The sequence below is a fragment of the Zootoca vivipara genome, chromosome 16 (assembly GCF_965207765.1).
Source record: "Zootoca vivipara chromosome 16, rZooViv2.hap1.1, whole genome shotgun sequence".
Lineage (NCBI taxonomy): Eukaryota > Metazoa > Chordata > Lepidosauria > Squamata > Lacertidae > Zootoca > Zootoca vivipara.
The window spans coordinates 14436726-14508814 of NC_142599.1; the positions used below are offsets into that span (position 1 = coordinate 14436726).

At 45.3% G+C, this 72089-nt stretch overlaps 1 protein-coding gene across 1 annotated transcript; it reads left to right on the forward strand.

Annotated features, from left to right (window-relative positions):
• The first annotated feature begins 15645 nt into the window (after positions 1-15645).
• On the forward strand, positions 15646-50830 carry LOC118076171 (carbonic anhydrase 15-like). The gene is made up of 9 exons (XM_088659689.1): positions 15646-15715; positions 32833-32853; positions 34141-34176; positions 37709-37879; positions 39881-40041; positions 45806-45898; positions 46602-46668; positions 48255-48421; positions 50108-50830. Exons 1-9 carry the CDS (start codon positions 15646-15648, stop codon positions 50318-50320), a joined length of 999 nt encoding a protein of 332 aa, XP_088515815.1. The 3' UTR covers positions 50321-50830.
• The last annotated feature ends 21259 nt before the right edge of the window (positions 50831-72089 follow it).

Sequence of the window (72089 nt, forward strand, 5' to 3'; positions counted from 1 at the left end):
GTGCATTTCAAAAACCGGCTCCATTTGGGTTTGTGTGTTGCTTTTGAAATTGCAAAGTGGGGGTAGAAAAGAGTTCACTCCCCCCCCCCAATTGCAGCGTTTAGTTCTGAGTGCCATTCTCTTTTGGTTACGCAAGTCACCCACACAGATAGGTAAGAGGGAAATGTCCGCAGACTCGGGGATACCCTGAGATTTGCAGAAGCCCCAGAAGTCTCCAGGAGATTAAAAAAAATCTCACTAATGGGGAAGTAAACCTGACCCCAGCCCACCCAATGTGTGCCGCAGAATGCTATTATTTTTATTTATTCGATTTATATACTGCCCTTCATCGCAAAATCTTGGGACAGTTCAGAGGATGAAAATACCAGGGGAAAACACAAAGAAAACGGGTAGGCAACCTAAGGCCTGTGGGCCGGATGCGGCCAAATCGCCTTCTCAATCCGGCCCGCGGATGGTCCGGGAATCAGTGTGTTTTTACATGAGTAGAATGTGTGCTTTTATTTAAAATGCATCTCTGGGTTATTTGCGGGGCCTGCCTGGTGTTTTTACATGAGCAGAATGTGTCCTTTTATTTAAAATGCACCTCTGGGTTATTTGCGGGGCCTGCCTGGTGTTTTTACATGAGCAGAATGTGTCCTTTTATTTAAAATGCATCTCTGGGTTATTTGCGGGGCCTGCCTGGTGTTTTTACATGAGCAGAATGTGTCCTTTTATTTAAAATGCATCTCTGGGTTATTTGCGGGGCCTGTCTGGTGTTTTTACATGAGCAGAATGTGTGCTTTTATTTAGAATGCATCTCTGGGTTATTTGCGGGGCCTGCCTGGTGTTTTTACATGAGCAGAATGTGTGCTTTTATTTAAAATTTTATTTAAAATGCATCTTATTTGTGGGGCATAGGAACTTGTTCATCCCCCCCCCCCAAAAGATAGTCCGGCCCACCACATGGTCTGAGGGATGGTGGACTGGCCCACGGCTGAAAATGGTTGCTGACCCCTGAGTTAAAAGAACAACCCCCTTCCCACAAAGGCATTTAGAAGGCTGTAGAATGACGCTCTGGAAAAGGTGAGTGTAAAGGCAGATCTAGGGGAGTGTGACCGGTTTGGTCGTGCCAGGCATGGAGCTGGCAGTAGCTTAGCATTTGGGGGTGGTGGTGGTGCAGGGGCAGTTGCCCCAGGTGCAAAATTGTTTGGAGGCATGAAATTATAATACCCAGTGCTACCGTGATAAAGCTGCGTGCTTCCGTTGCTGGGCTCTGTTGAAAATGGCTTCTCCATGCAAACCAGGAAGTGACCTCTCCAGACAATGGAACGGCTCTTCTTTTCTCATCTCTGTGGACGTCATGAGGCGGTTGACTGCGCATGCGTACTCCGTCCGTTTCCCTCGCTCCCACCCTCCCCACCACGTGGCCCCGGGCACTGGCAACCCACGCTATGCCACTGGGTGCTATAGCAGGCGCCGCAACTATGCCGTACAATGGAAGACGAGATGCAGGCGTGAGGGGGCACCATATTTTGGCTTTGTGCAGGGCGCCTCTGAGATTTGAGACGCCAAGGTCTGCCACAGGTGGGTTTTGAGGACATGGGAAGTGGCCTTGCACTGAGTCAGACCATTGGTTCATATAGCGTAGTATTGTCTCCACTGAAGAGCAGCAACTCCCAGGAATTCATAGAATCATAGAATTGTAGAGTTGGAAGAGACCACAAGGGCCATCCAGTCCAACCCCCTGCCGAGCAGGAAACACCATCAAAGCATTCTTGACATATGCCTGTCAAGCCTCTGCTTAAAGACCTCCAAAGAAGGAGACTCCACCACACTCCTTGGTAGCAAATTCCACTGCCGAACAGCTCTTACTGTCAGGAAGTTCTTTCTAATGTTTAGGTGGAATCTTCTTTCTTGTAGTTTGAATCCATTGCTCCGTGTCTGCTTCTCTGGAGCAGCAGAAAACAACCTTTCTCCCTCCTCTATATGTCATCCTTTTATATATTTGAACATGGCTATCGTATCACCCCTTAACCTTCTCTTCTCCAGGCTAAACATACCCAGCTCCCTAAGCCGTTCCTCATAAGGCACCGTTTCCAGGCCTTTGACCATTTTGGTTGCCCTCTTCTGGACACGTTCCAGCTTGTCAGTATCCTTCTTGGACTGTGGTGCCCAGAACTGGACATTTCATACAATTTCATATAGGGAACATTTCCCAGCCTTGCTTGGAGGTCAAACCTGGGATGTTCTGCATGCTAAACAACTGATCTACCACTGAGGTACAGACACATATAAGCAAGAGCAAAAAGGAGAGTTGAGATCATGTTGGTGAATCTATTTTTTATTGTAGGCAGGGTTGTGCTCCAGGCATAAGAGGGCAGGAAGGTGAAACACATAAATTCTGGGCACGATTATTGTGTCCTCCGGGCCAGACGTTTCCCCCTGTCTTCTGCCCGAGTCACTCTTCAAGGAGCTGCACAAACCTCGCTGCCAACATTGCATTTAATATCAGCTCAGGCTGCATCAGCCAGGAGCCTCTTTCAAGGCAATCACATTAGGGATGGGAAACTTTGTGCCAAACCAGCGAATGTCCTCATTTGCAAAGATCCGGCCCTGCAGAGTCCAGGCAGGCCCCCCGAATTTCTGTAATGCACAAGGGAGCTAGAGGCCGCCTGTCTTGACTTGCCAAGTTGCCAGAATATTCTCTCTCTGCCCACCCGCCCACCCCACCCCCTTTTCAGGATTGTATTAAAAAGGAGAAATGCTCAGATTTCCCAGCCAGTTTAACTGTGAGTAGGGAAGGAGATGTCAGTGTGGACCCCTTGGCTAGAGAATTTGGCGTGGGTCTGGAGCCTGCTACAACTTCAAGTCTCATTTTGACCAGTGCAGATTTTGAAGGGTAGGAGCGTCACTGCCTTGGTGTAGCCAAGGTGGGGGGCAGGAGGGGGCAGCTGCCTCCCCCCCCCCGATCAAGTAAAACAATAGAAATAGAACAATAGAACCAACTGATCAATCATGTTGGTTCTGGCCCCACCCCAAACAAAGCCCTTCCTCCCCTGAGAAATATCCTGGCTACACCCATGATGATGATGATGATGATGATGATGATGATAATAATAATAATAATAATAATAATAATAATAATGGGTAAAGGGGACCCCTGACCATTAGGTCCAGTCGTGACTGACTCTGGGGTTGCGCGCTCATCTCGCATTATTGGCCAAGGGAGGCGGTGTATAGCTTCCTGGTCATGTGGCCAGCATGACAAAGCTGCTTCTGGCAAACCAGAGCAGCACATGGAAACGCCATAGCGGTACCTATTTATCTACTTGCACTTTGACGTGCTTTCAAACTGCTAGGTTGGCAGGAGCTGGGACCGAGCAACGGGAGCTCACCCCGTCACAGGGATTCGAACCACCGACCTTCTGATCAGCAAGCCCTAGGCTCGATGGTTTAACCACAGCGCCACCTGGGTCCCATAATAATAATAATACTAATACTACTACTAATAATATATTTATACCTCGCCCTCCCTGGCCAAGACCGGGCTCAGGGCGGCTAACACTACATATAAATACAGTAAAAACATTAAAAACAAAACAAAATAAAACAAACAAAAAACAGTTGACAATCTAAGTTAGAATACGGTTTAAAATGCAGCTTAAAATGCAGCTTAAAATAAAAGATGTTTAGATATACCTTCCCAAAAAAACCAGAAGCATTTTTGTTAGGAATAATAGGAGGAGAGATTAGAAAAGAAGATCAAACACTGTTTATGTATGCAACAACCGCGGCTAGGACTTTGTTAGCCCAAAAATGGAAATTACAGGAATTACCTACAATTGTGGAGTGGCAGATAAAAATGATGGACTATGCTGAACTTGCTAGATTGACATGCAAGATTCGTGACCAGGGGGAGACAAGGTTTCAAAAGGACTGGAGTAAATATGTGGACTATATGGAGAAAAACTGTAGATCATTAAAAACTCTCACAGGATTAAAATAAACCTTACGAATTGACCAATATGTTAAAAAAGGAACTGCAAAAAAGGGAATTAACAAGAAACCCGCATGAAGGGAGGGGGGGAAGTCATAGCTCGGCGGAGCAAGGTAAAAGATGTGAATATAAGATTTTGTATAAAAGATTGGTTTTGTTAATTTGTTGAATTTGGAAAATTGGAATAAAATGTATTTAAAAATAAAAAATAAAATGCAGCTTAAAATGCAGCTATTCGTCCGTCTCCAAAGGTGCAATCCACATCCTATGAATGACAAACCTCTCATTGATTTTCTCTTAGAAAAACAAAACAAGAAAATGCTACATGAAGCCAAGAATAACAGGGGGGGGGGGAGAGAGAAAGCCCTTAACCAACAGACATAAAATTCACATCTTGGATTGATCACTCAGTTATATTCCTGGCTGTCAGAATGCGTGTGCCTAATGTGTGTGTGACTAAACCGAAAATTGGATTTATCTAAGTTGTGATTCAAAATTTGGGCCACCAGAAGCAAAAAGAGAAGGTGGAAAACCAATGGTCAATTTCAGGGGAGCAAACTTTCTTTTGTAGGTGGGGGATATCTTATAACCATCGGTCTTGTTTTGATATCTGTTGGGAAAGATGTATGAAGATGTATGTTTGAATCAGGATTGATATATTCTTTTTGTTAATCTGAGCTGAAACTTTTTTTGGTTATATTTGCATATAGATGTTTGTGTGTTTATGTCAGGCATAGGCAACCTTGGCTCTCCAGTTGTTTTGGAACTACAGCTCCCATGATCCCTAGCTAACAAGGCCAGTGGTCAGGGATCATGGGAGTTGTAGTTCCAAAACATCTGGAGAGCCAAGTTTGCCTATGCCTGGTATATGTGCATATTTGTGTGTGTGTGTGTGTGTGTGTGTGTGTGTGTGTGTGTGTAAAATGGGGAATAATGGCAATTCTTTCTCGATTCTGTCCAACCCCGAGTGTGGTATCCTGGAAGCAACGTTGCTTCCAAAGGTTAAAGAAGGGGGAAATGTATTTCTCAGTTTAAAAAGAATTTTGAAACTGAAGGGCAAGCCCCGAAAGGAAATTTCAGGGCCCTCCTAAGTAGAAAACTTGAGAACATCCCACTTAAAAGGAAGTTGTTTTATGCCGAGTCAGACCTTTGATCCATTCAGCTCAGCAATGTCTCCCCTGATTGGCAACCTCTCTCCAGGGCTTCAGACAGGGAGCCTCTCACAACCCTATCTGGGGATAGAATCATAGAAGTGTAGAGTTGGAAGGGACCCCAAAGGTTCATCTAGTTCAACCCCCTGCAATGCAGGAATCTCAACTAAAGCACCCATGACAGATGGCCCATCCAACCTCTGCTTTAAGAACTCCAAGGAAGGAGAGCCCCTGAGACTGTTCCACTGTCGAACGGCTCTTACTGCCAGATAGTTTTTCCATATGTTTAGTCAGAATCTCCTTTCTTGCAACTTGAAGCCATTGCTTCGAATCCTACCCTCCAGAGCAGGAGAAAACAAGCTTGCTCCCTCCTCCATATAACAGCCCTCAAGATATCGGAAAATCCCAACTATCAGACTTTTAGAAGACATCTGAAGGGAAGTTTTTAAAAGTTTTGACGTTTTATCGTGTTCTGAAGAGTCGGACACGACTAAACGACTAAACAACAACAACAATATTCTGATGGGAGCTGCCCAGAGTGGCTGGGGAGGCCTGGGATATAAGTAATTTATTATTATTATTGTTGTTGTTGTTATCATCATCATCATCATTATTATTGCTATCTCCTTGGTCTCAGTCTTTGGGGATTGAACCTGGGACCTTCTCCATGTAATAATAATAATTCTACCCTGGCCATTTGACTGCATTTCCCCAGCCACTCTGGATGCTAAAGCAGATGCTGTGCGCCTCAGCTATGGCCCCCGATAAGACGATTGATCCCACCGCAGTGAAACTTCATTGGGACTAAAAGTTTGTGAGGCAAAGCATCAAGCCAAACATTGGGCTAGTTGGCTGTAATTGCGACCATCTGTTCAGCCAGGTAGTTGAGGGTTAATTGCCCTGGAAAGAAGGCTTTTGTCTTACTCTTGGGGCAGCTGCAAAAATCGCCTGCCTCCACGGCTATCCAACACAATCAGCCATTGAGCGCAGAAGAACAGGGAATCCAGAGCAGGGCTATGGAGCTGGGAGGAGTTCTGAGTACTCAAAACTGGGCTGTTCTCTTCCACCTCTGCAATCCTGCCAACTGCCACAAAGATCAGCTATGCTAGCAAATGTCCCCGGTAAGGGAAATTTGGCTGTGTTTGCATTTTCATGTGGTTCCACCTTTAATTTGGCCTTCCTGGAACCAGGACCGTCTTGAGCAGATCGCGCGCCCTGGTGCTGAGGGGCGGAGATCGCTCCGCCGCCCGCCCCACCCTCGCAGGGCGCAATTGGTTTCCACGCGGCTTTGCTGCGCGCCGCCCTCCTTGCCAGGCCGGCGCCCAGCTTACCAGCCCCGTGCCATGGTGCACTGCGCCACCGGGGGTCTACGAAGAGCCGGCCCTGCCTGGAACCAAATGCAAACAAAAGGGGGGAACTATCCTCCTAATTGTGTACGTCTCTGAATTTTGCGATGCGGTTCTGTAACCGAAAGGGGCGCACAAACATATGTACTTTACGGAAAATCGTGAATAAAAATGCGTATGATTTTAGTAAAAGTAGCATTGCATTGCAGATAAGAGCTTGCAAAGGGGTGTCTGTTAGGTGCATGGATGGTGGTGGGGATTTGATCAAGGTCTCATTTGAAGCTGAATCTATAAGATCTGCACTTTCTGAAAAAGAATATGAGAACTGGATCAGAGCTATCCCTTGAAATTTGAAGTCATCGGAATTTAGCTATGGTGTTATCCAACAAAACAGTGTTCACCAAAATGCATATTTTAGGGGAAAGCTTGCCTAAAAATGAATATATTAGTGAAAATAACACAGGCACAAACATATTCTGTTAGGGGAAGTTGCTTTAAAAATGTGTATGGTAGTCAAAACTGCATATGAAAACGTGTGTGCCAGAAGAAATTCACACTAAAATGCCGATGAATTTTCAAGAGGATTTTTTTTTTTTTTAAAAAAAACCCCAATTGCTTCAAAATGGGGAGAACTGAATTTACGACTGGGAAAATGAGAAATGGAAAGAACCAACATTGACAGAGCCCTCCATCGCTAGTGAAAAATGAAGGGTACTGGGAGATGAGGATCTATCCTGCAGAGCTAAAAAGGGTTCCTCACTCATGTCTTAGAATTTGGGCATGTTTATCTGGTAGCTACTATGTTCTCTGCTGTGACTCTTACGGTGGTTATTCAATGCTTAGGCTAAGAATACGCATGCTCAGAAGCACTCTTTCCACAAGTTCTAGATTCAGTCATTTGTGAACCCTATCACAGAGTTTGCCTTGAGCCAACGCTGGACCAAAACCTGCTGGTTTTAAGGCTTGGATGGGCAAAATTCCACGTTTTTTTGAAAATATATAATATGTGTTTTATTGGTTTCGTTTAAAACAAACACAGAGATAACAGTGAACAAGTAACACTTAAAGCCCACTGAGGCAAGGATCGTTGGTCGAGAGTCTTTTGTTTCCAGTATGAGAATATAATTTATATGTCAGATTTGGAAATCCAGGGTGTCTTTTTAAGGGACTGTGCGTAGCAGCTGGTTGGTAATGACATTCCTTCATTGCAGCAAATGTTACAATGCTGATACCAAACCCCATCAAAGCTACCCATTTGATTAGCATTCATATGCGCCTTCCTTCCATCCTGCAGTCAGTCGTGCCATCAGTGCAACAGACCCTAGTTGTTGGCACCAAATTTCAAACATAGAAATGGCACTCACCTGAAGTCACTTCCTACATAGAATCATAGAGTTGGAAGAGGATCATAGAGTTGGAAGAGACCACAAGGGCCATCCAGTCCAACCCCCTGCCAAGCAGGAAACACCATCAAAGCATTCCTGACAGATGGCTGTCAAGCCTCCGCTTAAAGACCTCCAAGGAAGGAGACTCCACCACACTCCTTGGCAGCAAGTTCCACTGTCGAACAGCTCTTACTGTCAGGAAGTTCTTCCTAATGTTTAGGTGGAATCTTCTTTCTTGTAGCTTGAATCCATTGCTCCGTGTCCGCTTCTCTGGAGCAGCAGAAAACAACCTTCCACCCTCTTCTATATGACATCCTTTTATATACAGTGGTGCCTCGACTTACGAATTTAATCCATTCCGAAGGCACCTTCGTAGGTCGAAAAATTCTTGAGTCGAAAAGCACCATTGGAAAGGTGATTTCCCATAGGAATGCATTGGAAACGGAAAAATTCGTAAGTCGAAGCAACCCCATCTAAAAATTTGTAAGTCGAAAAAACCCTATCTAAAACCGCCGCAGCTTCCATTCGGATGTCAAGTAATTCGTAAGCGTGCGGCCATTTGCCCCATTGGTAAGTTGAAAATTTCGGTTGTCGAGTCGATCGTAAGTCGAGGTACCACTGTATTTGAACATGGCTATCATATCACCCCTTAACCTTCTCTTCTCCAGGCTAAACATACCCAGCTCCCGAAGCCGTTCCTCATAAGGCATCGTTTCCAGGCCTTTGACCATTTTGGTTGCCCTCCTCTGGACACGTTCCAGCTTGTCAGTATCCTTCTTGAACTGTGGTGCCCAGAACTGGACACAGTATTCCAGGTGAGGTCTGGAATACCTTCTTTTTCTTTACATTTCCAACATTTGTTATTTGTTCTATACATTTCATCTAGTTTCACTGGTGTTAAATACCATCTGTACATCATTTTCATTACATTTTCTTTAATCGAACTGCACGTGTTAAAATTTATTCTATCTTTCCACAATCTTTCCCAATCTTCTAACTGTATATTATAACCTATATCTTTTGCCCAATGTGTCATTACAAATTTTACTTCTTCGTCTCTTTTGTATGCCATTCCAAAAAGTAACATACATTTTTGACAAAATTTTCACATTATTATCTAATGGCTCCATTTCAAACCTTGATCTTATACATTCAAATCCATTTGTCTTTTTATCTTTTCTAAACACTTCATATACTTGACGATAATGCAACCAATCATTTACTAAACCTTTTATCTCCTCATAAAGCTTCAGTTTCCACCGGTCTTGTAGTAAGCCTAAAGCTTACTAGGAAACGAATTGAAAATCATGTTCAAAACCCCCTATTTACCGTGCTCCGTCCTACTTAACATTGCTTACGGCCGCGTCTCACCGATATGCCTTCATTAAAGCTAGGTTCAATGTTTTTCCAATAAACGTGCTGAGACATAGATTTACTAAGGGCCAAGTCTCTTCAATGTGTGCTTGTGAAATTAAAACATCTGAATCTCTACATCATGTTATGTTTATCTGCCCTATGTACAGTTCGGCTCGTGCTAGTATACTAAATTCCATAATCCAGCCTATGGCTGACAAACCAGTTGACCTACAGCTTGCCTGGGTTCTTCAAGATGTGGATCCTTATATTACTCTCCAGGTTGCTAAATTCTTAACAGCCATCCTCTCGTACAAGAGACAGAATGGAATGTTAGCTGATTATTTATAGTTATAAGAATTTTCTATAATGACATCAGATATTGATTTTAGCGTAGTGCCTAATTTTTTTATCATGATCTTAAACTTTTCTTTTTGAATTGTTAATATTTGTCCTTGTGAGCTGTGAATTGTGTTATATTATTTGTGGCTTGTACGAGTCCACTGTTTTATTTGATTTGTTTTGTTGTGTTGTGTTTTATGATGGGCGTAAAGCCAAATAAACATCTTTGTTGTTGTTGTTGTTGCATGTTCAAAATAACTTTTGTAAAAAACAACAACCCCAGAAGCTTTTTTTTGGGGGGGGGGGAAATGATGGGGACAGAACTACCTAAATTGTATAGAAACTTATTTATGCTACTTGCCCAAAAGTGGAAAGAAGCAGAAGTCCCAATAAAGGAAGAACTGATACAATAAGTGATGTAATATGTAGAAATGGTGAAACTTACTGGAAAAATAAGGAATCAAGATAACAAACTTTTTTTTTTAATAAAAGAATGGAAATGGTTTATTGAATATTTACAGATAAATTGCAAACAGATAAAGACATGAGCAGGATTACTGCAGTTTCATAAGAGAATATATATTTAAAGCAGATAATGAAATTAGCAAATTAAATGAATTTGGATATGCAGAAGATTAAATAAATAAGTAAATTTAAGGAACTGCAGAAAGGGGGGAGGGAAAGGAAGTCAAACTTGATATGTTGAACTGATTGTAAAATGAATGAAATGTATAAAATTGAAAAGTATAAATAAAAATTTAAAAGAAGAGGAAGAAGAAGCGTGGTACTGGTCCCACAAGATAGACTGTGGGACTCTGAGCTCCTGAAAGGTTGTGGTTCGGGTTTCAGCCCTCTGCCATTTATGATCTTAAGCATGGAGCATCGATCTCCTGTCATTTCATGGCTCAATGAATTGAGCCCAAGTGCTGAGCAAGCTAATTTGGTAGGTGGATGCAGAACTCAGCATTTTGAGATTTTCAGTTTCCTTAAAATAGCAATAATTGCAAGCTTTCCGTGCTTCTAGTATGTGGCAAAGTCTCAGAATCCAGAACTGGGACGGATCAGGGTACCAAGGGTTCTTCGTTGCCTCAACCACTTGTTTACTGGCAGAAGGAAAATTAATATTTCACCTGGTATGATTGGTATTAATAATTGTATTATAAATTGGTATTGTCATAATGAGGCTATTATTGGATTGTAATCGAAAACTAATAAAAATCATTATTAATTGTGCAAAATGAGCAGATATTTGCACATTGTCTTTGAGTTTTCAGAGAGAATACTGATGTAGAATCTGATTTTTCTTTGTTTTTTTTTCATTTTGCTTTTAGCTCACATCCCTCCTATTACATTGTAAATCATGTTGCATGTATTGATCAATGACAACAATGGCTGCATGCACCCAATTAATGTTGCTTACCATTTCTCAAAAATGACACTTAGGGCATGTGACTTCTCTTAAAACATAACTATGCAGAGAACGAGCTCTCACCAATATGGTGTTGTTCAACTGTACAGTAGGCTATATATATATTTCACATCCTACAGGTTACAATCATAGCCTGAGAATCTGATTCCACCCCCCGCATCTTTAAAATATGAAGTAGCTAGCCCTCATGGTGGAGGAGAGACCATGTTTAAAATGCCTTCACTATCCTTCCTGATCTGGATTCCCTTCTGCCTCCCCTTCTTTGTCCAAAATCCCAAGTGCTTTGAATTAACGGCTTGTTTTAAAAGCCAGCGCGCTAGGCAGAACAAAGCAATAGTAAATTAGAGCCTCTGTGGTTTATTTAACAAAACGCATATACCACTTGATTGTAGTAAAACCTCCAAGCAGTTTACAAGAAATGCTAAAACCATCAATAAAAACAGTTAACAACAGTTGAAAACGTATAATTAAAATTAACAGTAAAAAAAGAAGAAGATGAAAACACCTCAACATCTACATGTCTGGATAGGGTTGCCGAAACATAAAAGTTTTAAGCAGGTGCTCGCAAGAGTGCAGCCAAGTCCTGGGTTCGAATCTCCCCAATGCCATGTTTTCACATCTTGCCTCTGCCAGGCCTGTGTCATCATTCCATCTATTACAGGCATCCCCAAACTGCGGCCCTCCAGATGTTTTGGCCTACAACTCCAATGATCCCTAGCTAAGAGGACCAGTGGTCAGGGATGATGGGAATTGTAGTCCAAAACATCTGGAGGGCCGAAGTTTGGGGATGCCTGATCTATTAACTTTTTTTTTTTGCCATGGGAGGAACGGAATATGCGGGGAAATGGTATAGCTGGCTGGAGCTCCGAACAGGAGCGCTCCATGCCGCAGTATTTTGTTGTAGGACCCATTTGTTGGGATAAGACGACGGTCAGAAAGGGTTCGTTATGCGGGTGGGCAACCTACGTCCTTTGGTTTAATTTCGTGGCACTGGAAAGGGGGCTAGAATGGAGGAAAAGAGGGTGGGATAAAGGGAGAAATTGGGTGCACACACACACACATTTCCCCCTCTAACCTAAGGAGACTATTGTTTTTAAATCAAGCTTTCAAAATAAGGACAGATGAAGAGACCTGTTGGGTCTGGAAAATGGCCCATGTAGTCTACCATCTTGTTATTGCAGCAGCCAGCCAGAGCCTTCAGGAATGGCTCTGATGACTGTTGGGGCACCAAGCTGGGGAAGGCTAATGTACTTTTCCGTCTATAAGATGACCCCATGTATAGGACAACCCTTATTTTTTTGGGGAGATGGCACAGAGTTGTGGAGCTTTTTTTGGCAGAGGATTGCCCAGAGTTTTTTTTGGGGGGGGGGTGGTTGCCGAAAATTGCTCACCCTCACACATCCATAAATCTGCCTCCTGCCTGTCCCATTGCTGGCAGGAGCGGCGAATCGCCCGTCCAACTGCTAGAGCATCACCCAATCAACACCGCCCATTGACACAGCAACCAATAGCATGCACAATAGCCTCTGACAGCCTCGGCAGCAACCAATCAAGCGTCCACCCTATACACTACCCATGTATAAGACAACCCCAACTTTTTAGCATGATTTTTTACAGAAAAAACATAGTCTTATACACGGAAAAGTACAGTAATTTAAGGTATGTTACTGTACTTTTTAAAAAAATGTTGGATATGTGACTGTAAAGTTTTAATCTGAAAAACCACACACACACACACACACACACACACACACACACACACACACACACGGTTTTTCAGATTAAAACTTTACAGTCACATATTCAACATAAAAAAAATATTCCAAGGAATCTCCTGGACTTCCCTCCTCCCCATTGTGGGTCCTATTGTTAATCATTTTATCCTTCATCTTTTATGATAATCCACATCTTTTACCTCTCCATTGTGTCCAAAATTCACCATTAAACTGCAAGCGTTATTCCAATCCTGCTAACGATTTTATTTTTAACTGTTCACAATGGTTTTTAAGGTAAGTTATAAATTTTCCGCATTCCTTATTAAAATTTTGGCGGCAATCTTCAAAATCGCAAAAAAATCGCCGAAAATCCTTTGTGCGCATGCGTATGGGCCTCTCCCGACCCAGAAGAGGTCATTTCCGGTGCACTTCCGGGTCGGGGGAGGCCCATACGCATGCGCACAAGCGATTTTCGGCGATTTTTTTACGACCGCGTGCGTGTGCGCATGCGCACAGGCACGCACTCCCCCACCCTCCGGCCCACTGCGCGCGCACTCCCCTGCCCTCCGGCCCGAAGCCCGGTAAGTCTGGGGACCCCTGCTCTATAGCATAGATGCAAACGGTGTACCTGAAGGAGCTTCTCCACCTCCATCGTTCAACCCGGACACTGAGGTCCAGCTCCGAGGGCCTTTTGGCGGTTCCCTCACTGTGAGAAGTGAAGTTACAGGGGACAAGGCAGAGGGCCTTCTCGGTAGTGGCGCCCACCCTGTGGAACACCCTCCCATCAAATGTCAAGGAAATTAACAACTCTCTGACTTTTAGAAGGCATCTGAAGGCAGCCTTGTTTAGGGAAGCTTTTAATATCTGATGAATTATTGTATTTTAATGTTTTGTTGGAAGCTGCCCAGAGTGGCTGGGGAAACCCAGCCAGATGGGTGGGGTATTATTATTAATAATAATAATAATAATAATAATAATACGGTAATCCTAAGGTCCCCTTCCCCTTGAGATATTCTCCTAATTGTGCACTTATGCTGATTTGAGCTCATGAAGATGTTGGGGCCATTATACATGATTATTGTTGTTGTTTAGTCATTTAGTCGTGTCCGATTCTTCGTGATTGTTTAGTCATTTAGTCGTGTCCGATTCTTCGAGAACACTGTCCAACCATCTTGTCCTCTGTCGTCCCCTTCTCCTAGTGCCCTCCATCTTTCCCAACATCAGGGTCTTTTCCAAGGATTCTTCTCTTCTCATGAGGTGGCCAAAGTATTGGAGCCTCAGCTTCACGATCTGTCCTTCCAGGGAGCACTCAGGGCTGATTTCCTTCAGAATGGATAGGTTTGATCTTCTTGCAGTCCATGGGACTCTCAAGAGTCTCCTCCAGCACCATAATTCAAAAGCATCAATTCTTCGGCGATCAGCCTTCTTTATGGTCCAGCTCTCACTTCCATACATCACTACTGGGAAAACCATAGCTTTAACTATACGGACCTTTGTCGGCAAGGTGATGTCTCTGCTTTTTAAGATGCTGTCTAGGTTTGTCATTGCTTTTCTCCCAAGAAGCAGGCGTCTTTTAATTTCGTGACTGCTGTCACCATCTGCAGTGATCAAGGAGCCCAAGAAAGTAAAATCTCTCACTGATACATGATGATATGGCTTTCATTATTTGTTTCCCAGTGATGTTTTTTTGGGGATGGACACACACTGCTTTGTGTCTAGTGCATACATGTCTTGTAACATTCTGTTGAAATCCTGTAACTTTTAATGCCCCAAATCCGATTTTTTTTTGTCCTGGTTCCCTCCCCACCCTCCTCAAGAGTGCTCATCTAGACTGTAATGACACAGCAACATTGGGGGAGCGTTTTCGAATGAAGAATAAAGCAAAAGTGATTCCTCCGTTGGTAATGCTTGAGCATCAATGAGATATAGCAGAATACACCCCCCCCCCACAAAAAAAAACATCACCACTCCGGACTGGTCACAAGTTTTGCAATCAGTTTGCTTAATGCAACAGAAGTACAGTATAGCTAAGACATCCTCTTTTTTTAAAAGGCACCCAGCAATTTCTTTCTTTCTTTTTCTTTTTAAATTCCCTAAGTCCAAACCAGGGCTGTGATTATACCAGATCCCCGGAACTTAAATAGGGACTGCTTACCAGAAGGCTAAGAAATCAAGATAACAGACTTTTAATATAAAAGAATGGAAATGGTTTACTTAATATTTACAGATAAATTGCAAAGAGATAAGAACATTGGCGGGATTATTGTAACCAACTGCAGTTTTATAAGAGTATATATTTAAGGTAGATAAATAAATGAGCAAATTAACTGAATTTGGATCTGCAGAAGATATTTTAAAAAACAATAATTTAAGGAACCGCAGAAAGAGGGGGGAGGGAGTCAAGTTTTGAAATGTTGGAACGATCGTGAAATTAATGAGACGTATAAGCATGAAAAGCATAAATAAAATAAAAAATAGATAAATAAATAAATGGGGACTGCTGTTGGATATAGCAAGCCTTTCTTGTCCTTAAGATCCTTGTGATCACGTTGGCATTGCTTCCTGCCCAGCACTAATGTCAGATATCAGGGTTGGCAAATATATATTCTTTCCCAAGTTAACAGGCTTGCTTCTTGTCAGGAGACAAAGAGTTAAGCGCTCAGCCTTGGTCTCCTTTGCGATGAATATTTAACAGCAGCCGGTACAGAAGAGGCTGGAGATCTCTTCTTCCCTGGCTTCTCTGGACAGGCAGGGGCTGGTGTAGAAGAAGCCTCCTCCGGTCGGGGGATTGATGCCCGGGGACTTTCCCCACAGCAGCAGGAGGAAGAAGAAGGGCGCAGAAGACAGACCTGAGGACACTGCTTGCTGGATCTTTCCCCCTGCCTGGGGTTTCCAGCGCATCTCATCCGTCGGGGAGTCTCCTGACTGCCAGGACCCGCCTGGCTGCAATGAGGATGCTGCGTCTCCCTGGGATAACTTTTCTCACTTTGCCTTTTGTCATTCAAGCGGGCACAGCAGGTGAGCTGGTCACTGAGGGATGCTACCTTCTCTCTCTCTCCCTCTCCCTCTCCCCAAATGGATGTGGTTAGGGATGGGTGCTTTAGTCAAATTTCAATTTTGGTTTGGTCCAGTCTTCCCTTCCGCTCTCCACCTTTTGCACATCAATTTACATTTTAAAGCAAAACAAAACAAAATTCTCAGTCCTCTTGAGAATTCGCGTTAGTGTCAATATCCTCATTTTTCTTTGTAACCTTACCTAATACAAACATTTTTTTTTGCAAAGCCAGTTCCTCATACACCATGTTTTTTTTAAACCAAAGATATGCATTTTAAGGCACGTTTTGCTCTAGTGTATGTTTTTTTAATTAAAAAAATACATGTTACCTGGCTGGAGAAGTGTGAATTTTGATGAGTGGCTGTGGTTTGGTTCAAATCAGGGTAGAGTTTGTCTTGAGTTCTGAACTGAACTGAATACCACCCCCCCCAAAAAAAACCCCACTAGTTGGAGGGACCCTCTCAAAATGTGGGTGGATTGCTGATCGATAGTGCAGTTTAGACCAGGGTTCAGCAAGCCCTTATCTCCCACCTCGACCTACCTTGCTCTAGACACCTGTTGGTCCTTGGTCCCTCGGTGCTTCTTGATGCTGTTGAACCGAGACAGAGAAACCTCCCTCAAATTGAGGGCTTTCCCCACTCTGCCACACACTTCTCCATTTCACTCGACTTTTCATTTCTCCTTTCAAGACTGGGCTGCCATTGTTCATCCTCGGCTGGGTGTCAATCTCGATTAAGCACCGCGCTTTGTAATTTGCAGATGGGCTAAAAGAGAGGCATCCCTGTGCCAGAACTTTGAAGTCCTCCCCTCCATATTTAACAGGAGTCACTGATGGGTTCTGTTGCTGTGTGAGGGAGATAATAATAATAATAATAATAATAATAATAATAATAATAATAATAATAATAATAATTTATTATTTATACCCCGCCCATCTGGCTGGGTTTCGCCAGCCACTCTGGGCGGCTTCCAACTGAAAAATGAAATAAAAGAATCTATTAAACATTAAAAGCCTCCCTAAACAGGGCTGCCTTCAGATGTCTTCTAAAAATCTGGTAGCTGTTTTTCTCTTTGACATCTGTTGGGAGGGCGTTCCACAGGGTGGGCGCCACCACCGAGAAGGCCCTCTGCCTGGTTCCCTGCAACTTGGCTTCTCGCAACGAGGGAACCGCCAGAAGGCCCTCGGTGCTGGACCTCAGTGTCCGGGCAGAACGATGGGGGTGGAGACGCTTCTACAGGTATACTGGAGCGAGGCCATTTAGGGCTTTAAAGGTAAGCACCAACACTTTGAACTGTGCTCGGAAATGTAATGTACTTTTAAATGAATCATTATCACAGAGGGTTGATTTGTGGCAGGTAGCAGGCACACCTAGCCTTGGCATATTCAGACTGGATCTGTGGCCTCATTGTATTGGCTACATGGCTGCATCTTTCCAGCACGTGCCCATGCTTGTGATCATGCCACCCCCGACCGAATCACTGGCAGGGTGTGTTAATGGAGGTTCTGCAAAAGGCAGGGATGGGTTGGTGCACTGGGATCTGGGCCCATGCTGAAGTCGTTGACAGTGTTGCGCATGTCAGTGTAAAATTTGGCCACGCATCTTGACTCCAGTGGACTTGATTCTCAGGTTTCGTGTAAACCCAGAGTGATGCAACCGCCCCCACAGGGGATCAACCACAAATGCATTTTTCAGGGGGCAGTTGGTGGAAGTCGATTTGGAGTCACTCTGATTTGCTGATGGGAGGTGATTTTTCCGAACCCATTTCTCAGCTAGGGCGAGGGCACTCAAGGATCGTAGTATACAGAAAGCTGGTAATAAAAAACGAAACAAATAGAGAATACTAATAATAAACGTTTGTTATTCTAACAGAAATGACAATGGGTTATATTCCACGTTAGTCCTACTCAGAGTAGATCCATGGAATTTGATGTACATGACTGCTATTATTTATTGCACTTATTAGTCACCTTTTAAAATGACCAGTAAACTTAACGCCACTTACAATATAATGCAAAAGTTTAAACTAATATAAAATTAAAACAAATAAAAGCTAAAAACATGTGTGTACATAAAAGGCAGTCTAACACACCCCACCTGCTCATGAGCGCCACAGCATCTAAAACTTAACAACAACAACAACAACAATGTTTTATTTATACCCCACCCATCTGGCTGGGTTTCCCCAGCCACTCTGGGAAGCTCCCAACAGAATATTAAAAACCTGATAAAACATCAAACATTAAAAACTTCCCTAAACAGGGCTGCCTTCAGATGTCTTATAAAAGTCAGATACTGTACTTCTTTATCTCCTTGACGTTGTGATGGGAGGGCGTTCTACAGGGCAGGTGCCACTACCGAGAATGCCCTCTGCCTGGTTCCCTGTAACCTCACTTCTCGCAGTGAGGGAACCACCAGAAGGCCCTCGGAGCTGAACGATGGGGGTGGAGACGCTCCTTCAGGTATACTTCCAAGCGAAAGACCAAAAGTCTGGCTGAAAAGAAGCGGGAAGCCGTCACTGAAAAGGCCTGTGCTAGTTTTACCACCCTCAGAGGGAGAAGGGCCCCAGAGGATGAACTTAGGTTTACTAATAATCCCAGTGGGAAATTCTACTCTGAGTAGAATTCACGTGACTGCAACCCAATGAAAATAGAAATAAAAAAGTTTGATTTTGGCACACAGACATGTACACGACTGTGCCCTTGCTGACCCCCCTGCCCACCCCTCACATTAACCCCCTAGAGTAGTAGCAGAACCTTGGGGTCCCAAATTTCAGCGGCACCCTGTGCAATGCCAAAATTTAGCACCCTTTCCTTTCATTACATATCATGGTTGTCGTACTCCTGGTGACACACCGAAGGCTTTGTGCCCAGTGCGATCGAAAGGGTCACATTCCCCTCAATCTGCCCCTGCCTAGAGTTTTCCCATCCCATGCTAAGCCCGCTTTTCTTGGTCTCTTGAAATTTCCTCCATGAAAATCCAGGATTGTGATGTGGCACTGGCAATCCTCCAGTGGGAGCTGTGTGACGACGACCTTACCTTTTTATGTATATAGGAAGATACAAGCAAGGATGCAACTAAAAACTACCCATTTTAACTAAAGCATGTGTCTTGCACTAAACAAACTATTGTTATGTTCTTAAGAATGCAGGAGGACTCCACTGAGCCTCATGTCTGTCCCTTTCCACACATACCCAACTATATTTTATTCAGAATAGAACCATTGAAATTAATAGGCCTGGGTTTGTCATGGCTATCATTTTCCATGGGTCTACTCTGTGTAGAGCTATCTTTGGATATTACTTGTGGAGTTACACACAAAGACACACACACACACACACACAAAGGAAAGGATTGGACCCTTACTTTCAAGAAGAGATAAACAGTTGGTTAAAAATAAAATATTTCTGGCCAAAGTACTACCCTGAGAGACCATTTCATTTCTAAGTGAGAAATTAAAATGCCCCACCACTTGAACCACAAGCATTCGCTTTCTTTCTTGCATGGTTTCCGCCAGCTGTGGCTCCCAGATCTTCTGGTTGTTAAGTTAGCTGTTTCTAATTTTGACACAGATATAGAAACATATATATATTTTTAATGGAAGAGCATTCATCTTTGACCCTCCAGATACTTGGAATGAATGTCAATGACCAATACTGCGCTCTCTCTCTCTCTCTCATTTTATTGAATCTCACACTTGTAATGAAATATATACACATACGAAATGATAAAAAAAACAACCCATAGAAATAAGACAAACATATAATAATAACAATTGGAGCAAATACGAATGACACAGGACAAATAATACCAGAAAATATTGCAGAGGAAATGTGGAATGTCAATACGTTCTTTTTATCTCTCAATATAACAAAAATGTAAGGATGTCATTGCGCAGCCGTCGTTGGAGGCTGTGTCCTCACAAATGCTGGATTTGCATGGTCAGGGCGGGGTAGAGGAGCAAAAAGGAAGGCAGGTTGTACAACAGCAGTGGCCAGGAAGGGAGTGACATTAAAAGGGGGAAAGTGGTGATTTAAAACAGCGACCCAAATTTGAATAAGGTTGGGGTGGGAGAAACCGAGAGGGAAATGGCAGTTTCAAACAAGGGCAGAGATTTTTTTTTTTTTAGTAAAGAACCATGGAATAGTTGAAGGCTCTACATCCTTGATCTTTCTCAAGCGAGGCAGCTGAGGAATGGAAGAGGGAGAAATTGGAGTACACAGCGAAAGGAGGAATAATGAAAGGGGGAAAAGCGGCTGCTACAAACAATGACTGGACTTTGAGTAAAGTGTGGATGGAGAGGCACGAGAGGAAAATGGTGGTGTTCAACAACAGCCAGGGACTTGACTAAAGCAGGGGCGGAGAAGTATTAAGAGGGAAAAAGTAACCATTTTAAACACTGACAAAGGTTTGAGCAGGAGGTGATGCTGTGATTGGAGAAGGGGCACTTCAAAACCAGGGCTGAGTCCAGTGTGGTCGGAAACTCTCTTGTTGTGCTAGCTTTCTGGTGCTAGCTTTTGTGCTGCACATTTTAATGTTATTTTTCTTTGTTAATAATTATCTATCATATCTATCTATCTATCTATCATCTATCTATCTATCTATCTATCTATACCCTGCCCATCTGGCCAAGCCTTCCCAGCCACTCTGGGTGGCTTCCAACAGGATATTAAAAACACGATGAAACATGAAACATAAAAAAACTTCCCTAAACAGGGCTGCCTTCAGGTGTCTTCTAAAAGTCAGGTGGTTGTTTATTTGCTTAACATCTGAAGGGAGGGCGTTTCACAGGGAGGGTGCCACTACTGAGAAGGCCCTCTGCCTGGTTTCCTGTAACCTCACTTCTTGCAGTGAGGGAACTGCCAGAAGGCCCTCAGAGCTGGACCTCAGTGTCCGGGCTGAACGATGGGGGTGGAGACACTCCTTCAGCTATACTGCACCAACACTTTGAATTGTGCTCGGAAACGTACTGGGAGCCAATGTAGATCTTTCAAGACCGGTGTTATGTGGTCTCGGCAGCCGCTCCCAGTCACCAGTCTGGCTGCCTCATTCTTGATTGGTTGCAGTTTCCGGGTCACCTTCAAAGGTAACCCCACATAGACCGCATTGCAGTAGTCTAAGCGGGAGATAACTAGAGCATGTACCACTCTGGTGAGACAGTCTGCAGGTAGGTAGGGTTCAGCCTGCGTTCCAGATGGAGCTGGTAGACAGCTGCCCTGGACACAGAATTGACCTGCGCCTCCATCGACAGCTGTGAGTCCAAAAAGACTCCGAGGCTGCACACCTGGACCAGGGAATCCTCCACACCCGCCCGCCTCCTGTCCCCCCAAAACAGTACTTTTGTCTTGTCAGTATTCAACCTCAATCTGTTAGCCGCCATCCATCCTCCAAATGCCTCCAGACACTCACACAGCTAGTTTGTTAAAGCTAGTTTGTTTTTTTTAAAATAAAAAACAACAACTCAGCAATGTTCAATCCCCCAACGCCCCCCCCCCCGGTGACCCCAATCACCTCTCATCCCCTTTGTCCTTCATTTTCACTTCCTGTGAATCCATTGGCTATTATCTCTGAGCTCCTGAGCTCCCTGGCGTCACCGGGGAGTGGATGGATGAATGAAATGAGTGTGCAGTATTTTCTCTGCAGTGCCATTCAATTTGTAGCTCAGCAGGGATGGTGTTGCTTCCTACCGTCAAACACATTTGTTCTCTGCCAAGCAGGATATGAGTGTTGGGTTTTTTTTTACTTGGAGCATATTACTTTAAAAAGGAGAAGAAGAAGAAGAAGAAGAAGAAGAAGAAGAAGAAGAAGAAGAAGAAGGAGGAGGAGGAGGAGGAGGAGGAGGAGGAGGAGGAGGAGGAGGAGGAGGAGGAGGAGGAGGAGGAGGAAAAACCACCAACAACCTGAGTCAACAGGTTTGGAGCTGATTCAGTGTAATCTCATTGGAATTGGTGGGTATTTGCTAGGAAGGGTTTGGGTGCTCAAAAAATAAAAAAATATTAAAAGTATTAGCATGGAAAAGATTCACTGCTGCAAGTGGCAAATGAGATGATTTAGCTTTGAAATTTGGGATGGAATCAATGGTGCCTGGTAGGTTATATGCTATATGTAGACTGAATGTAATGCTGAACACTACCTCGGGATCTTTTTGATAAAGAGTGATATATAAATCAAATGAACAGCAATAGTAATAGGGGCTATTTTTCTAGAAAAACAGGTGCTGGAGCTGTGGTTGAAAAAAGCCATAATAATAATAATAATAATAATAATAATAATAATAATAAGCTGTTCTATCATTGAGCTACAGTTCATCCCCTGAATACAGGAATCTGTCTGCTGGCAAGTCCAACCATTGATCCATCTAGCTCAGCATCCAACAGCACTGGCGTTTCAGATGCATCAGTCAAATCTCAGCCGTGGAAGAACGGGCCTATAAGAAAATTCTAATTTTGGACAGCAGATAAACACAAGGTTAAATAATTAGCTTCCTTCGTTTAATCTAACTAACAGCGCAATCCTAACCAGATGTACTCAGAAGCAGATCCTACTGGATACGGCAGCAAAATAAGGCAAGCAAAATGACCAAGGGGATGGTCCGACTTTCCTACGAGGAAAGACTGCAAAGCTTGGGACTTTTTAGTTTAGAGAAAAGGCAAGTGGGAGGTGACATGCTCCAAGTTTTAAAACTACGCCTGGCGTAGAGAGAGTAGAAATTGGAGTTCTTGGGAAAGTCCAGAGATAAACGATAAATTGCAAGAACTCAGGCCAAAAGAAGATGGATTTCAAATAAATCTTCACAAGGTTTTATTGATATGATGTGGAGTTTAAATGGGAATCAATCCCAATGTTGAAGGCAAATAAAGGTAAATTCCAGTAAAAATCAGGACAAGGCCCTGTTTCGACTATTCTTCGTCAGCAAAGATTCACAGGTCAAAGTGTACCAAATATGTTTGCAGGATTCTCACATGCCACATAGTGGGTCAGCCACTATGAGAGCAGGATCCTGGACTAGATGGGCCAGTGGACTGATCCGGCAGACTTGCCTTAGGTTCTTATATTCTAGTGGGATTTGGGTGGCACTGTGGTCTAAACTACTGAGCCTCTTGGGCTTGGCGATCGGAAGGTCAGCGGTTCGAATCCCCACGATGGGGTGAGCTCCCATTGTTCGGTCCCAGCTCCTGCCAACCTAGCAGTTCGAAAGCACATCAAAGTGCACGTTTATAAATAGGTACCTCTCCAACGGGAAGGTAAATGGTGTTTCCGTACACTCTGGTTTCCGTCACGGTGTTCTGTTGCGCCAGAAGCAGTTTAGTCCTGCTGGCCACATGACCTGGAAAGCTGTCTGTGGACAAACGTCGACTCCCTCGGCCTGAAAGCAAGATGAGCGCTGCAACCCCATGGTTGCCTTTTGACTGGACTTAACCGTCCAGAGGTCCTTTACCTTTTTTTTACCTTTTATATTCTAGTAGGTAGACAGGGTTAGGATTGCAGTCATCATCATCAAATTCTGTCAGCCCATTCTGGATAGTTTATTTCTTTTATATAGAAGAATTTTGGCCCCACCATTTCCCCCTGTTATTCGCAATGCTCAGGCTGTGAGTGCCGCTGGCTCATGTAGTGAAAACAGTAACACGAGATGAGATCTGCAAACATTGGTAAACCCTCAGGTTTGCAGAAGTTCAAAAAATTATCAGGAAGACAAACCCTTAAAGGAAAATGAATAAATATCGCCATGAAGATTGCATGTGCTCAAGCGATTTGGAGAATGCTCACTGTCTATTGGGAAGTGAAAAATGAAAATACGTGGGAGGGGGAAAATGTCAAAGCAATTATTCTTCAACCTCAACTTCATTGGACTGGTCCTGTTGTGCAGATGCCTGTTTATTGTCTTCCAAAGCAACTACTCTATTCCGAACTTAAAAATGGAAAGGGTAATGCCGGTGGTCAACAAAAGAGGTTTAAAGACTCTCTCAAGGCTAATCTTAAAAAAATGTAGCACAAACACCGACAACTGATACACTGGCCTGCAAGCGCTCCAATGGGAGAATAGCCTTTACCAAAGATGTCATGGGCTTTGAAGACGGCGCTCGAACTCAGGGTGAAAAGGAGAAATGAATTAAGAGGAAGGCGCGCTTGGCAAACCCTCACCATGATCAACTCCCGCCTGGAAACCTATGTCCCCACAGTGGAAGGATGTGTGGATCCAGAATTGGCATCCACAGTCACTTACGGACTCACTGTTAAGACCGTGTTTATGGAAGACAATCTTACTTGGCTACGAGGGATCGCCAAAGAAGAATAAGTTAGCAGATCATTTTTTATTTTGCACATGTCAGCAAGAACAACAAAGGATCCACAGAGTTTCCTTTCTGGATTTGAAGCTTCTGTGGCCTGTTGGGACTGATAGAGTGGAAGGCAGGGAAGAAACCAGTAGGAGACACCAAAACCCCCAAACCAATCGACAGGCAGGCAGAGCTAATTCTCCATCCTCCTCACTGCTGGGTCAATACTGGGAGGAGGAGGAAGAAGCTGGCAGCCAGGGCCATGCCCTAGGCTGGTTGTCAGTAAGAGGGCAGACCAGTGGAGCCTAATTGAGGGCAGACTGAGCTTGGTGGGGCAGTGCCCCATTTCACCAGCCGTCACTTTTAAACAAAGGAAAGGCTTGCTGTCAATGACAGGAGAGCTGATATTTGTCGACTTTCTCCTTCTGAGAGGCAGTGGAGTTTGATGCCATGACCACTAGATGGTGTTCTTTGCTCCTCATCATCTTTGATTTCAACTCAATTCCCTGGCTCCTACTTACAGTCTCAGCCATTGATAGCCCTTTCTTCCATGAATTTGTCTAATCTTCTTTTAAAGCCAACCAATCCCTCTTCCCAGAGAACTCTGGGAACTATAGTTCTGTGAGATAAATAGGGAGCCCTGACAACTCTCAGAGCTCTTAACAAACTACAGCTGCCAGAATTATTTGGGGAAAGCCATAACTGTTTGAAGTGGTATGATACTGCATTTAATGTGTAGAGCCGGTGGGGTCTCGGACTGCATCTGATACTCTTCAATATTCTGTGCGAAGTGGAGATGATCACACTGTTAGAGTGGTGGACCATCTTCAGTTTTGGGGGCCTCGTCAAATGTTTCATCTTCTGGAACCGGCCTTCCGAGCTGCCATCACTTGGCCAGTCAAAGGGAAGCTCTCTACAGACCAGTCACTATGAGATGTTGTAGATACTAGGAGAGGATATATTGAGTTAATAGTATGCGTCCTAACTCACACTTGTGAGCCAGCAGCAGAGTGACATTCCCCAATATATAGAAGGAAGCTAGTTGGTAGATTTGTCTGAATCTCTTTACACATCACTTGGGAAGACAGGCGAACTAATATCAGTGTAATGGAAGAAGCAAAGATCACCAGTGTTGAAGCAATGATTCTTCAACATCAACTTCATTGGAGTGGTCATGTAGTGCAGATGCCTGATGATCGTCTTCCAAACGTAAAAATGGAAAGCTTAATGCTGGTGGTCAACAAAAGAGGTTTAAAGACTGTCTCGAGGCAAATCTTTAAAAATGTAGTATAAACACTGACAACTGGGAAACACTGGCCTGCGAGTGCTCCAGTTGGGGAACAGCCTTTACCAAAGGTGTCATGGGCTTTGAAGACACTCGATCTCAGGACGCAAGGGAGAAACGTGCTAAGAGGAAGGCACGCTTGGCAAATCCACACCGTGATCAACTCCCGCCTGGAAACCAGTGTCCCCACTGTGGAAGGATGTGTGGATCCAGAATTGGCCTCCACAGTCACTTACGGACCCATTGTTAAAACCGTGTTTATGGAAGACAATCTTACTCGGATACGAGTGATCGCCAAAGAAAGAGAAGAAAGAAGAAGATTTAAGCAATCCATTCTGGCTTTGCCCAGATTGGGTTCTGTTCCTGGTAATTCCCCTTTTATCCCTCCTAAAAAGAATAAAGACACAACAGCCTTCTTTTAAAGGTAATAAGAAGTTTACTCCTCACATTCAGTTCACAGTTGGATCCATGAAGGCTGGCTTTAGCTTAGAGTTACAGAAGTGGGTTTGAGTTTATTCCATATGGAAATGAGCCCATGTCCTGCTGGCTGAGAGCCAGCAGAAAGCAAAATGCATCAGTACAGTATCAGGAGAGCATGGCATCAAGAGGAAGAAGAAGAGCAAGAGGAAGATGGTTGTGTGACCAGCCCCTTTTATGGGGTCTTCCAGGATCACACCCACCTACCTGGTCACACGCAGGGGGAGGAAGCTCCAGACCAGGTGTGACAGGAAGTCCTCCTGGCTGGAGTAACACTCTGCGTGTCCACTCTGGGCAAACAGGAAGTGTTGTACTTGACTGCTTATGTTACATCCCACCAGACAGACAGACAGACAGACAGACAGACAGACAGACAGACAGACAGACATTATGGAAGGTCAGAGGCAATATGCTTCAGAATTCCAATTTTTGGGAATCGCAAGCGGGGACAGTCACTGTTGCACTCGGGTGACGCTGCATCCCCAACCCGGGACCAGGTGCTTCCGTTTTCCAGTGCCAAACTGAGTTTAACAGGCTTTGAAAACCTGCTTTCCTCCTGGCAAAAATAAGAATAATTCTGGATCTGCAAGGTAAATCTCACTTAAAACAAAAATTTGGAAAGCTGGAACGAGAAGGATCTCTACCTGCCTCTGCTCTGGTTCAGACGCAGCTGTCACCAGCCAATAAGCAAATCAAAGGCTCCTCTGGTTTTCTCCAGCTGGGAAAGGATGGAGCAGAATGACTGATATCTAATAAGCGCACGAGGAGGAGGCCACAGGGTGGAACTCGCCCTGTTCTTGCTGCACAAAACAAACTCCCTCATTACTTCCATCGGTCACAGCCTGAAAAGGCAGCGTTGGCAGTGTGTGTGTGTGTGTGTGTGTCTTATGCTACCTGTGCTTATTTCTCTGGGTTGACTGCCTCTTGGATGACCTTCCCAGCCTGATGGAAACCAGCCTGCCAAGTGTCCAAATCTGACACTTGCTTTTCCTGGTTGCTTCCATGGAGAGGGAGGGAGGGAGGAACCTAGGAAACTACCTTAAACTCCAGCTAGCTCCATACTGCCTGCACTGACAGACAGCAGCTCTCCAAGATTCCAGGCAGGGGTCCTTCCCTACCTAGAGGGAAACCTACCTGGAGGTGGAACCTGAGACCCTTCTGATGTTCTGCTACTGAGCTCTGGTCCTTCCCCTGCTAAGAAGAAGCCACATTGTGTCAGGACCTGGGACCTCCAGGAGGCAGTGAGGGCCTCCAACTTCGATCATCATCATCATCATCATCATCATCATCATCATCATCATCATTTATTATTTATACCCCGCCCATCTGGCTTCCAACAGAATATTAAAAACAAATTCACACTTTTGAAAACGACCCACCAACTGAAACACAGCCACCTTTCCCCCCAAACTCCACACTTCTACAGATGTTGTGATGTACAAAAGTACTTACATTAGGAAAAATGTGCCCAACTTTGTGAAAGCAACATATAAAAAATGCATTACGGGGCGGCGGCGGGGGGGGGCGGGGCGGGTATCGATCGCACAAATGTGTATGTAAGGAGCAATTTGCACAGAAATGCTGACAAAAGATTTCTTAACCTAATTTTTATTGGTATTTCGCAGATACATAAAAAGATAAAACTAGATAAACTACACACGGGCATAAAAACAACAACAACAGCATAAACATTTCCCCATCTCACGAGCATCTTTACAATATTCATTCCTCTATTCAGTTTTGCTACGAGATTCTCCTGATACTATTCCCTCAGGTTTGTATGGAAACTTCTATTCCAGACTAGATCATCTTCTTCAACTAAATTATCAACAGGTTTACATGTGGCGACCACCAGCTTTATAGTAATGCAGCTGATAATGTATTTTGAGAACCCTTATCATTAGTATATAAAACAAATGAATTTTCATGACTTTTTTATTTTTAAAAAAGCTCAGCTGGTTAGAGCATGGTGCTGATAACGCCAAGGGAGCGGGTTCGATTCCTGTATGGGCCAGCTGCATATTCCTGCAATGCCGGAGGTTGGACTAGATCAGGCATCCCCAGATGTTATGGCCTACAACTCCCATGATCCCTAGTTAACAGGACCAGTGGTCAGGGATGATGGGAATTGTAGTTCAAAACATCTGGAGGGCCGAAGTTTGGGGATGCCTGGATTAGATGATCCTTGGGTCTCTTTCAACTCTACAGTTCTGAGGTGCCAAAGGCGCTTTGGGAAGAAACTGGTTTTCTGGATCCATTTCAGTTGGGGTTTAGGCCTGGTTTTGACACAGAAACTGCTCTGTACGATGACCTCTGTTGAGTGAGAGACAAGGAAAACATGTCCCTGTTAATTGTTCTCGGCTTTCGATACCATCGACCATGGTATCCTTCTGGAGTGACTCTCCGAACTAGGTTCCACCAATTTGCAGTGGTTCCAGTCCTACTTGGATGGTCGTTCCCAGAGGGTGTTGTTTGGGGGATGCTTTTCAGCCCCATGGAACCTTCAATGTGGGGTTCTGTAGGGCTCAGTCCTATCCCACACGTTGTTTAACATCTGCATGAAACTGCTGGGTAGGGTTATCCGGAGGTTTGGAGTACGTTATCAGCAGTATGCTGGTGACACTCAGCTCTATTTCTTCTTTACATCTGCAGGTGAGGCAGTGGAAGTGCTGGACCAGTGTCTTGCCTCAGTAATGGACTGGATGAGAGCCGGCAAACTGAAGCTCAATCCAGACTGAGGCACTTTTAGTGGGTGGTTCCTTGGAACAGAGGGATGGGAGATTGTGTGCTCATGATGGCGTTACACTCCCTCTGAAGGAATAGGCTCCTAGCTTGGGGGTTGTTTTTGTTTAGTCCTTTAGCAGTGTCCAACTCTTTGTGACCCCATGGACCAGAGCACGCCAGGCACTCCTGTCTTGCACTGCCTCCCGCAGTTTGGTCAGACTCATGTTCGTAGCTTCGAGAACACTGTCCAACCATCTCATCCTCTGTCGTCCCCTTCTCCTTGTGCCCTCCATCTTTCCCAATCTCAGGGTCATTTCCAGGGAGTCGTCTCTTCTCATGAGGTGGCCAAAGTATTGGAGCCTCAGCTTTAGGACCTGTCCTTCCAGTGAGCACTCAGGGCTGATTTCCTTCAGAATGAATAGGTCTGATCTTCTTGCAGTCCATGGGACTCTCAAGAGTCTCCTCTGGCACCATAATTCAAAAGCATCAATTCTGTGGAATGCTCTCCCCAGGGAAGTTTGCATGGAGCCTTCATTATACACCTTTAGGTGCCAGGCAAAGGTCTGTTTAACCAGGCCTTTGGTTGATCTGATTGACATCCTATGCCCTTTTAAAATGTGTTGTTGTTTTTTTTGTGTGTGTGGGGGGGCTATTGGGTTGTTTTTATTTTTATTGCATATTTTGTGGTTTTATATCTTGATGATTATTCTGTGAACTGCCCCGAGACCCCCAGGTATAGGGCAGTATATAAATTTGATAAATAAATAAAAGGTGGAATATTGGCCTGGAAAAATGAGGGACTGAGACAGTTCCATCCATCCCTAGAAAGGCATAGAAGGAAAGGGAAGAACAGTGAAAGTTTTGTAGGAGAAACAAAGAGCACGGCAGTAGTAGCAGGAGGGCAGCGAGAGTCCCTAAGGTCTCCTGGCTCTGGCTGTGCCTTCCCGCTACCGAAAAAGAGAGATGTGTGTAATTAAAGAAAATGGGAGCCTTATCTTCTCTCAGTCCCACGACCGTGTGGCTGGAAGTCTGCCGATAAGTCCTTTCCCCTCCTCCTGTGTTTGCAAGGCATCTCTCTATGTACTTCAAAGATGGTGTTTGTTTTAAGATGCTCCTCTACTGGAGCATCCAGTAAGGTTTCATATTTATTTATTTTTAAAGAGGAAACTGACCACCCTGTTATAAGAAAAAAAACTGCTCCTTTTACCTTATGGGGTACCCAAGAGCCCATATAGAGTCCTTAAGTGGGTTCCCTATCAGTAGGAGGAAATAACAGAGGCCAACCAGAGTATAGGGACGCAGGTGGCATTGTGGTCTAAACCACAGAGCTTGCCGATCAGCAGGTCGGCGGTTTGAATCCCTGCAACGGGGTGAGCTCCCGTTGCTCGGTCCCAGCTCCTGCCCACCTGGCAGTTCGGAAGCACGTCAAAGTGCAAGTAGATAAATAGGTACCACTCCGGCGGGAAGGTAAACAGAGTTTCCGTGCGCTGCTCTGGTTTGCCAGAAGCGGCTTTGTCATGCTGGCCACATGACCCGGAAGCTGTACACCAGCTCCCTCGGCCAATAAAGCGAGATGAGCGCCACAACCCCAAATTGTTGCAACAGGGTCCTCACTCAACCCACGCAGGGAGGGAAGAGGAACCCAGAACAATGGTGCACAAGCCCACCCTGTAGCTCAAGACCAACCCCAAAACATCATATATACACCACAGAAGGGGGTGGTCTACAGCAGAAATATATCACAGGAGATGAAACAGCAGAAATCTTCTGTTTCAGTGTATCTGAAGAAGTGTGCATGCACACGAAAGCTCATACCAATGACAAACTTAGTTGGTCTCTAAGGTGCTACTGGAAGGAATTTTTTGATTTTTTGTTTTGACTACATCAGACCAACACGGCTACCTACCTGTAAAAAGCAGAAATCCTGTTTTCCAGGATACCTGAGAATGGTCAATGGTTGCATTACCTGGGCAGCCTGGCCATTTTTTGTGATAGTTAATACTTTAGTTCCTGAATCCAGGTCACAGGCTTACCCTATTCATACACAAACACTCCCATAAGACAGGATTTGTAAGCAAAGAGACAATGGGAAGGCTTTCCCCATTTTCCTCCCTCACTGCAGAGGAATACAGTATTTGAGGTCACTGGGAGAGTCAAAATGGCTTCAGGATTGTTCTCTTGTACTATTTCAGACACGTGGTTTATATACTTATGTATGTGTTTCCCTTGTAAATTTATTAACGTTAAATTTATATATTTGAGACCTTAAATTCTTATAACAATCCTCTAGAGGTGCAATTGACAAGAGGGTTTGCCTTGTACACAAGGTGGTTGCTCCACTTTCTGGCAGGTGGAGAGGTTGGGCAGGCAGGCAATGGCATTAAGCAGAGCGGCACACTCTATGGCAGGCATCCCCAAACTTCGGCCCTCCAGATGTTTTGGCCTACAACTCCCATGATCCCTAGCTAGCAGGACCAGTGGTCAGGGAAGATGGGAATTGTAGTCCAAAACATCTGGAGGGCCAGAGTTTGGGGATGCTTGCTCTATGGCCTTTGTCAACCTGGTGCCCTGCAGACGTTTGGGACTACAACTCCCATTAGCCATGCTGGCTGGAGCTGATGGGAGTTGTAGTCCAATTCATCTGCAGGCAGCTCTCCAGAGTTTCAGGTGGGCCCTCCCAGCCACTGGGGACTTGATAGCAATGGGTATCTATACATCAGGCTCCCCGATTCACAGCACACAGAATTCACGCCTGCAATGGGGGGGGGGGGTCACCAACTTGCATGGCTTTTAAAGTGAAAATTAGGTACATTTGTGAAGGATAAGGCTTGGGATGGAGGCTAGCAAACACAAGGGAGTTTTCTTTGCATTATTTTACACATTTTAAATAATTCCCCGCTGAAACATAAAATCACTGTATTTCTTCTGGATCTGGAGCTATAAAATGTTAAGTGCTTTTCTGGAATAAATAATAAGGCCCAGATCTCACGCGTCTTGACAGGGAACCATATTGTGGAAATATTTAAAGAGTAGCTGGAAGGGTAACTCTAGAATTTCATTTTGATGAAATCTGACGTAAACACCCGGCAGAGGACACCCGGTTAAGAGGAGATGTAAAGAAAAGAAGGAGGACACACACACACACACACACACACACACACACACACACAGAGAGAGAGAGAGAGAGAGAGAGAGAGAGAGAGAGAGAGAACCGCATGCAATCAGTTTGCAAAGGGGACGCTAGGAAAACAAACGCAGGCAGGTTCCAGGGATAATTAGAAGAGAAAAGCAAATATTGAATGCCAAACGGGAGATTCTCTTGGCTAACAATAAAAGGCTCTTCAAATCTATTATTAATAGACAGAAGATGAAAGCAATAAAATAAAATAAAATCAACCCAGATAAAAAATAATAACCCAGGAGGAGTCTGAATGTTTGAATTTAAGGGGGTGGGTGGGTGTGGGGGACTCCCTGGTCCTGAATGGGATAACTGTGCCCTTGAAGGACCAGGTGTGCAGCCTGGGAGTCATTTTGGACTCACAGCTGTCCATGGAGGCACAGGTTAATTCTGTGTCCAGGGCGGCTGTCTACCAGCGCCATCTGGTACGCAGGCTGAGACCCTACCTGCCCGCAGACTGTCTCACCAGAGTGGTGCATGCTCTAGTTATCTCTCGCTTGGACTACTGCAATGCGCTCTACGTGGGGCTACCTTTGAAGGTGACCCGGAAACTGCAATTAATCCAGAATGCGGCAGCTAGACTGGTGACTGGGAGCGGCCGCCTAGACCACATAACACCGGTCCTAAGAGACCTACATTGGCTCCCAGTACGTTTCTGATTCAAAGTGTTGGTGCTGACCTTTAAAGCCCTAAACAGCCTCGGTCCTATATACCCGAAGGAGCGTCTCCACCCCCATTGTTCAGCCCGGGCACTGAGATCCAGCGCCGAGGGCCTTCTGGCGGTTCCCTCACTGCGAGATGCAATGCTACAGGGAACCAGGCAGAGGGCCTGGGGGTGGAAACGCTCCTTCAGGTATACTGGGCCGAGGCTGTAGCCAGTCCTGAACTAGGAAGACCAATGGCCTGACTCAGTATGAGACAGTTTCTTTTTAAGGGAAGGGTCATAGCTCAGGGATGGAGCTTCTGATTTGCAGGGAGAAGGTCCCAGGTTCCATCCCTGGCATGGGCTGAAAGAGACCCGAGGAAATGAGGCACAGAACCTTTTCCAATCCAAGCATCAGATCAAGGGAGCTCTCTTCTAGAGGTCCCTTTTCATATTCACTTCTCTCTCTGCTTCTCCTTTCTCTTACTGCTGCAGGCCCCAAGAGGAAAGGAGCAGGTATGGTTTGGCATGCTGGTTTGGGGGAGATTTGGACATAACAAGCGGAGAAGGGAGCATGGCTGCAGATTTTTTTTTGGGGGGGGGGAATTAAGGAGACAGGGGCATACCTGCCAAGTCTCCTGCTTTTTGCGGGAAACCCCCGTTTTTAAAGCCATTTCCCGCTGTTGTCCCGAATGGCGAAATATCCCGTAATTCCCCCGGATTTTCAAAAATGGGCCAGAGCGGCAGCGGAAGTTGCTTCTACGCATGTCCAGACATGTGTAGCAGCGACTTTCGGTGCTGCTCTGCCCATATCTGGGCACTGGAAATCGGGCAGCACTGGCACCGGAAGTCACTTCTACGCATGTCTGGACATGCGTTGAAGCGACTTCCCATGCCGCGATGCTGCTGATCCCGGATTTTTCAATCCGGGAGTTGGCGGGGGCGGGGGCGGGAATGAACCAGTGCCGGATTTATGTATAAGCTAAACAAACTATAACTTAGGGCCCCACTCTCTTGGGCCCCCAAGAAATATTTAAAGAAAACTAGAACAACCTGCATGTACCTATGAAAATATTCTGGCCTAAAACTTAAGGGTCCAGTCAAGTGCTCCGAAACAAAGCTGCAATATTCCTGACTGGGGTTTCATTTAGAACCCATAGGACCACTGTTTCAAAACAGCTGAACTCTTTGCTTCTGAGCAGGGCCGGCTCTAGGTAGACCCCTGGTGGCGCAGGGCACCACGGCGCCGGCCCGCCAGGAGGTCGCCGCGAGCTGCGCCCGCCTGCTGGCCGGCCGATCCGCCAGTTCGACAACCGCGCTGTGCCTGCTCGCCCGCCGCGGTGCCGCGCAGCAGCGCCTGTGTCGGTCGCACTACGCGCTGCGCCCGCCCGCCCACCGCGCTGGGAAACGGGCCGGGGGGGGGGGCCCGCCGGAGGGATCCGTCGCTCCACGGCGCCAGGGGCGCTTAGAGACGGCCCTGCTTCTGAGCCAGATTCCAGGCATACCCTGCAAAAGTCCTGGGGTAAAAAAAAGGGACACCCCATTTTTTATTGCGAGGGAACGACGGCTATTTTGGTTGCCATGACCTTACGGGATTTCACAGTGTAATACCCCCCAGAAATCAATGCCCCTTTCTGCTCCTTTCTCAGCTCTATGATTCTTTCATTTGTTTCGTTGGAGAATGCATGACTTGTCCCCCCCCCCTCCCATCAGAAGTAGCAGATCCTGGTTCTCTGCTGGTTCTTCCCTTCCTATCAGCTGACATGTTTTCTTTCTTCGTCCCTCCCATGCCCTCTAATCCAGGTACCTGGTGCTATGATTCACAAGATCCTAAGTGTGGTAAGTACTTGAAATGAGGTTTTCAATTTTTCTCTGTGTGCACTTCCATTTCTTCCCCAAAGAGCCATGGGAACAATAGTCTGTTAAGGGGGCTGCAAAGCGTAGCTCTGTGCTGGGCAAATGACAGTCCCTGGGATTCTTGCATAGAAGTCATGTGCATCAAATGTGCTTTAAATGAATGGGGTGTCTGGGCGCTAAGACAGTTTCCCCTCAACCTGGGGCCCGAAAGATGTTTTGGACCGCAACTCCCATCAGCCCCAGCTATGTCCTCCAGGCTTCTTGGTCCAGCTCAGAGCTTTCCAAACTTTCCATGTTGGTGACACACTTTCTAGACATGCCTCATTTCGCGACACGGAAATTCACTTTTGCATCATTTCACAAAACTTAATAATTCAGTTTTACTAGCAAACCGGGAGCTAAAAACAACCCCTTTCCATGGATTGTAATTGAAAACTTACACACACACACACACACACACACACACACAGTCATACCTCGGTTTAAGTACGCTTCGGTTTGAGTACTTTCAGTTTAAGTACTCCGTGGACCCATCTGGAACGGATTAATCCACTTTCCATTATTTTCAATGGGAAAGTTTGCTTCAGGTTAAGTACGCTTCAGGTTAAGTACAGACTTCCGGAACCAACGGCTTAGCTGACAAATCAGAACCCGAACGCTGCAAAGCTGGAAGTAAGTGTTCCAGTTTGTGAATGTTTTTCGGAAGCCGAATGTCCGGTGCGGTTGTAGGCTATTGTTTCTGGGGCGCCAGCACCATTCGGAAGCCGCGCCTTGGTTTTCAAACGTTTTTGGAATTCGATTGGGCTTATGGAACGGATTACGTTCAAGAACCAGTCCTACCTTGGAAGTCTCGAACGGAATCTGTTCCAGAAGTTCAAATCATGACTGGCTGCAGGAACCTTCCAGGATGCTCCCAGCGGCTCCAAGCTGGTTGCCTAGTAAATTATAAAGACAAGGAAAAGTTTCTTACTGTCCTTTTTTATTTCAATCTTTACAGAGAGAGGCTATAGAACACAGCTTCTTGGATAATGGCGTTGTCCCGCGTGAATCTCCACCCCTCATCTCTCCCACTTCCTCATTCTTTATTCTCATCGCTTCTTCTACGGGTGCTGCTACGTGCTCTCTGTCTTTGAGCTCTTTGCTCTCCTACTTTTATGGCTCGCCGGGTGCTGGGAGAGGGAGGGCCTGGGATGCTTTCTAAAGAGACTGTGTCAGCCAGCTGCTGCTCCGCTTCTGCCTCCTTCTCTTCCATGATTTCCCAACTTTCCCCCTCATCTGCCTCTGAGCTGTGACCTCCCTCGAACCCCTGTTGTCAATCTATACTGTCTTCCTCTTCCTCCTACCTGGAGGGGTCAGGATGGGGAGGTGGTCTCCACCATTCCTCCTCTGCACCAGTCCCTGGCACTATCTCTCAGAACGACTGAAGAATCATAGACGGGTCTTATGTGGTAGAAAGATGTGGGTGCAAATGGTGTCTAGTCCAGAGCTTTTTTCCAGCTGGAACTGACTGGAACTCAGTTCCGGCACCTCTCAGGTGGGCGCCATTGCCATTCTATGAGAACAAGGGAGACATTCCCTTGGTGAGTAGGGTTGCCAGGCTCAGTAGAGGACAGGACTTCTGTGCCTTTAATTGCCCTGCTCCCTTTTGAGTCTGGAAACCTTAAAGAGAAACCAGCAGACCCTTTGTTTAATTTCCAAGCAAAGGGTCTGCTGGTTTCTCTTTAAGGTTTCCAGACTCAAAAGAGAGCAGGGCAATTAAAGGCACAGAAGTCCTGTCCTCTATTGAGTCTGGCAGCCCTATTGGTGAGTTCTGGCACCTCTTTTTCTAGAAAAATAACACTGGCCCAGCCTTTCTAAGGGTTTCAGGCAAGAGGTGCTACCTAAACAGGATGCAGATTGAACCCGTGTCCTTCTGCATGCAAGATAGATGCCCAGCACTGAGCTGCATCCCTTCTCATAACAGTCATCTGTAAAGTAGGGATGCTGTGCACTCACAATATATGTATAAATTCTGCCCCTGAGCTGTAGCCAATCCAGGGATGCCTTGAGAGAAGGTGAATATAAATAGGAATTTGGAATGGAATCTGCTGTTGGTCTTCAGAGGCAGTAATGCTCACCAAAATAGCTCATTTAGCCTGTCAGACTAAAGATAGGCCCGGCGAGGAAACCCTGTTGAATTATAAATAAGAAAAAGCCCTGCTTTGTGATTATTAATGAAGGTCAGCTCAGCCAGAAGGCATCTCCCGTTGGCGGCTGGAGGAGAGGAAGGAACCACAGAGAGACTAATGAGCATGTTGGCCGAGGCATCTGCGTGGCAGAGGTTTGCTGGCGGAGGTGTTGATTTTAATCGATACAAATAGCCTCCATTTAACTCAGGTGCAGGGGGAGCCATTTCCAATCCGAGGACCGCATTCCCTTCTGGGAAACCTTCTAGGGGCCGCATTCCAGTGCTAAGTTCTGGGGCCAGGGGAAGAAGAGGGGAGAGCAATGCATGAGACTCTTACCTTTGTTCCAGCCATGCAGGGCCGGTCCATCCTTGAGGGGAGGTGTGGCAGGATTCCTGGGGGAAGCAGATGTGGACTCCAAGGAATGCTGACGTCACTTGCGCATGCTGCGGGGCATGCTGATGTGCCGTGCGGATGCCCCACAGCTTGACCGCGTAATGCGAGCACACCCTGTGATGTGCACACATGGCCGCTGCGGAACTTGGGGGGTGGGCGGTCCTTTGATTTGAAATTTTGGGGGAGCCCAGGCCCCCTGACCTCCACTACTCGGCGCCCCTGAACAATGGTGTCACAAGTGCTCAGCCAACTGCCCCATTTTGGCCATCAATGTCAGGATGCTGTCAGCGGCTCCTGGCTGGTTGTCCAGGAAAGTATAAGACAAGGGAAAGTTTCTTATTGTCCCTTTTTTTTATTTCAGGCTTTACAGAGAGAGGCTATAGAGCCCAGCCTCTTGGATAATGGCATTGTCCGGAGTGAATCTCCACCCCCCCACCTCTCCCACTTCCTCATTTGTCTCATCTACGGGTGCTGCTAAGTGCCCTCTTTCTTTGAGCTCCTTGCTCTCCTACTTTTAAGGATCGCCAGGTTCTGAGAGATGGGATGTTTTCTAATGATGTGTCAGCCAGATGTTGCTCCAGGTCTCCCCAACTTTCCCTTTCATCTGCCTCTGAACTGTGACCTCCCTCAGACCCCTGTTGTAAATCTATATTGTCTTCCTCCTCCCCCTCCTCCCTGGAGGGGTCAGGATGGGGAGGCGGTCTCCACCATTTCTCCTCTGCCCAGTCCCTGACAATCACATTCTGCACCAGGCCCAGGGATAGCCCCACATAGAGTCCATTGCAGTCATCCAGCCTTGAGGTTACCAATGAATGGACTATAGTGATCAGGTTGTCCCTGGAAGGCCAAAGGTTTCCCTCACCTTCCTTCCGACAAGAAGCTTTGCTTCTCCACCCTTTGTAGAGTAAGGATTTCATCTCTTCCTTTCTACCTCACTCTTCCCTTCTCCTTAGGTCCTTTGCACTGGAAGGACATCTCGACAACCTGTGGGGGAGAGAACCAGTCACCCATTAACATCGACAGAAGGAAAACTCAACGAGACAGGAACCTCGACGAGATCTTGTTTGAAGGCTACGACCAGGCGCCTCCTGGCAGGTGGAGACTGATGAACGATGGACACTCAGGTGGGAATGGAGAGGACACAGCTTTTTCTGGAGATGCTTTCCAAGGCCACATTCACACCATACATTTAAAGCACGATGAGAACACCTTAAACAGTCATGGCTTGCCCCAAAGAATTCTGGGAGCTGTAGTTTGTTATGGGTGCTAAGAGTTGTTAGGAGATACCTCATTCCCTCCCAGAGCTACAATTCACAGAGTGGTTTAACTATCAATCCCGCTTCTCAGGGAACTGAGGGGAATAGGAGGTCTCCTAAAAACTTTCAGCACACTTATTGAACCACAGCTCCCAGAATTCTTTGGGCAAAGACATGACTGTTTTAAATCACAGTGATTTAAAGGTCTAGTGTGAATGTGGGCCAAATGTTTTCTCATATATATATCATATATATCTCATATATATATCATATATATATCTCATATATATATTCTGTTTTACAATTTAAAGTACTCATTTTTGCATCCTTAAAATATCAAAAACTTCCCTTCCTCTCTTTCCATCGTTCATTTTGCTCAACATACACCCCTGCGTATCTTATATAAACTAAACCATTCAGTATTCCATTATTACATCCATCATCCATCAAAATTTATTTACACTGTTGAATTTATCTTAATGCTTCCAATGTTTTCAAGTGTACACAATTCCCCCCTCATATATTTAATAAACATTTTCCAGTCTTCTCTAAACGTATGTTCTTCTTGTTCTCTTATTTTACATGTTAAGTCTACAAAGACAGTGGTCCCTCGACTTACGAATTTAATCCGTTCCGAATGCACATTCGTAGGTCGAAAAGTTTGTAAGTCGAAAAAACGGTTTCCCATAGGAATGCATTGGAAACGAAAAAATTCATTAAGTCGAGTAAACCGCATCTAAAATTCGTAAGTTGAGAAAACCCCATCTAAAACGCAACGGTTTTCCTTTCGGATGTCGAAAATGACCGCTTACCCAACATAAAGGGGAGGCGCATTTTGCACAGTCGCGTGCAGCCCCCCCCCCAGGGATCCCTGGGGCAGTTCTGGAAGTTTGGAGGCTGGCACTGGCTACCTGGGGCCGGAGGCTGGAGTCGCCGCCCACTCAGTCAGCCGACCAATCCGGCCGGAGGTAGGCGTGCCAGAGGGATTGGCCAGGTAGGGTCAGGTAGGCTTACCTGCACACAAAGAAGAGGAGCCATTCTTGGGAAGCAGCTGACGGATTCAGGGCTGGAAAGGAATTTCCCTGCATTGGCAGGTTTCGCCTTTCCCGTAGCAATTCGTCACAACTTTGGCGGATGCAGGCCTTGGGCGGAATCCTTTAGTCATTTACATAAAGGGGAGGGGCGTGGGGGCGGTAACCCCCACCCTATTGCGGCGGCGATAACAGGGTTCCCGTAAACGGGCCTAAAGGGGGGCATTTGGCGATGCCAATTGGCTGTTATTGGCGGCGATCGAGGGGGCGGGCTATCTGCTTGAACATATGTTCTCCAGAGTTAGCCCAACCCCCACTCATGCTGGACAACCCTGAAGATCACCCCACCCACGGCTGGGGGCTGGGAGGGATATACGCCCAATGCCTGCGCCAAGGTCTTCCTACATCTGAATTTTAATAAAGTTGTGGCCAATTTTAATCCCATAAAACGTTGTCCTGTGTCATTATTCCACTCAGGGCTGCCCCGGGGACTGGGGGGGGGGACTCCACCTGGCTGCGCAAAAACGTAAGCGTGCGGCCATTTTTTTCATTCGTAACTCGAAATTTCGTAAGTCGAGTACTTCGTAAGTCAAGGGACCACTGTAGTATATGCGCATATTTTGTCAACTTGAGTTGCCATTCTTCTTTGGTTGGGACCTCGCTCGTTTTCCATTTTTGGGCTAACAAAGCACAGGCTGCAGTAATAGCATACATAAACAACCTTGGGCCAAGTGTTTTCTAATGCAGGTTTGGAGAACCTTTCTGGGGTCTTTCTGTTGCATTAGTGTAGTACTGTCTGTCTCTGATCTCTCTCTTTTTGACCTGGCCTCCCTGGCAGTTGTCATGAACCTAGATGGAGCATCTGCTGCAGATCAAATTAACATCACCAAAGGAGGACTTCAGGACACGTACCGGGCCTTCAATTTCCACTTCCACTGGGGGGACCTCAGTCGAAATGGCTCAGAGCACACCGTTGATGGTCAGCAGTACCCAATGGAGGTACATTGAGCTTCCCAACTTTGATTTTCTTAGCAAGGTTGTGTGGTATTGAGAAGGGCATGCCTAGAATAGTCATAGGCCACATTCACACTATACATTAAAATCACTAGGATACTACTTTCAATAGTCATGGCTTCCACCAGAGAATTCTGGGAGATGAGGTTCATTAAGGGTGCTCTCACAGATTGACAGTTCTCAGACTGGTTTAACAATCCCTCCCTCTTCCCAGGGTGGCGCTGTGGTCTAAACCACTGATCTCTTGGGCTTGCCGATCAGAAGGTTGGTGGTTCGAATCCCCGTGACGGGGTGAGCTCCCGTTGCTCTGTCCCAGCTCCTGCCAACCTAGCAGTGTGCAAGCATGCGAGTGTAAGTAGATAAATAGGTACCGCTGTGGCAGGAAGGTAAACCGGCATTTCCGTGCACTCTGGATTCTGTCGCAGTGTCCTGTTGTGCCAGAAGTGGTTTAGTCCTGCTGGCCACATGACCCGGAAAGCTGTCTGTGGACAAACGCCGTCTCCCTCGGCCTGAAAGCGAGATGGGCGCCACAACCCCATAGTCGCCTTTGACTGGACTCAACCGTCCAGGGGTCCTTTACCGTTACCTTTTTTTAACTTCCCCAACTATTGGAACTGCAGCTCTGTGAGGGGCATAGGCGGCTCCTAACAACTCTCAACACCCTTAACGAACTACACTTCCCAGAATTCTTTGGTGGAAGCCATGACTGTTTGAAGCGGTATCCTTGTGAGAGCCAGTGTGGTGCAGTGGTTAGAGCAGGCATCCCCAAACTGTGGCCCTCCAGATGTTTTGGCCTACAACTCCCATGATCCCTAGCTAACAGGACCAGTGGTCAGGGATGATGGAATTGTAGTCCAAAACATCTGGAGGGCCGAAGTTTGGGGATGCCTGGGTTAGAGTGTTGGACTAGGGCCTGGGAGACCTGGGTTCAAATCCCCACTCAGCCATGAAGCTCACCAGGTGGTCTTGAGCCAGTCACTGCCTCTCAGTCTAACCTCCCTTGCAGGGTTGTTTTGAGCTTAAAATGGGGACGATGACGACAAACCACATGTACCACCTTGAGCTCCTTGGAGAAAAATGGGGGGTGTATATAAATGCAAGAAATAAGTAAAAATTGTGCTGTAAATCTGTGGTGTGCATGTGTTTTTAGTCATAAACGCAGTCGTAGGCCACGTTTCCCCCAAGTACATCTGTGCTCAAAGAGGTTTCGTGTAAAACAAAACAAAAATACAGCAGTACAATAAAATGAAATCAAGAAATACAGTGCCTGAAATGGCCCCCATAATCACACCACCTCCAATTTTCCAAGACTGATCTCTTCAGAAGCTGTTCTGTCTCCAATCTTCCGGGTAGAAGTGGAGACAAGGTTCTGATATTGTTTGTTAGAATAGGGAACAGCCACTCCATTAAATGGCGTACAGTGAATAACGCTAAATCAGCTCTCTGTATTATATTTAGCAAGAAGCTACTAATTAGGCAAAACCCCTGGCGTTTCCACCTTTTGATCTGGCTAAACGATGGACAAACCAGCCATTCATCATGATAGTTGAAATGAGGATGACATGAAAGGGTTCTCTCTTTTTTTAATTAAAAAAAAGACTCTGGGATGATTACGGGCAACTAGTCCTATCATTTCGATTATCTTTAACTGTTAAATACAGAGTATGCAAACAGGTTGTAAAAATATACCAAGGTGCTTTGTTTTGTGTTACCTCGGAGCTACAATTGGCCATCTTGGGGACAGCATGTCAAATGCCACAATAGTGCCAGGGAAGTGGGATCATAGCTGCCAAGTCTCCCGTATTCTCAGGGAAACCCCCGTTTTTCTAGCTGTTCTCAGCTGAAAAAACAGATTTTTTTGTTTTTCCCCGGTTTATTCTGGTGCGATGGAAGCGATTTCTGGTGTGGCGGCCATTTTGGAACTGGGCGGAGCATGCTCAGAAGCGACTTTTGATGCAGCTCTGCCCAGTTCCAAAATGGCTGCAGTGCGACTTCTGGCACGGCGGCCATTTTGGAACTGGGCAAAGCAGCATCAAAAGTCGCTTCTGAGCATGCTCCGCCCAGTTCCAAAATGACGGCAGCGCTACTTCCGGTCTTCTACTTCCGGTACGGTCCCTTATATCTCCCACAGCAACTTGGTAGGTATGAGTGGGATTGGTCTGCAAAATGACGTACAGAGCAATTCCGTAGAGATAGCTGAAGTGGCGAGAGTAGGGGGAAAAGACATATAGGTCCCATCCAAACCATACGCTCATACCATCACGTCCCTTTCACAGTCATGGAGCCTCCTGGGAACTGTCATTTGTTAAAGGTGCTGGGAGTTGCAGCTCTGTGATTTCATTTTTTATTATTATTAAATAGCTTTATTAAAGTTCAAATCAATATACATAAAAGTTGACAAATCATAAATTTACAAATCAAATAAATAAACATAACATACAAAGCTTACAAGCAAAACAATCAAACAAACAAATTTATCCTCTCCCTCCAAACGACTTCCACTTATCTTCATCTCAGGTTAATTAGACTAGGCTGATTACTGCTTCCATTATCGTAATATGCTTCTCTAATAATAACTCATATACACATAATTTACAAACAGTACAGAATATTAGAAATAGATCCAGGTTCTTAATGTAGGGCAATGTCTCTTCATATAATCTCCAAACTTCTCCCAACTCTGATGAAATTTCTGTTTACTACACTCTCTGATCGAATTTGTTAATTTCGCTAGGTCTAAATAGCTAAATAGTTTCTCCTGCCACTCGCTAATTTTTGGAATTTCCTGTTTTTTCCAATACGTGGCAATCATTATTCTTGCAGCTGCCACTGCATAAATAAATATTTTTTTCATCCTTTTTATTGATACCTCCACCTAACATTCCTAATAGAAAATATTCAGGATTCTTCTTTATGTTATACTTCAATATTTTTTTGACTTCCTCAAACATCTGATTCCAATTTTTTTTTTTTCACATTGCCACCACATATGAATAAAGGTCCCTGTTTCTTTTGGGCACCTCCAGCATAAATTGTCTTTTGTTTTATACATTTTGTGTATTTTTACAGGTGTCAAGTACCATTTATAAAACATTTTTATCATGTTTTCCTTTATTCCTTCAGAGGCTGTAAACATTCCAAAATTTTCCCCATTGTTCTATCTGAATTGTTTTCCCCAAATCTGCTGCTCATTTAATCATTGTCTCCTTTGTTAATTCATCTTTAACTTCCCATTCGAGTAGGACATTATACATTTTAGATATGATCTTATTGTTATTTTGTAATAAATGTTCCCCCAGCAGCGAAGGTCTATCCAGAAATCCTCTTTGTGTTTTGTCCTCATTGAATTTACTATTTATCTGGTGGAATTGAATCCATCCCGTCAGGAGATGTGTTATTTCCTCATATCCTTTTAGTTGGAGCTTCCCTTCCTTTTCCTCTATTAGATCTTTATATGTGATTTCAGCACTCTTAACGAACCGCCGTTCCCAGGATTCTCCATGACTACTAAATAATAATGATAATCTTTATTGTAATGTAATTACAGTGGTGCCTCGCTTAACGAATGCCCTGCTTAACGAAATTTCTGCTTAACGAAAGGATTTTTCGAGCGGAGGTTGCCTCGCTAGACGAATTCGTTTTATGAATTCGTTTTATGAAAAATTCGTCTAGCGAATCACGGTTTCCCATAGGAATGCATTGAAATTCAATTAATGCGTTCCTATGGGCAATATATATATATATATATATAATTTTTTTCAATGCATTCCTATGGGATTCGCTAGACGAATTTTTCGTTATAAGAAAAGACCTGTGGAATGAATTAAATTCGTCTAGCGAGGCACCACTAGCCATTGGCCCATATAAAAAACAAAACAGAAAACAAAAACAAACAATTCATCATACATTAATCACAGCAAAACAATTTTCCAAGTTGGGAGTGCCATATTTAAAATTTAAAATAACACATTAATAACATTTGTTTCATTTAAATTAACCCATATACTGGATAAATAATCCGCCTGAGATCTTAATTTAAACCATCATATAAATCTAATATACATCATATTTAACTCCCCTTATGATTCTTGGTTTTGACAAAACTATCGAGGTTGTGCAGTGTTTCATTTCTTTTCTTATGAAATAAAACAGTAATCAAAAATCTAGTGACCCTAAGAGATCTACTCGGGTCATCATCATTCAGTAGGTAAATTAATTTAGCTTCCTGAGTTCCGTCAGCAGTTTTTGATAGAAGTGGGGTCAGAAATTTAGACCGAGCCGTCGCGTGAAGTGGACTAATGATAATCTTTATTGCGGTACAAAAACCCGTAACATAGATTCAGAATAAAATAAAGATTCATACAGAAAACCCCCGGGAGAGAGAGACCGAGACTATATTTGTTTAGTCTTAATGCCACCTTCTTTATTGTACCATCTGGGGCTATGATACTGCCCTTGAATCTCTGAGGCAAAGGCTCTGGGACATATCACATAGCGACCTCCGATCTCAATCTCATGTTATCTGTGGCCCGATAGCAGTAGGTACGATTTTCAGATACCTCTATATCTTAGAAATCTGTCTGTACCAACTTATCGGCGTCTCTTTACCAAGGCCAGATTAAATGTATTTCCATCAGAAGTGCTAAATGGCAGACTAAGAGGCATCCCTTATCAGAATAGGCTCTGTGTATGCTCTCAGGATGTCAATTTTATGAGGCATATTGTGCTGCATTGCAGACAATATGAGCAAGCTAGGGACCTACTGATTAAACCCCTACTGGCAAATCAGCCGGGTAAATCTGAAGCCTACTATACTAAATATCTTCTGGGCGACAAGTCTAATGATATCACAGTGGCTGTGGCAAAGTTTCTTTCGGTAGTCTTACTAAATACTGTTTGAAGCGTAACCATAGTTAGAAGGAAAGAATAGGGTGTTTTGGAGCACATTCTAGACAGGGCCGGTGCGTCCATTTAGGCGGACTAGGCCATTGCCTAGGGCGCGAAAATGGAGGGAGAGCTGCTGAGCCTGCCCCGCAATACCCCCACGCCGCGTCATGACGCATGCACCCGGGAGGGCGCCAGAAGGTGTTTTTGTCTAGGGCGCAAAAGCCCTAGCACTGCTCCTGATTCTAGACCACAGCTTTCCAAACTTTTCATGCTGGTGACACACATTTTAGACATGCATCGCTTCGTGACACAGTAGTTCAGTTTTACTAGCAAACCAGAGCGAATCCCTTTCCAGCCCTTGGAGGAACGTGGGGAGTGTTCATGCGACACACCTACACACTGCAGCCGACACCCAAATGTTGCAACACACGCTTTGGAAAGCTCTGTTATCAGGGCTGCCATATGTCCAAACCACCAGGATTTCAAAGGTGTAATTTATGTGTGTGGGGGATTTGTCCTGGGTCTAAGGCGAATCAAAGATTTTCACACTTTTGGGGTGTCCTGGTTTTTACTCTTTGAAATATGGCAACCCTATCTGTTCTAGACCTTTGACTTGGATTTCAAGACCAGAACTCAACTGAGTTCGCATTTTTTTGAGACAACTCTCTTAATTTCAGCTGCCGGATTTAGGCAGGGAAAACTCCCGTTCGTTGTGAAGCAAATTGGGAATTGGAACCCCTTGTCAACCTGCGACAATTCTCCCAGGGATCTCCCAGTTGATCCCCCTCTCCTGCTTTAAAGTCTTCCAGTGAATGAATATCTCCAAAGTTGCTCTGAATAACTCTTGTTTTGTTTTCCACAGCTCCACCTTGTTCACATGAACACCAAGTACAAAACCATCACAGAAGCCAAAGGGCACCCAAATGGACTTGCTGTCTTGAGCTTCTTGTTTAAGGTATCTCCCAAGAAGCAGCTGCTGTTAACGTTATTTAAAGTACCTACTACAGACACGCATACTGTATATCCATATATGTCCATTTGCTATCATCTGTCTGTCTGTCTGTCTGTCTGTCTGTCTGTCTGTCTGTCTATCATCTATCTATACATCCATCCATCCATCTATTGATTCATAATTTAGGTTCATTCGCAAAATTCTAAGTGAAGTAAGTACAGTAGTACCTCGCTAGACGAATGCCCTGCTAGACGAATTTTTCGCTTAAAGAATGGGCTTTGTGATCGGAGGTTGCCTCGCAAGATAAATTCGTTTTGTGAAAAATTTGTCTAGCGAATCGCGGTTTCCCATAGGAATGCATTGAAATTCAATTAATGCATTCCTATGGGCAAAATAATAATAATAATAATAATAATAATAATAATAATAATAATAATAATAATAAATTTCAATGCATTCCTATGGGATTCGCAAGACAAATTTTCCGCAAAACAAATTGACTCACAGAACGAATTAAATTTGTCTTGCGAGGCACCACTGTACTTGAAACAAGGTTTTCGGAGGCCATGTTTACAATGTGGGGTGGATACTTTATCCTGTTTGGTTATCTTTGTCTGCTTGATGCTGGACGGATAACAGCTTGAGGGCGAAGGGAATTTGCAATGGGTCGAGTACCAAAGATGCATACTAGATTTTTGCTCTGCAGGTATCTGATACAGACAATACCAATTACAACACCATCGTCACTGGCCTGAGGAATATCACTCGTGCAGGTGAGCCCCGAGCCTCAGGCAATCCTTTAGAATGCTTGGATTTGGTGAATCAGGGGCACACGCCCACCATACATTTTGGGGGATCTTGCTAGTGCTTGGTACCAATTGATTATTGCCTAAGGGAAAGAGACATGCCAGTAAGTTTGGGTGAATCTACCAATTTCAGTTTCTTTTCTTTTCAATAATATTTTTTATTGGTTTTCACTTACAATCCAATAATAGGCTCATTATAACAATGGCAAGTTATAAGATAATTATTGATACCAATTGTTCAAATACCGAATTATATAATTTAGATAAATTGGCTCCCCGTGTGCTAGATTTGATGAATTGATTTTTTGCTTTATCTCTGCGCTCCAAAATCTTATTAATTTCCATTAATAATAATTAATTTCCATTACATTCCGGTCGTAAGAATAATCCCTTATACAACAACTGCAATATTAATAACTTCTATTCATGTTGACACATTAAATGATTTATAAAGCTACAAGTGAGGAACTCAAACTATATCTTCGTTCTTCCTGTGTGTGGCAATTATTCTGTCCATGCTGTTTCTTCCTGTCCTTGTAAGATGTTATGTCTTTCTTTCCTCCGGTTGTTGCTGTTAACCATCATGCCTTAGGTCAGTGATGGCGAACCTATGACACACGTGTCAGACGTGACACGCAGAATCCTCACTGCTGGCACGCTACCCCATCGGCCCATTTGTGCTGTTGTTGTTCCCCCCCTTTGTTCTCCCGCTCCTCCTCACGCTACAGCTTTTCTCCGCTGTTAAAACCCGGATCCTCTTTTGTTGTTGTTGTTGCTGGTAGCCAGAGATTGGTTTTTAACCCTTTTTGTGCTGGTTTTTTCTGGCGCTTCGGCAGACGATGATTAGGTGTAACAACGTTCATTTTTTAACCCGTTCTGTGCTGGGTTTTTTTTGCGCTTTGGCAGACTATGTCGGTGCTGCGAGTTAGTTCCAGCGAAGGTATTATTCGTCATTCATTTCTGTTCTCTACCCCCCCCTCAAAGTGCAGCAGCTTTGGGGCATCCCCCCCAAAAAGCAAAACAACTTTTGCACCCCCCAAAAAAACTTCTAAAACTTTGGTCAGCAGCTCCCCCCCAAAAGCTCAACAACTCTGGGGTTTTTGGTTTGCTTTGGTTAAATAATTAGTTTTTTGTTTTTTTACAGTTATATATTACAATTATACATTTTTGTTATTTAAACTATACATATCACGGAATTATGGTTTTTTTCTCGAAGTGACACACTGCTGGGGTTTTTTGGCGATTTTTGTCACACCAAGCTCAAAAGGTTGCCCATCACTGCCCTAGGTGGAGCGGATATCCCATTGTTGTTCCAGAAATCCAGTTTCTTACTTTTGTAGTCTTATGTTTCCCTCTTCACATCAATTCATTAAAAAAATTACAAAAGTGCTCATGAAAATTCAGCAGGATCTTGGTGCGGATTTCCCTCACGGGCACATTTTAGCAAAGCAATTTCCCCTACGGTAATGTGATTCTGTATGTTCTCCATTCGAAATGGAGTTCTCGTTTCCCTTCCTCATACCCCAAATCTCTGTTTCTGTTTCTCTGCTTAGAGGAATATGTCGAGTTGGCCTCCACATTTTCTCTGAGCAACCTCCTCCCCAACATGGCCTTACTCTCCAAATATTATCGCTACAAGGGCTCCCTCACCACCCCAAACTGTGAAGAAGTGGTGCAGTGGACTGTGTTCGAAGAGCACATCCCAATCAGCAAGACACAGGTGAGAAAACAAAACATTTGTATGTCTCTATGTTGCTGCTCTTGTCTCTCCTTTTAGCCCAAAAAAGGCTGTGGCTTATGAAAAACAAAAATGGCTCCCAATCTAAAACGACAGAAGAAGAGCCTGCCGGATCAGGCCAATGGCCCATCTAGCCAAGCATCCTGTATTCAAAGAAATACTGCATCTGTCCGTCGAAAACACAGCCATTGTCAGCCACAGTGGTTTGAAGTCCATATTGCGTTATTGGTTTCATAATTGTTGAATCTTGTGAATCACAATGTATGAGTGTGTGCTATGCAAAAATCGCAAAGTGGGGAAAATCGTGAAGCCAGACAACGCTTCTCTCGATTCCTGCAGCCCCTGTTAACTTGGCCAGCTCAGCTCTCCCCTGCCTCATGAAGGGGGGCAGCGAATTGCAAGAGCAGGTGCCGGCATAAATCACGATGCAGGAAAAAACCGTGAAGCCAGCCCAATGCCTCTACAGAGCTCCATCTCTATTTCAGCATTGTGATATATTGGTATATGTCGTGATATATTGGTATATGTCGTGATATATTGGTATAAGTCGTGATATATTGGTATATATTGATATATGTCATTGAAATTCTATTCAGTATTGATCCAGAGGCAGATTCCAATCTATAGTTAGCTGAGTAAAAACTTAAACACGTTGCAGGATTCCCAAAAAATCGACCAGAGGCCGTTGTATTCCATCCAGAAGAGCTTTATTGCTACTGAAGGCAAATGAGCAGAATGGTCACAAATCCAATACATTCAGGATCATAGCTGCCAAGTCTCCCGTATTCCCCGGGAAACCCCCGTTTTTCCAGCCGTTCCCAGCTGGAAAAACGGATTTTTTTTTGTTCCCCCCCTGGTTTACTTACCGGCTGGGGGAGGCTCCTTCTGCGCATGTCTGGAGCCGCTGGACATGCGCAGAAGCGATTTCTGGCGTGGCGGCCATTTTGAAACTGGGCGGAGCATGCTCAGAAGCGACTTCTGATGCTGCTCTGCCCAGTTCCAAAATGGCCGCAGCGCAACTTCCGACGCGGTGGCCATTTTGGAACTGGGCAGAGCACGCTCAGAAGCGACTTCCGGTGCTGCTCTACCCAGTTCCAAAATGGCGGCAGTGCTACTTCCGGTCTGCCGATCCCTTATTTTTCCGGCAGGAACTTGGCAGGTATGTTCAGGATTGGCACAGTCCATAAGAAATCCAGTTGCAGTTAAGTTTAACTTAAACTTACAATAACTTAAACTGTAATAAGTCTAAACCTCAAAACTAAGCATACAATGTACAGGACACCACACCAGAAGGGAGAGCGATAGAAAGAGAAAGTGAAACCGAGGCTCCTTCTGGCCTTATTATTATAGCCAGCATGACCTTGACAGAAGAGATAACAGGACCAGTTTAAGCCAGCTGAACTCGGCTTCTCTGAAGGAATAACCCAAACATCAAGAACCTTCTGCTTGTTTCTTTCACACGGAGACACCTCCAGAACCCTCTTGAATTTACTAGAATAGGAAAGATCTCTACACATCAGATCAATGCTTTCTGCATTAAGAAAGGCAAACTGACACTTTCCACATTCAGCGTCATATGACAAATGGTTTACAAATCTTTCTAAATGAATAGATGCCAGCACCTAGCCCTTAGTAACTGCTAAACCATTCTCTCATCCCTCTATTTAGCTGAATGCATTTGTCAACACCCTTCACTACAAAAGCGCTGGAACAACTTCCCTGAAAATGACCAACAACTTCCGCCCACCACAGCCTCTTCATGGTCGCAAAGTCTATGCTTCCAGAGACGCCACCGTTAGCCGTGGCTCCCCACTGGCTGTCAATCATCTCTTCCCTCTGTTTTTGGCTGTTTTGATTGGCCAGCTTTCCGGCCCCTCCTAGGTGCCTCGGCCAACTATCCAGTTCAATAATCATGATTGATGATGGCTTCGTGGCATCTTCATATCCATGCTTCTTCACTGTGATCCTTTTCCAGCCGCTGATCTGAACGTTGAATGAGTTGGAACAAAACTGGCAACAAGAAAGGAACGCAACATCTGACAATTGTATTTTGCTTATTTTTGGGGGAAAGGTGCTTTCATCCTGTTATATAGACTGGCTCAAAATCCTGAGGAGGCCTCCAGAAATCCCATTGGCATTGCTGAGGAATTAGTGGCAAACTGGTGTTTCTTAGCGAAAAAGAAAAAAAGGGGGGGGGGAAGTGTGCTGAATCAAAAAATGTAGGGTGCCAAATTTTCTGGTGCCTGACCTTGTTAATCTTTCTGCATTTTCCAGCAAAGGTGGCCTGTTTATGTTATCACAAAAGTTGTGACCTACACAATTATCAAAATTCTCCGATATACCCTCCAGAAAGCACATGGTGCTTCATGCATATCAATAGTAAAAGGTAAAGGGACCCCTGACCATTAGGTCCAGTCACGGATGACTCTGGAGTTGCGGCGCTCATCTCGCTTTACTGGCCGAGGGAGCCGGCGTACAGCTTCCAGGCCATGTGGCCAGCATGACTAAGCCGCTTCTGGCGAACCAGAGCAGCGTACGGAAACACTGTTTACCTTCCTGCTGGAGTGGTACCTATTTATCTACTTGCACTTTGATGTGCTTTCGAACTGCTAGGTTAGCAGGAGCTGGGACCGAGAAATGGGAGCTCACCCTGTCACGGGGATTAGAACCGCTGACCTTCTGATCGGCAAGCCCTAAGCTCTGTGGTTTAACCCACAGCACCACCCGCGTCCCTGCATATCAATAGTACTAGGCTGAATATATAGAGACAACTTATGTATATAGCAAGGTGCTCTTTTAGGGTTCAAAAAACTCTAATGAAACATTAGTCCTGCCCTTGACTTGCTTTGGGGACAGAACTGGACCAGGTCAGCTATTCCCTGTGTGGAGCCCCACCACAAAGATGTTGCATCCAACTTGTTTTTAGATGATCTCTCTCTTCAGCAAATGCTCCAGCCGTCACAGCGTCCTTCTCATTTGGTGCCTTTGCCATTAACTGAGTTGCTAGACATTTTGCCGCGTCTGCCTTGCTGCCAGCTAATGTCATGTAACCCTTGTGAAGGTAGCTGCAAAATATTCAAGATGGGGGAAAAAACGTGATAGGTTTGATAGACCACTTGCAGAAACCAAAAACCGCTATATTGGTGGCCATTTTCCAAGATGGCGGCCAAGTGCTTAAGCAACAAAAAATTAGCATCCTTGATATTTGAATTCAGCACACTCCCCCCCCCCAATACAGAAATAGTGTCACTTGCACCTAATTCCCCCCTGACTGTTGTTAGTCTTGGAAAAGTAATCTAGCCTGATTTGGATTCTCAGATGTTGCTGGACTAGAACTCCCATCACCCCTAGCTGGGAGGCAACATTATTGTATTATATGATGATGGGGGTTTAGTCTATCAGCATCCAGTAGCCAAAAGTGGGGAAAGGCTGGTCTAGCCTATAAGACACACACCTCAATCTACAAGTTGTGTATTCAGTGGTACCTCGGGTTAAGAACTTAATTCGTTCCGGAGGTCCGTTCTTAACCTGAAACTGTTCTTAACCTGAGGTACCACTTTAGCTAATGGGGCCTCCCGCTGCTGCTGCGCCGCCGGAGCATGATTTCTGTTCTCATCCTGAAGCAAAGTTTCTAACCCAAGGTACTATTTCTGGGTTAGCAGAGTCTGTAACCTGAAGCGTCTGTAACCTGAAGAGTCTGTAACCTGAGGTACCACTGTAGTTCCATTGAAATGGATAGCGTAGCCCCACAATTGACTCACCAAGTTGGGGGCAGCCTTGGGAACAGAATTGTGCCAAACATTCAACTTTGCCAGATGTTCGTGATCTGCTTTGGGGGAAGAGGGAACATAACGCACAATGTGAAACAAAAGCCGAAATGATGTAAACTGAAGTTATAATGAATAAATCCAGAGTTCTTAGTTTTTCCATGATGGGAAGCCTCTGTCCCATTTATTCCCCATCCAAAATATTAAATATCTGCTTTGCTATGTGTCTCAGGCAGCCCCTTCCTGTTGATGTTCAACATGATGTTGAACATGTGGAAGAACAACATGTGGGGCTACCTTTGAAGGTGACCCGGAAACTACAACTAATCCAGAATGCGGCAGCTAGACTGGTGACTGGGAGTGGCCGCCAAGACCACATAACACCGGTTCTGAAAGACCTACATTAGCTCCCAGTATGTTTCTGAGCACAATTCAAAGTACATATTGATGCTGACCATTAAAGCCCTAAACGGCCTCGGTCCAGTATACCTGAAGGAGCGTCTCCATCCCCATCGTTCAGCCCGGACACTGAGGTCCAGCGTTGAGGGCCTTCTGGTGGTTTCCTTGCTATGAGAAGCCAAGTTACAGGGAACCAGGCAGAGGGCCTTCTCGGTAGTGGCACCCACCCTGTGGAATGCCCTCCCACCAGAGGTCAAAGAGAACAACAATTACCAGACCTTTAGAAGTCATCTCAAGGCAGCTCTGTTTAGGGAAGCTTTTAATGTTTGATGGATTCCTGTATTTTAATATTTTGTTGGAAGCCACCCAGAGTGGCTGGGGGAACCCAGCCAGATGGGTGGGGTATAAATAATAAATTATTAGTATTATAATAAGAAGTCCTTGTTAGGTACGGTACATTCACACTTCCATCGTAAGTGCGCATGCCGTGAAATGCACATGCATGAACAATAAGGCAACATTAAGAACGCAGTGTTGTACCCACCACAATCTCCATGTAGCAAAAGATGCCATGGTGCTGGAGTGCTTTCCCAGGGTTCAGTTTTGTTATAAGAAAAAAAACCTGTTCCTTTGCACTTATGGGGTATTCCAGAGCCCGTATAGAGTCCTTAAGCGGGTTCCCTATCAGTAGGAGAAATAACACAAGCCAACCAGAGTAAACTGAAAAGCAAAGCGGCTAGTAAGCCTGATCTTTAGTCAAGGAACTGTTGCAACAGGGTCCCCACTCACCACACGCAGGAGGGAGGAGAACCCTGAACAATGGTGCGCAAGCCCTTATATAGACTTTTGAAATTGCCCACCCTGTAGCCCAAGATCACTGCCAAAACATCATACATACATCACAGAAGGAGGTGGTCTACTGCAGAGGAGGTGGTCTACAGCAGAAATCCTGTTTGCCAGGCTACCTGATAATGGTCACTGACTGCATTACCTATTACCTGGGCAGCCTGGCCATTCTTTTGTAATGGTTAATAATACTTTAGTTCCTGAATCCCGGTCACAGGCTCACCCTATTCATATACAAATAGGCCCTTAAGACAGGACAATGGGAAGGCTTTCCCCATTTGCCTCCCTTACTGCAGAGGAATATTTGAGCTCATTGGGAGAGACAAAATGACTCCAGGATTGCTCTCCCATGCTATTTCAGACACATGGTTCGTATATTTAGATATGTGTGCATTTATGAATATTTATTCTACATTTGAGACCTTAAGATTCTTATAACAGTTTCCTTGGAGGGAAGGTCAGTGGAGACTGTGGTGTCTTGAGGACATATGCCCTAGGGAGCAGCTGAGCCACTGTGTTTTGCGCTAGCGGCAGCCTCAACTTGCAAGTCCTATTTCATCAGGACGGCCAGTATGCTCTGAGCCCAGGGAGGGTGGGTGAGTGGGTGGCCAGAGAAGAACTTCTATCCCTATCCCAGGACAGTAGCTCACCTGGTAAAACCTTCAAGATCAGGAGACCCTTCTCAGTCATATATTGGTATCCACACATATCACCCACCCACAAGTCTCAGCTCAGTGGTTGTCAGGCATCAGACGATCCAACCCACACAGTCGGTTGCCAGGAATGGATAAGACAAGGAAAGTTCTTACCAGCTGCTTTTTATTCAATATCCACAGAGAGAGGCTTAGAAATGCAGCCTCTTGGAATAATGGTGTTGCTCTGAGTGAGTCTCCACCCCCTCCCTCTCTCCTTTCATGCGCCATCACGACGGGTGCTGAGATCTGCCTTCTGCCTCTGAGCTCTCTGCTCTCCTACTTTCAATGCCTGCCGGGTTCTGGGAGAGGGGGGCGGGTTTGGAATGCTTTCTAAAAACACTGTGTCCATCAGCTGTCTGGTGCTTCTTCTTCCTCCTCTCCTATCTCTCAGCTCTCCCCCTCACCTGCCTCTGAGCTGTGACCTCCCTCAAACCCCCGTTGTAATTCTGAACTGTCTTCTTTTTTTGGAAGTTTAGGCTGGGGAGGCGGTCTCCACCCAGGCCCGGCTCTCGGTAGACCCCCGGTGGCGCAGGGCACCATGGCGCCGGCCCGCCAGAAAGGCGCCGCGAGCTGCGCCCGCCCGCTGGCCGGCCAATCTGCTGGTCCGCCGTGCATCTGCGCCTGTGGGAGCCGCGCTGCGTGCAGCGCCCACCCGCCCACTGCGCTGGGAAATGGGGCGGGAGGGCGCCAGAGAGATCGCGCTGTGCCTGCCCGCCCGCCCGCCGCTGTGCCCACCCGCCCACCGCGCTGGGAAATGGGGCGGGAGGGCGCCAGAGAGATCGCGCTGTGCCTGCCCGCCCGCCCGCCGCTGTGCCCACCTGCCCACCGCGCTGGGAAACGGGGCAGGAGGGCGCCGGAGAGATCCGGCGCACCACAGCAGCAGGGGCGTTTAAGACGGCCCTGTCTCCACCATTCCTCCTCTGCCCAGTCTTTGACAGTGGTAGAGAGTTGGTTTTAGATACAAAAGGTCCCAGCTTCAATCCCCAGCATCTCCAGGCAGGGCTGGGAGGGAACCCCATCTGAATACTTGGAGAGCCACTGCAAGTCTGTGTCGACAACCCTGAGCTGGTTGGACTTGGTATCTGGCAATGTCCTATGTTCCTACATCCTTATTCTGTCCCTGCCTGGAGGAAGTTCTGCTCTGTCAAGCCAAGCAATGATCAATTGATGGTCCTTTAGAAGGAACTAATTATAGGCTGAGAGCGACTGAAATACGATGCGAGCAGAGCTGTGAAAAATAGATGGAGCTGCCACATTAGCTTGTCACCCCCGTTCCACTCCACAACTTGCCCCAGGTTAGAATGGGGAGTTACAGAGAAGAGGATCGATCAAGTCTTTCCCTTAGAGTTGGCAATCGGAGCAGGGAAGCAAAATGAGGACAGGAGCGACCAAAAAGGGCCTGATCCTTCCTCTCTGATCCCCGCACTCTTTAGGGCCCCTGCAGGGGTCATTTTTATTGCATGTATGCCAACACCTTGTGCTCCTTGGAGGAAAGGTGGGGTAGAAATCTAACAAACAGATAAATATGAAAGTACCAAGCAGGGGAGGGAGGGAGGGAGAGAGAGGGGGGGGGGAGAGAGAGAGAGAGAGAGAGAGAGAGAGAGAGAGAGAGAGAGAGAGAGAGAGAGAGAGAGAGAGAGAGAGAGACCAGCCAGCCAAATCAGGGGTCAGCAAACTTTTTCAGCAGGGGGCCGGTCCACTGCCCCTCAGATTTTGTGGGGGGCCGGACTATATTTTGGAAAAAATTATGAGCGAATTCCTATGCACCACAAATAACCCAGAGATACATTTTAAATAAAAGGACACATTCTACTCATGTAAAAACACCAGGCAGGCCCCACAAATAACCCAGAGATGCATTTTAAATAAAAGGATACATTCTACTCATGTAAAAACATGCTGATTCTTGGACCGTCCACGGGCCGGATTTAGAAAGCGATTGGGCCGCATCCGACCCCCGGGCCTTAGTTTGGTGGGGACCCCTGAGCCAAATGAAGACTGAGCATGTTCAGTGGCTATGGAATGTATTCCTATCAAATAATAATAATAATAATAATAATAATAATAATAATAATAATAATGCCTCACCCACCTGACTGGGTTGCCCCAGCCAGTCTGGGCAGCTTCCAACATATGTAAAAACATAATAAAACATGAAACATTAAAAAAACTTCCATATACAGTCATACCTTGGGTTACAGCTGCTTCAGGTTGCATTTTTTCGGGTTGTGCTCCGCGCCGAACCCGGAAGTATACCAGAACGGGTTACTTCTGGGTTTCAGCGTGCGTGCGCATTCACAGAAGCACAAAATCATGCTTTGCGCATGCGCAGAAGCGCCAAATTGTGACTTGCGTGTGCGCAGATGCGAGTTGTGAACGCTGCGGGTTGCAAACGTGCCTCCCACACGGATCACGTTCGCAACCCCGAGCGCCCACTGTACAGGGCTGCCTTCAGGGGTCTTCTGAAGGTTGCATAGTTAGTTATCTTCTTTGCTCAGGGGTCCATACCCTCCAACATTTCTCCAATGAAAACAGGGACATCCTAAAGAAAAGCGGACGATTCCAGGATCAAATCAGAAACTGGAGCGGCTTCTGTAAATCCAGGACTGTCCCTGGAAAATAGGGACACTTTGAGGGCCCGAAAGGGTCTCTGGGACCTGGAGCAGCACCATTCTGCGTCACAACATTTTGCTGAAAATCCCATTGGTAACAATCCTTTCCAATTTGCACCACTGGAAGTTTGCATTACTTAACTTTCCCTAGGCCTGCTGCGTACAGTAGATTTTGCTCCAGTCCTCTCCTGGGGCTTTTAGCACTACTCTGCCAATCCCTCCAATTTAAATTTCAAAGGAGCTCTGAGGAGGAAAATCCCATTAAGAAAAGCAGATAGAATAGGCAAACCTCCACCCCCCCATCATTTGTCAGGAAAGCAGAAACCCAAGGAAATTGAGCTCTTCTGCAAATAGCAAACCTGTTAAGGAGACACTGAAATTCCCCCCTTTTGTTCTCTCTAATTGCAGGTTTAAATTTAGTACGGACAAAGAAAGTTCTCCTGTTCCAAAATTAGCTTTGAGAAGTGGCCAGCTGGATCTCAACGTGCATAATAGAAAAACAAAAAAACACCTACATGCTTCTCACAAATTAGACTTTTGCTGTGTGTGGTTGTTTTGATTTTTAACAAAATCTTTGGCCTATTAGCCTTGATCCTAATTTCAGCAGCGTACCAAGAGTGGGTGAGATTGGGCCTGGGAGAATAATAGGGATTACTTATTTAACCATTCTGAAGTTTAACCCCTCTTCCCACGGGATTTTGGGAATTGTAGCTCTCTGAAGGGACTAAGGGGGTCTCCTAACAACTCTCATCACCCTTAACAAAAGGTCCCTTCTGCTAAAAATGTGTACACTTTTGCTATTTAAATGAGGAATTATAATTTCACAATTCCCAAAGTTCCATAGCAAGAGGATCAATTGTTAAACCACTGTGGGTCTTTGTTCAGGAAATAGTGGTTCCCTACCAACTCTCAGGGGACACGGTGGAGCTGTGGGTTAAACCACTGAGCCTAGGGCTTGCCGATCAGAAGGTCGGCGGTTCGAATCCCTGTGACGGGGTGAGCTCCCGTTGCTCGGTCCCAGCTCCTGCCAACCTAGCAGCTCGAAAGCACGTCAAAAGGTGCAAGTAGATAAATAGGTACCGCTCCGGCGGGAAGGTAAATGGCATTTCCGTGCGCTGCTCTGGTTGTGCAAGAAGCGGCTTAGTCAAGCGGCTTAGCCACATAACCCGGAAAAAATGTCTGTGGAGCAGACAAATGCCGGCTCCCTTGGCCTGTAAAGCGAGATGAGCGCCACAACCCCAGAGTTGTTCGCGACCAACTCTCAGAGCCCCGAACAAACCACAGTTCCCAGATTTCTTTGGAGGAAGCCATGACTGTTTAAAGTGGTATGAAACTGCTTTAAACCTATAGTGCAGATGGGGCATGTCTCCCGCTCTGGTGGTTGGGATCAGCATATCCTTAAGTTGCCTTGCCACCTTACGGTCAATTCAAGGCAAATTTACATATAAGGTTATCAAAAGCAGAAAATATATTTAAATCAAGACAGAAACCCTAAAAAGCGGACACTCGTGGTAAAGACCCATTCATCCAGCTGGGACAGCCTGTCGGAACAAAAATATATCCAGGTGTTTCTGGGATGTGCAGGTAGGGGGGGTGTCACTTGTTAGATCTTGAAAGGCGTGCTGTTTCACAGAATAGTTGGTTCTGATGAGCCAACAGCAAAGTGTGGGCTTGGGAGGGGGGGGGGGAGAGATGATCTGTGGGGTGTGCGGGAGACAGGGTTGGCTGTGTTTATTTGTGTCAGAGTTTGTAAATTGCCAGTTTAACAATCAGTACGGTTCACAAGGCTCCCAAGCACTCCCTTCATTGCGGGAACACAACATCTCAATTACACTCGAAGCCATCGAACGAAGGCCTGTCACTCTGCCGATCCCAGCAGCTTCCTGGCGAAATGATTGAAGTGGCATCGTCACGAGATTGACTGTACAGAAAAATAAGCAGCGGGAGATGACTGTGTCTTCTCTGACGACTGGTGGGGATGTTTTGTCCCAATGCGTCAGATCTTAACCAACTGATGAAGTCTTTGATTCCTCCAGGAAGGAAAATTTGAAGGCGGGGGAGCACACTATTTTGTCAAAGTTAAGAAGCTCTCCGAGCAGTTTGTGCTCTATATATTTGCACACTCAAAGGAGAATTCCAAAAGAACTGTTAATGGGGGTGGAAATTGCGGGTGTTCGCTTATTTGTCCCATGTCCAGAAGCGAAATCAATCCAATTGTTGTTTTCAGTCTGTAAATGAGACATACTTGATTGCAGCTCCCCCCCCCGTCAATTTGCATAGTGTTTTCTTTGCATTAAAATGAATGGAATGGAATAACGTAATGGTTACATAATTAACAACCCAAACATAAACTAAATCAACTTTCTCCCCCCATCCTTAATCGGGAGACACGGGAAACACTAATTCCCATGCATCCTGGCAGAAAATAAAGATGCTTGCCCCCAGACCTTAATAGCAAGGTCTCTCCTGACCTCAGTGAGGACTCCTTGTCATTGGTCCCCACTTCTGGTCCACCCTCATCCCTAATCGGGATTCATGGGAAACACTAATTCCCATGCATCCTGGCAGAAAATAAAAGAAGTTTGCCTCCAGGCTTATCAATGAAGCACCTCCTGTTTTCAATGAGCTTTCTTTATTGCTGGTTCCCCCTCCTTTGTATGGGTAACACAAGACATCGCTCTGCCTGGACACTGAGGTCCAGTGCCGAGGGCCTTCTGGCGGTTCCCTCGCTGCGAGAAGCCAAGTTACAGGGAACCAGGCAGTGACCCCCTTCTCGGTAGTGGCACCCGCCCTGTGGAATGCCCTCCCACCAGATGTCAAAAAGAAAAACAACTACCAGACTTTTAGAGGCAGACATCTGAAGGCAGCCCTGTTAAGGGAAGCTTTTAATCTTTAAGAAATTAGTGTATTCTAATATTTCTGTTGGAAGCCGCCCAGAGTGGCTGGGGAAACCCAGCCAGATGGGCGGGATATAAATAATAAATTATTATTATTATTATTACTTGTTTATGCATTACACTGAACCATAGCTGCCAAGTTATCCCTTTTTTACAGGGATTTTCCCTTATGCTGAATAGGCTTCCTCGCGAGAAAAGGGAAAACTTGGCAGCTATGCACTGAACACAGGTCCAAGCTGTCTCCCTCTCCACACACAAGTGTTTGCTTATTTATTCAGGTCAGCTAAATTTATGCACAGACTATGCACTCACTGGGCATTACATGTGAACAACTCAATATACTGCTCAAAGTTTTCCTGTACACAGATGACCCACTTGTTGCGAAGATCCCTTAAATGTATTTCAGAAGTGGGAGGAGTCGGCAGGCAAGGTTCGCTGATAGCAAGGGGGAAATTGTTGCAAGGCGGGGTTCAAACCTCTGATAATACGTTGGGCTGGACATGAAATGGGCTATGGATTTCCAAAGAGTCTGTGTAGGGGTTGAGGTATTTGTTCACAATCCAAATCCCTCAAGGGCCATCATGGTTAGTTTGAATCTACAGAAAGCACTTGTGCTTGCTAACAGGCAACCTCCCTGATTTATTACTGCATGGTGTGTTCTGTCAAGAGTGCCAGAAATTCCCCACTGATCTATTACTCACCCAGCAGCTCTCAAACACTCCTAATTGATGTAACAGAAACATATTGACAGTGACACAGTAACGTGCTCTATGATTGGGTTTCAGAAATGGACTAGACAGTTGTTCCCAGAGCTTCAATGCCCGTTGACGAAGGAAAATGCATCTTCCTTTATCTTGCAGAAGAGGCTGCCCCCCCCCCCCAGATCAGTGTTTTTTTTCTCGCCCCAGATCTCACACTGAAATTAAGAAGGCTGGTTTATGCATTATCCACATATCACAGCACCCGTTGTTTGAATGTTCCATGTTGTACCAGTAAGTTATCAAAACTCCAATTATGCGTGTGCCTGGGGTTACTAAGGATGAACAAATCTGTCAGTTTCAGTTTCTCATTTTACCAATCCTTAAATTCAGTTCTCCACACCAGTTTGCACTGTTTAAACAAAAAGATTCTTAGGGAAACCTGCCATTTTTGTGTGTGATTTTCCTCTTAGTAGCCACATTTTTCTATGTAATTGTGCCTGATATTTGCATTCTTTGTAGAGCAGTTTTCCTAATACAGTGTATATTTGTTTGTTATTTCCACTGACATATGTATCTGTATGCCAAATATAGTTATGCATTTTTTTGCACAAATTAATTGGCTGCAGAACTGCAAATCCCCGTGACAGAGTGAGCTCCCGTTGCTCGGTCCCGGCTCCTGCCAACCCAGCAGTTCGAAAGCACACCAAAGCAAGTAGATAAATAGGTACCACTCCGGCGGGAAGGTAAACTCCGGTGTTTCCATGTGCTGCTCTGGTTGCGCCAGAAGCGGCTTAGTCCTGCTGGCTACATGACCTGGAAAAATTGTCTGTGGACAAACGCCGGCTCCCTCGGCCTGTAAAGCGAGATGAGCGCTGCAACCCCAGAGTCGTTTGCGACTGGAGTTAATGGTCAGGGGTCCCTTTACCTTTACCTTGAATTTTGTATTTGTAGAATCAAATAAAAATTATTTCAAAACAAACAAACAAACAAACTATACATTGATAAGAAGTTCATTAAACATTTATGCGAAGTGGTTGCAACAGCTCAGTGGGTTAGAGCACGGTGCTGATAACGCCAAGGTTGCAGGTTCGAACCCCGTATGCGACAGCTGCACATTCCTGCATTGCATGGGGTTGGACTGGATGATCCTCAGGGTCCCTTGCAACTCTTTGATATGACATGATAAGGCAAGCAGATGGGCAGATGGCAACTGGTGGGACCTTACCCTTAATGGCTCAGCCTCCACCAGACTAAGTTCTACTAACAGGAGATCAACTGAATGTACTGTACCTAAATTAATGAGGTCTACTTCAAGTACCACTCCGGATGATGGGCTTGAGGGCATCCTGAGCAAGTTTGCAGATGACACCAAATTGGGAGGGGTGGTTAATACCCCAGAGGACAGGATCACACTTCAAAATGACCTTAACAGATTAGACAACTGGGCCAAAGAAAACAAGATGAATTTTAACAAGGAGAAATGTAAAGTACTACACTTGGGCAAAAAAAAAAAAAAAAAAATGAAAGGCTCGAATACAGGATGGGTGACACCTGGCTTGAGAGCAGTACATGTGAAAAGGATCTAGGAGTCTTGGTAGACCACAAACTTGACATGAGTCAGCAGTGTGATGCAGCAGCTAAAAAAGCCAATGCAATTCTGGGCTGCATCAATAGGAGTATAGCATCTAGATCAAGGGAAGTAATGGTACCACTGTATTCCATAGCTGCCAAGTTATCCCTTTTTTACAGGGATTTTCCCTTATGCTGAATAGGCTTCCTCGCGAGAAAAGCGAAAACTTGGCAGCTATGCTGTATTCTGCTCTGGTCAGACCTCACCTGGGGTACTGTGTCCAGGAGGGAGAAAGGTTGTTTTCTGCTGCTCCGGAGAAGCAGACACAGAGCAATGGATTCAAACTACAAGAAAGAAGATTCCACCTAAACATTAGGAAGAACTTCCTGACAGTGAGAGCTGTTCGGCAGTGGAATTTGCCACCAAGAAGTGTGGTGGAGTCTCCTTCTTTGGAGGTCTTTAAGCAGAGGCTTGACAGGCATATGTCAAGAATGCTTTGATGGTGTTTCCTGCTCGGCAGGGGGTTGGACTGGATGGCCCTTGTGGTCTCTTTCTACGATTCTATGATTCTATGATTCTCTAGTCTTGGTTGCAGCTCCGCACATTGAGCTTTCACGGGCAGCAAACATTAGCCTTGTAACAAAAGCAGCTTTCAGACCTTACATGTTTCAAAACATTTATTTTGCACCTGTGATACAAAAGCAAACACACCTTTCACCCACCAGCATCCAGGAGTCCTCACCTTTCAGCACCCCCCCCCCAAGATGTGGGCTCCCGCTCTTGCCATGCCATTGCCTGCAAGTTTATCCTGCAAGCCCGCTTTTGTGTTGGTGCATCTCCTCCCGGCTGTTGACTGTCTAGCATGCTACCCACCTGTCACAAGATTACCTTTCATTTCCTTTTAAGCGCCGGTCAGTTTAAAGCTCGCAGGGCTGGAACTGATAGCAGGGCTCGCCGCGAGAATATTCAGCAGGAAGATCAAGCGCTTGGCAGAGAAAAGCAGCAGCTTAAAAGCCTCGGCGTTGAGCTGTGAAGGAAGCGGTGGCCAGAGGCGTTTTCTTACAGCTGCTCCACAGAGAAGGCGTGAAGGAACCAGAGACTCTCTACATGATGCTGGACTTGGAGCTGGCCCTACCATGAGGCAAGGCAGCCGCCTCAGGTGGCCAATATTAGGGGGCAGCAGCAGCAACCCGATGGCTTTTCTTCCTGGTGCACCCTAGTCATCCCCTTCTGATGAAAGGCAGAGCTGTGATGGCCACATGGCAAGTCCTGCACCCCCTAAAGTAGTGAAAGATGCCCCCCTTTCTAGAATTGAAGAAGGAATCAGCCGCTGGCAAAGTTAGCTTACGTACACGGGAATGGGGTGAGGTGGGGAAGTGTCATATTAGGCCAGTCCTGGGTGGACTCTAGCTACCACCATCCCTGGTCATTGGCCAAGCTGGCCGGGGCTGATGGGAGTTGGAGTCCAGCAACATCTGGAGGGCTGCAGTTTCCCCACTACCAGGGCCGGATTGAGGTTTGATGAGGCCCCAAGCTACTGAAGGTAATGGGGCCCTTTATGTGTTCAGCTGTCCTTTGTCAACAACAAATTGTCACTGTTTTTTTGTGTTGAATAAATGCTATAAGGTAATTTATAGACCTAATACAGGGGTCAGCAAACTTTTTCAGCAGGGGGCCGGTCCACTGTCCCTCAGACCTTGTGGGGGGCAGGACTATATTTTGAAGAAAAATATGAACAGTTTCCTATGCCCCACAAATAACCCAGAGATACATTTTAAATAAAAGGGCACATTCTACTCATATAAAAACACCAGGCAGGCCCCACAAATAACCCAGAGATGCATTTTAAATAAAAGGACACATTCTACTCATTTAAAAACACCAGGCAGGCCCCACAAATAACCCAGAGATGCATTTTAAATAAAAGGACACATTCTACTCATGTAAAAACATGCTGATTCCCGGACTGTCCATGGGCCAGATTTAGAAGGAGATTGGGCAGGGCCTTAGTTTGGGAGTCACTGACCTAATAGGTATCTAAAGCCATTTGCACATGACAAAATATGTATTTTATCAAATTAATTGCTGAACTGAGATACAATTAAGGAGTATATTAATAGTGAAATACAATTAAGAAGAAGTATATTAATTGTGAAATAATTATTAAGCTCTAACTTAAAATGATTTTTTATTCATAACAAACTTAATAATGCAAACACCTTGGCATTTGGTAATAAGAGAAGTTCCTTTAGAAACACAATTTACAAAGACTCATAGTTTTTGGCGCCCCCCCCCAAGAGAGTGGGGCCCTAAGTTATAGCTTGTTTAGCTTATACATAAATCTGGCATTGCCCACTACTCTGAGAACTGCATGACACCATTCCCATAATACCATCAATTTGGTATGCAGCTGAACTAGACTCTCTGGCCACATTCACACCATGCATTTAGAGCACTAGGATACCGCTTTAAACAGTCAGAATTGTTAGGAGACATCCATTATTCTCCCAGAGTACGACTTCCAGAGTTCCTTGGGAAGAAAGACTAATTGCTAAACCACTCTGGAAATTGTAGCTCTGCGAGGGGAAAGACGTCTCCTATCAACTCTGAGCGCCCCTAACAAACCACAGCTCCCAGAATTCTTTTGGGGAAGCTGCAACTGGAAAAAAAGTGCTTTAAATGTTTGGTGTGAATGTGGCCCGAGACCTCTGAGGCAAAGGTGGCGACATGGGAAGGAGAAAACAAGTCAACAAAATCCTGAGGAAATATTTTCTTACTGCAGGCAAAACCAGCCAGGGAGAACCCAGAGCTTGTCATTGTTTTGAGGATGCTACCTTCATAAGACTTGCAGTGGTCCCCAAACTGACAGGTGACCAAAGTTCACAAGGAGCATCCATGCTTTCCTCATTTACATTGATTGATGCTGAAGGGGGAACGAAGCCTTGGGCTGATCAGTGAGGTCTGTTTTCGCTGCCTCCACATGGCGGATGAGGTGCCACTGTCCTGGAGGCAACTTTGCTGCTGTAGGTCCTGGAAGCGGGAGGTGCCATCATCTTTGCGGGGTGCTTCTTGGGGGCTGCTTTGGGGATCGCAGGTGGGAAGATAGTGGTATTAGGCTGCCCAGGCTCCACAGGGTCTGAATTCGATCTGGACAAGCTTGACACAAAGCCGTTCTGAGCTGTGATGGTGTTCACGGCTCGGAGCATCACCTGGTTCCTGCTGGAGGTGGGCAGAGGATGGAGTGTCGGCACCGACCAGGATTTGAATTTCTCTTCTGTCGAAACCTTTGCACTCCCCAGCTTGGAAGCCAGGGCAATCCTGTGGTGGCTCCCGTTGAGCTGGTCAAGGAACTGCTCATCGAGCTCCTCAAGGGGGCTCAGGTCTGAAACCTGGAGGAAGTGATGGTCATTATAGGCCTGGACGGTCTCACGGAGGCTGCTCAGCTCTTCCACTACCTCCTTCTTCAGGGACTCGATGCTGGCTGTTACCTCTCCCTTCAGCTCTGCCAGCTCCCTCTGCAACACCTTTTCTATCTCTGCAGGAAGTCCGTTGGTACAGGAGCAGGCGCGGGTGGTTGGGTAACTATGCAGTCCACAGGCTGGGCAATTCTCATCCAACCCCGCATTGCTGCTGGCTGGTGATACTCGATCGTTTCCTTTCCCATGGACCATTCTCCCCACCAGCTCTGCCAGTTGACTGTTCAGGTTTTGATCTTCTTGCTGTTCCTGGATGGAAAACTGGGCTTGGAGATGACTCCGCAGCTCGGCCATACGCTTTAGGTCTACACTCTTGCTCTTGGACTTGGGAAGATCAGGACAAAAACTTTCCTCTTGACCTTTGCCTCCACCACCTTGCTCTCCTCCCCTTTCTAGAGATGCAGTAGACTTCTTGCTTCCATCATCTTGCTCTCCTCCTCTTTCTAGAGATGCAGAGGACTTCTTGCCTCCATCACCTTGTTCTCCTCCTCCTCTTTCTAGAGATGCAGAGGACTTCTTGCCTCCATCACCTTGCTCTCCTCCTCCTCTTTCTAGAGATGCAGAGGACTTCTTGCCTCCATCACCTTGCTCTCCTCCTCCTCTTTCTAGTGATGCAGAGGACTTCTTGCCTCCATCATCTTGCTCTCCTCCTCCTCCTTCTAGAGATGCAGAGGTCTTCTTGTCTGCATCATTTTGCTCCTTCCCTGTTTCTGGAGATTCAACGGACACCTTCTCTCCATTGTTTTGCTCTTCTCTTGTTTCTTCAGATCCAGAGGATGCCATCTCCTTCTTTTTCTTCCCCTCTTTCTTCTCCTTCTTGTGGCCTGTGGAAGACTCTCCGTCCTTCCGCAGCTCCCCTGTCGCTGCGTGAACAAGGCGCACATGATTCCAGGCCTTGGGGCCCTCCGAGGTCATCTCACACCTACAAAATTATGTAGCAGATAACAGCATGTGTGGCTGTTTCCGCCTGCACGCTGGAAGCTGAGTGCTTGACTCTTACCTAACAGATCAACAGATGAGTGCTGGGGAATCCCACAGGGAAGATGCAGAGGGACCTGGAGGGGGGCGTGGCCTAAAGCTATTGCTATAGTTACCGAGACGCCTTGGCCTTCCAAAGTTTGTAGCTGCAGTGAATTCTCCAGAGATGCTGCAGCTTACGATGTTGAGGATAGTCTAGCAACCTGGCAAAAAAAGGGCTCATTTTGGAGAAGAGGATGAAATGACTTCTCCCACATTCTATGGGATTTTTATCCTCCTGCCATGGATCTCTAATTAAAGAGAGGATAGCAGAACTTCCAAGTGTCCCTATTTTCCAGAGACAGTCCCGAATTTACAGAAGTCGTCCCAGCTTCCCTTTACAGGGCTGCCTTCAGATGTCTTCTGAAGGTCGTATCATTACTTGTCTCCTCGGCTCGGGGGTCACATAACTCCATGCCCTCCAACATTTATCTGATGAAAATAGGGACGTCCTATGGAAAAGTGGGACATTCACCCATGTTATGGTTTAAGAGAAAATTATATGAAAATTAATATATAGATAGCCCCAGTTAACATGGTCAATGAGGGAATGATGGGAGTTGTAGTCCAGTAATATCTGAACTGTACCATGTCAACTACCTCCACTCTAATGTTGCCATATCTGGACAAAGTTATTGGGCTTTTTGGGAACATCTCCCCCCTCCCCCCCAAAAAGAACAATTTCTTGGATTTTTAAGTTGTATGGCAGCCCTGCTCCAGTCTAAAGGACACGTATGGATTGGGGAGAAATGTTATTCAGTTTACATTTAAAGGCAACCTCACCTGATTTGCAGCTTCTGAAACAATATGCAAACCGAAAAATAGACACCCTTCAAAAGACACAATCATCTGAATTTTTGTAATGCAGTTCTGAAGCCAAGTAATTTGTGCAAAAAGTGCATAGCTATCTTTGGAGCACAGGGACAAAGAAATATGCACTGTATTAGGGAAACCTTTCTGGGGAAAATGTGAACATAAGGACACTTGGAGCGTACATTATTAAGGAATAGGGCGTCCCTATTTTCATCGGAGAAATGTTGAAGGGTATGGGATATGGAGCCCTTTTCAGTTCAAGAGCCACATTCCTTTCTGGGTAACCTCCTGGAGGCCACATGGGTAAGACCAGAGGCAAATGTGGGCAGAGCAATGAATGCAAAATTTACCCTTGTACAGTAGGCTAGTTTCCACACACACTCAAGCTACCCCTTTTAAGCCTCCTTTGCAGCAAGCAAGAAACGCGACCAGAGTTCAAGGCAAGGCAAAGGAGGTTGTGAAACAAAGCCAGAGATGGGGTGTGGCTGGGGAGAAAGCAGAGGGCCAGTTAAAGATGTCTGGAGGGCCGTGTTCAGTCTCTGGGCCTGAGTTTCCCCAGAAGCAATCAGGAAGCAGGTCATAGGAATTTTACGAAATATCATTTTAATATATTATCACGGTGGAGAGACTCTTATGTGGATGAAGATCGAAAGACTTATTATTGTTTAATATGGAGGAATTTTGTCAGATGTTTGTTGTAGTTGCTGGAGACAAATGGATATATTTGATAGAGAAAAGTGATTGCTAACATTTATTAATAATATACGGTAATTAGAGAACCCCTTTTGGAGTTTTTGTGGAAAAAGGAATATAAATTCATCTATTTGGATAGGAAGATTGGGAAAACATTGCTTACAGTATATCAGTTGGTTGTCATTCTAATATATTTTGAACATTTTCTTTTATGTAACTGTCAGATGGAAAATTGGAAGTCTTTTTTTACTTCTCTTCTTCTATATTTGGGTTCCCCCCCCTTTCTCTGCTTTTGTTTTTATTTAGATTAGTTTCTTTTTTCTTATTGTAGTATGGAAAAGCTTTAATAAAATTTTATTTTTTAAAAAAGGAAGCAGGTCATAGGAAAGACAGGCAGAGCTTCCAACATTGATTTGTTGGAAAGTAATGTAAGCCACGATACACTTTAAGCAGTATTATACCACTTTAAGCAGTCATGGTTTATGGTTTATGCCAAAGAATCCTGGGAGCTGTAGTTTTGTTAAGGGTGCTAAGAGGGCTACAGTTCCCAGAGTTCTGTGAGAGGAAGGATTGACCTTTAAACCACTCTGAAAATTGTAGCTCTGTGAAGGGACTAGGGGTCTCCTAACAATTCTCAACACCCCAAAAAATTACATTTCCCAGGATGCTTTGGGGGAAACAACGGCTATTTAAACTGGTATGATACTGTTTTAAATGTATAGTGCAGACGGGGCCCTAAGTATAATTGCATAATGACATTTGATATGGGCTTTGCATCCTTTATTGTGAAGAGTGTTCATTTCATGCCTGTTGGGGAGACAAATCGTGGGCCAAATGAAAGGAAGTGCCTACAACCCCTTTGGCGTTCTCTGTGTCCTTTGCTTGTCCACTTCAATTCATCCTCTCCCTTTAAGATATAGCCATTCAAGATAATAACATGAAATATAATTGCTCTGTCGGCCCATCCATGAGACACATGCAAAATGCCTTGATTGGCTTTGATCCTAAGCTAAGATAACTTCAAGAAGATCACAGAAAGAAAGTTTCCTGTCTTCTCCTCCTCCCTGTGGCAACACCCTCCAAAAAGTCTTTCCAGAAGGTCAAGAAATCCCCTTGAACAATGAGTGATGGGACATGGTGGGGCTGTTGGAGTGGGCAACTGCTCCCAAATCAGGCTTGGATTCAAACTTAAGTGGAAAGGCACAGCAACACCACTGGAACAGGGGAGAGAGGAACACAGGAAGTTGTTTTACGTCCCCTGAGGCCATTGGTCCATCTAGCTAAGTACTATCTACAATAACTGGCAGCAGCTGTCCAGGGTTTTCCCCAGTCTTACCTGAAGATGCCCTGATTATTTTCTATGACATATTGGAGGATAATAATAATTCAACAACAGGCCTGACATGGTAGCATGGGAACATTTGTGGAATATGGATCTAAAATTACAGCATGTTACAGTCTAAAAGAACTGAACGCAGTTGGCACAGTTGGTGCTGTGGGTTAAACCACAGAGCCTAGGGCTTGCTGATCAGAAGGTCGGCGGTTCGAATCCCTGCAATGGGGTGAGCTCCCATTGCTTGGTCCCTGCTCCTGCCAACCTAGCAGTTCGAAAGCACATCAAAGTGCAAGTAGATAAATAGGTACCGCTCCAGCGGGAAGGTAAACGGCGTTTCCGTGTACTGCTCTGGTTCGCCAGAAGTGGCTTTGTCATGCTGGCCACATGACCTGGAAGCTGTATGCCGGCTCCCTCGGCCAATAACACGAGATGAGCACCGCAACCCCAGAGTCGGTCACGACTGGACCTAATGGTCAGGGGTCCCTTTACCTTTACAGTCTAAAAGAAAATGATATGAAAATGATATATCGATGGTATCTAACACCGAGTAAGTTGGCAAAAATGTATAAATCTAATTCAAATAAGTGTCGGAAATGTAAAGAGAAAGAAGGTTCTTTTTATCATATGTGGTGGTCTTGTAGTAAGGTTAAAGCTTTCTGGGAAATGATATATAATGAAATGGAAAGGATGTTTAAAATAACCTTTGTAAAAAAACAACAACCCAGAAGCTTTTCTTTTGGGAATTATAGGGAAAGAACTACCTAAACTGTATAGAAACATATTCATGTATGATACTACAGAGGCAAGAATGTTACTCGCCCCAAAATGAAAGGAAGTCCCAGCAAAGGAAGAATGGATACAAAAACTTATGAAATATGCAGAAATGGTGAAACTTACTGGAAGAATAAGGAATCAAGATAACAAATCTTTTATAAAAGAATCGAAATGGTTTATTGAATATTTACAGATATAAACAGTTAAAGACATTGGCAGGATTATTGTAACAACCTGCAGTTTTATAAGAGTGTATACTTAAAGAAGATGAATAAATGAGCAAATTAAGTTAATTTGGATATGCAGAAGAGTTTAAAAACCAATTTAAGGAACCACAGAAAGAGGGGGGGGAGGGAAGTCAAGTTTTGGAATGTCAAAATGATTGTAAAATTAGTGAAATGTATAAACCTTAAAAGTATAAATGATAATAATAAGATAAAATAATAATAATAATAAGAATTCAACAACAGGCCTGAGCATTCCTAGTCTCTCTGTTGAAAGGGGTCTTGAGGGGGGTCTTCCTCTCAGTCGCATGGTTACAGCAGGAGCCTGACCTCTCATCTCCACAGAAATCTCTATGCGCTTCCATGTATTGTTTGCATCTGTGCCCTGGTAAGTTAATTGGGAGCTGAGGTGCTGTTTTCATTCTTTGGTCCTTGCTGTGTGGGTTCATTATGGATCCCTCGGCGCACCCTCCATCCCCCCTGGGCCTTCTCATTGGCATGGCCACTCAAAATGCACACAGGACGGCTGAAACCTGTATGTGTCTTTTGGCACGGGAGCCGTGGCGGGCAGAGTGACCTTGGAGGGACGTATCTGGGCTCCAGACGCCTGCAGGAACAACAGGTTTATGCTGTGATAATATAATGGGGAGAGGTATGCAACAGATCAGGTTTCTGCCTTGATATATCTCAGATTCTTGTAACCAGAGGATATGCAACAGTGGTGAACTTGGGAGGAAATGTGCCAAGTAAAATGGACTGATTCCCCTCCCCTCTAAATACCTTGTGATCACAAGTTCGGTCTCGAGGGTGCATGACGCTGCCACCTTACTCAGCGGGTCTGGTGAGCGATTCCATAAGAAGACTCTACTGGATCAGGCCAGTGGTCCATCGCGCTCCCACATTGGCCAACCAGATGCTTATGGAATACCCTCCAACACTTTGAAACCCAAATCCAGGATGCCATCTTTTCGGACGCCATCTTTTCGGACTTCCTGGTTTTAATCGTGAGAGCACGGTGGGCACTTTGGTTGCCATGATCTTGCCTGAACTCATGCCTGTCAGGAGTCATACAAAAACTTGGATTTTTGGGGAAAAGATGCAGTAGAAAAGGTTTAACAATAGAACCCCACAGAGGGGAAGGTGAGAAGTCCAGAGATTGGGAGCAATCTTCCAATTGTGGATATGTTGTGGTATGATTATAGTTTTAAATATGTAAAACCAAATTATTTTTCTTTTTTCTTATTTAAAGAAAGTCTCCTTCTCTACCTTCCCACGTCTGGTCCTTCAAGGCTACTCTGGTCCTGCCGCAATTGTTCTCTTGTTTGCCTGCAGTAGAAGAATCGTAGAATCATAGAATCATAGAGTTGGAAGAGACCACAAGGGCCATCCAGTCCAACCCCCTGCCAAGCAGGAAACACCATCAAAGCATTCTTGACATATGCCTGTCAAGCCTCTGCTTAAAGACCTCCAAAGAAGGAGACTCCACCACACTCCTTGGCAGCAAATTCCACTGTCGAACAGCTCTTACTGTCAGGAAGTTCTTCCTAATGTTTAGGTGGAATCTTCTTTCTTGTAGTTTGAATCCATTGCTCCGTGTCCACTTCTCTGGAGCAGCAGAAAACAACCTTTCTCCCTCCTCTATATTACATCCTTTTATATATTGGAACATGGCTGTCATATCACCCCTTAACCTTCTCTTCTCCAGGCTAAACATGCTCAGCTCCCTACGCCGTTCCTCATAAGACATCGTTTCTAGGCCTTTGACCATTTTGGTTGCCCTCTTCGGGACACGTTCCAGAAGAGGGCAGCATTGTACACTCTTGCCCCCAG

What these genes read in the sequence shown, in the direction of transcription:
- LOC118076171 (XM_088659689.1), top strand. Translation starts at nt 15,646, where the DNA reads ATGAGGATGCTGCGTCTCCCTGGGATAACTTTTCTCACTTTGCCTTTT. An exon ending in CCCCAAGAGGAAAGGAGCAG is followed by an intron (nt 32,854 to 34,140) that starts GTATGGTTTGGC and finishes CCTCTAATCCAG; the next exon opens with GTACCTGGTGCTATGATTCA. An exon ending in TCCCAATCAGCAAGACACAG is followed by an intron (nt 48,422 to 50,107) that starts GTGAGAAAACAA and finishes CCCTCTATTTAG; the next exon opens with CTGAATGCATTTGTCAACAC.